The sequence below is a fragment of the Hibiscus syriacus genome, unplaced genomic scaffold (genome assembly GCF_006381635.1).
Source record: "Hibiscus syriacus cultivar Baekdansim isolate YM2019G1 unplaced genomic scaffold, ASM638163v2 tig00005856_pilon, whole genome shotgun sequence".
NCBI lineage: Eukaryota > Viridiplantae > Streptophyta > Magnoliopsida > Malvales > Malvaceae > Hibiscus > Hibiscus syriacus.
The window spans coordinates 584,406-656,494 of record NW_024062067.1 but is presented as its reverse complement, the minus strand read 5'-3'; the positions used below and the strand labels follow the sequence as shown (position 1 = coordinate 656,494).

Genomic DNA, 72,089 nt, shown 5'->3' with positions numbered 1-72,089 from the left:
AAGTGTACTAATTATGGATTTCAAGATTGGACTCAAGTCGAGATGTTTTACAATGGAGTCAATGCACCCACCCGGATGATGCTAGATGCCTTGGAAAATGGCACTTTGCTAGACAAATCACCTGAATAGGCTTTTGACATTCTTGACAGAATAACAAATAATGATTACCAGTTTCCCTCTTCAAGGCATGGAACAGGGAGGAAGGCACTAGGGACATTTAAGTTAGATACCAAGGATTCGATCTCTGCCCAACTCTTTGTTATCAAAAATATGTTGAAGAACTTACAACGTTACAATGAGGTGAAAAAAGTGAAGGTGGTCAATTCAACATGCTTCTTATGCCGTGGCAATCACCATGAAAGTGAATGCCTGAAAAATTAAGAATTCATTAACTATGTGGGGAAATTCAACCAAAGCAATAACAATAACCCTTACTCTAACACTTACAACCCATGATGAAGCCAACATCCTAATTTTTCGTGGGGAAATCAAGGAGCCACTAATGATAATCATCCCGCTCGATAGGAAACTGTTAATGAGCCACCAGCTTTTCAAACGAATATGACATAGAATAATTCTAACATGGGGACATCGTCTTCATCGAATACAAGTTCTCTGGAAGCTATTATGCAAGAATTTATAGCAAGCACAAGGACTATTCTTTAAGAGAATTCTACAACTATAAAAAATCAAGGAACATTATTGCAAAGCCATAGTTTATCTCTAAGAGCTTTGGAGGGTCAGGCTGGCCAAATTGTCACGGCATTAAAAACACATCAGTTAGGTCATCTGCCCAGTGAAACTGAGGTCACTAAACCTCATAGCAAGGAGGAAAGTAGTGCACTCACTCTAAGGAGTGGCACCCAAATCAATTAACAAGATAAGTTTGGGGGGAAGAAAGACTGCTAATTCTACCCCCATGAATGTGAAAGCAAACTCGAAATTGCCACAAGAAATACTTGAGGAAAAGGACAATGATGAGGGTTCAACAAGTAACACTACTGAGGGAATAGACATAAATCTCATAGCAAAAGTAATTATCACCCCATTAGTAGAAGAAGTTAGGCACTCACCACATTTCCCTCAAATGCTAAAAAAGTACAATGATGAGGTGTAGTTCAAGAAGTTTGTATACATTCTTGACCAGTTGTATATCAATGTCCCACTCTTAGAGGCCATTGATCAGATGCCCACATACGCTAAATTCCTCAAAGAAATTTTCATCAAGAAAAGAAAACTTGAGAAGTATGAGACAATTGCCACGGCAAAGGAATTTTACTCCTCATTGAACAAACTACCCCCAAAGCAAAAAGGCCCAAACAACTTTATTATCCCATGTTCTATAGGAGACCAATATGTTGGGATGACACTGTGTGACCTTAGATCAAGCATGAATCTGATGCCAAAGTCAATATTTTTTAAGCTTAGGATGGGAAATGCAAGATCCACCTCCGTTATGTTGCAACTAACCAACCACTCCCATGTTCATCCTGAGGGGAGAGTTAAAGATATCATAGTAAGGCTGGACAAATTTGTATTCCCAATCGATTTCCTTATACATGATTGCAAGGTTGACACCACTCACCCATAATTTTGGGGAGGCCTTTCCTAGCTACGAGTCGCATCCTCATTGATTGTGAGAAAGGTAAACTCATTGTGCGGGTAGCCGATCAAAGTGTGATCGTGAATGTCTTTCATTCTATCAAGTATGTGAATAACTATGAAGAATGCCAGAGCATTTTGGAAGTGGACTCAATGATAGAAGGGGAATTAGAATAACTTTGCCATAATAATTTCATATAGCTGGACGATTATGAAAAGTTTTTGGAAGAGGACAACAAAGAGGAGGTCGAGGAATTTCCATTAAGGTACAACAATCTAGCTTACTCTCAGCTAGATCAGGTATGTGCTTTGAACCTCTTGATTTTGATAAGTTTACTCCTCCTAAGCCCTCACTACAATATGTACCTACTTTAGAGATAAAAACTTTGCCACGACATCTCAAATATGCTTATTTGGGTGATGATAAAACATTGTTAGTGATTATCTATTCAAGCCTTAATCCTGACCAAGAACAAAGTTTGTTAACTATTTTGTAACAGCATAGGAAAGTGTTATGTTAGACTATGGCATACTTGAAGGGAACAAGTCGCACCATATGCATGCATAAAATTCTACTGGAATAATGTCATGGCAAATTCATAGAGTCACAAAAAAGGTTAAACCCAGTCATGAAGTATGTGGTAATGAAGGATATTATCAAGTGGCTTGATGCTAAAGTTATTTACCCTATTTCTAACAATTTATGGGTGATCCCGATACAATACGTTCCCAAGAAAGGATACATGATCGTGGTAAGCAATGAAGACAATGAGCTCCTACCCACGCACACCGTCATTGGATGGAGGATTTGTATGGACTACCACAAACTGAACAAGGATACCAAAAAAGACCATTTCCCCTACCTTTCATCGATCAGATGCTCGATCGATTGGTGGGCAAAATATACTATTACTTTCTATATGGATATTCGAGGTACAAACAAATTACCATAGCACCAGAGAACCAGGAGAATATGACATTCACATGCCCCTATGGAACTTATGCTTTTAGGAGGATGCCCTTTGGCCTATGCAATGCTCCGACAACTTTTTAACATTGTATGCAAGACATTTTCTCTAACATGGTTGAGGACTTCTTGGAAATATTCATGGATGATTTCTCTGTCTCTAAAGATAGCTTTGAAATATGTCTTGGCAATCTGGAGAAGGTTTTCAAGCGTTGCGAAGAGGCTGACCTTGTATTGAATTGGGGGGAAATATCACTTCATGGTGACTGCAGGCATTGTTCTTGGCCACAAGATTTCACACAAGGGTATCGAGGTGGATAAAGCTAAAATTGATAAGTTTCCTCCACCAACCTCTGTCAAGGGCATTCAAAGTTTTCTTGGGCATACGGGTTTTTATAAGAGGTTCATCAAGGACTTCTCTAAAATTTCCAAGCCTTTGTGCACATTGCTGTAAAAAAAATCAGCCTTTTGTGTTCGATAAATTTTTTCATGGAGCATTCACAAAGCTGAAGCAGAGCCTTATCTCAACACCTATTTTTGTTTCCTTTGATTGGACAACGCCATTATGTTGTGGGAGTAGTGCTATGGCAACACTGAGGTAAAATCTTCCATGTTATTTATTATGCTAGTTGTATATTGAATGATGCATAACTTAACTATACAACTACTGAGAAAGAATTACTTGTACTGATATTAGCGTTTTATAAGTTTAGGGCATACTTGATAGGAACTAAAGTTATTGTCCACACTGATCACTCAGCTATCAAATACTTAGTGAATAAGAAGGATACCAAGCCTATACTTATTAGATGAATACTACTACTTCAAGAATTCAACTTAGAGGTTGTAGATAGGAAATGTATTGAGAACCAAGCTATCGACCATCTTTCTAGGCTATAGAACAGTTCAGAATATCGTGATAATTTGGAAATCAAAGATGAATTACCTGATGAGAAAATCTTATATGCCACGATAATTTCGTGGTACACTAACATTGTTAATATTCTTATTACTGGTATTTTGCCTTATGACATGAACAACCAAGGAAAGAGGAAATTCAGGCATGATGCAATATTTATTTTTGGGATTACCATACATTTTTAAGTGGTGTTCCAACCAAATAATCTGAATGTGTGTCCCTGATGAGGAGCAAAAGGATATTTTAGACCATTATTATTCGACACCATGTGGAGGTCACTTTGGAAGAGCAAGGACTGCTGCAAAGGACCTTTAATCAAACCTTTATTAGCCAACACTATTTAAAGATGCCCATGAGTTTTGCAAGGCATGCGATAGATACCAGCTCACTGGGAACATTTCCAGATGACATGAAATGCCTTTGCAAAATATTTTAGAGATAGAGTCTTTTGACGTGTGTGTGGCATAGACTTCATGGGACCCTTCTCATCCTCGTTTGGTGACTTATATATATTTTACTAGATATAGACTATGTGTCCGAGTGGGTTGAAGCAATTGTGACCCCGAGAAATGACTCTAAGATTGTGCTCAAATTCCGTCAAAAGAATATCTTTACACGATTTGGAGCACTTATAGCCATTATTAGTGATGAAAGCACCCAATTTGATAACAAGTTAATTGCAAAGGTATGGGGTGCAACATAAAATTACCTAGCTATATCACCCAAAACCCAATAGACAAGTCAAAGTCTCCAATCATGAGATCAAGTATATTCTAGAAAATATAGTGAACCCCAAAAGGAAAGACTAATCACCGAAGCTTGATGAGGCACTTTGGTCCTATTGTACCATATTTAAGACTCTATTGGGAATGTCCACATTTAAGTTGGTATATGAAAAACGTGCCATCTCCCGGTTTAGTTGGATCACAAAGCCTATTGGGCTATCAAGAAACTCAATTTTGATGCCCAATTAGTTGGTGAACGAAGACTATTGAAGCTCAATGAGATGGAGGAATTTTTAACACATGCATATGAAAATGCCAAGCTAGACAAGGAGAAAACCAAGAAGTAGCATGATCAAATGCTCTTTTCACGACATTTTCATATTGCTCAGCGGGTCATTCTCTAAAACTCAAGGTTGAAGCTCTTTCCCGATAAACTTAAATTAAGATGGTCTGGACCTTTCGAAGTGCACCAAGTCTACCCTCAAGGAGTTGTAGACATCAAGAACATGGACGATGGAGCTATCTTCAAAGTCAATGGCCAAAGATTGAAAGCGTACAATGGATTCTGCATGACAAGTCGACACTCTATTTGCAAGACACCTGAGTTGCTCTTTTTAAGCTTTTTGAAAATACCACGACATTTTGGATTTACTCTTGTTCATAAATAACACGTTTTATTTATTTTATTTTTAGTACTTTTCTTATTTTAATTATTTTCTTTTTTTTAGGTGAATATTTTATTCCACCTATGCAAATTGACGGTTGAAGGGAGCTAAAGATAAAAGAATGAAAATCCTACTTTTAAGGTTTTGTGTGGCAAAAAGACAAAAGAGAGAGGGAGAAGTTACTTTTCAATTTCCAAAAATAATTTTTTTTATTTTTTTATTTTCCCTCTTCAGCTTTTCAGAAACTCATCATTGCTTTATTCCCCCAAAACGCCCTCTACACGTTTTCCCTTAATTAAACCTCATCTTACCATTTTTTATTTCCACTTTTACTTTCTCTATTCCCTTTGTTATATTTTCAACTTCATCTCCTCATCTTTTTCTTTTTCAGCCCGAAAGACCCATAGCCACAATGCTCCAAGCTTTTCTTTTTCTTCTTTGCCATCTCAAGTAGCTATGGTGCATTCTCATCCACCTGGTTACTTCCCTTCTTTTCCCTAAAAATTCAAGGATGATGCGAAAAAAAGAGCATTTTCAAAGAATCAAAAACCAAATACTTTTCTTTGAGCAAAGGTTTATCTTCTCTAGCGACAACAACGATGATCTTAGACTGGATGTGATGGACGTTATCCATCAGCACAACTGGGAAAAGTTTGCATGACATCCTGGCAACATCAATGCCTATTTTGTTTGAGAGTTTTGCGCCAAAATCTTTGACCCCGAGAAAAGATCAATTTATGTGTGAGGTAAAGACATCTATTTTTCATCTACTGCCATTAATCGTTACTTTAAACTCCAAGATGTTGTTGATCACCATACCAAGTTTATAGAGGAGGCCAATTATGAGACCTATATAGGAGTTATGGAGGACTTGTATTTTGCTAACTCTAAATGGAATGCAACACAAGCTACTTGACGGTCGATGAATCGAGAAAGGCCCATGTGCAGGGTTAAACGATTCTTGATGAGATATGTTGGAAGTGTGGAAAGCCCAATCACCAAAGAACCTAAATATGTTTGAGGCCCACTCACTGAGCCTGCATCAGACTTAAAGCCGAGCCCACCCCCATTGAAAAGGCGCAACACGACCACCACAACACCACCATCACCTTAGATAAGTTGAGGTACCTTGCATTGTATAACATAACATGAAACTTAGTTTTAACTTAGTTTATTTTATGCATCGAGGACAATGTATCCCTCAAGTTTTGGGGAGGTAGTGTTCTTAGTAGATCATTTGCATGATAGTGTTAGCAGAACTAATTTATCATATCATTAGTAAGAATTAGGATAACTTGTTTGAATAAGTTAAGGACACCCAATGATGATGAAATTTTATGGCTATTATGAACTGAATGTACATGACTTTGGAGTTAGATAGGATTTGCTCAAGGACTTGGTTGTTTTTACTTTTAATTGTTACATGATTGTATGCTAGGAATTTTAGAATTTTTTTAGGAAAAAAACATGAATGCCTTGGTGTGTATGAATGAGAATGAACTTAATTGCTTAAATTAAACTCCCTTATGTTTGTTAATTATGGTTAATTGTGAATAAATGCTTCGACATAACTGTAGAGGGACACTCCTCTTTACTATGACGTTGCTTGGATACCATATTTTAATAAATGGCAGCCATGAGCATATGAGTGAATGAAAGTAGTCACAAGATGACTCTACCTGACTAGCTCAGGGATGGAAGGTATGCTTCCATTCATCTAGAGTGTAGGATGGTAGTTGTGATAGACTGAATCTCCTCGTAACAGTGTAAAAAATATAAATTAATTAAGTTATGTTAAATTTTAAGGAAATTGGAGTAATGAACTTTTACTTAAATTTGAAAACATGATATGGCAAAATAGTAGACTTTCCTTAGAATTTTTCTAACTTGACTAAGAATAGAATGGAAATAGTCACGCATACACACTCACAAGAGATCTTGTCCTAGGGTATTATTCTTGAAATCTCCACTTGTCTAGCCTGTTGAATCCAATACTTTTCTGAGGGATGAAACTTTTCCCCACATGACTATCCCGAAATTGAACTTTGCCATGACATTTTTCTTTTGCTAACTATTATCCATTTCTTGAGGACTAGAAATAGCTTAAGTTTAGGGGTGTGATAACTCCGTAAAAAACTACATTTAGGGCCTTTTCACTTAAATTATTGGCTATCTTAAAGCAAATATAAGTTAATATATATGCATTTTGGATCATATAATTGTATTTGGTAGTTCAAATTTGTCATGGCATATTATTTTGTAAATTGAGCTATTTTATGGGGAATGTTATGTTCTACTGATGATGTGCAAGTTAATGAAGCGAAGGGTGAGCATTGAAAATTTATGTAGCATTCCAATATGGTGAGGAAAAGAGAATTTCCAAGGTAATTTGGGATGATTCTTGTGCGCAGAAAAAGAAAATAATGAAGAAGATATTTTTATGGGAACTGCCAGCTGTCCAGCACTTACATATTTTTTGTTGTTAACCACCAATGTGTGGACCACTACACCTTTGTACCAATTTTCACGTGAGGGGAATGCTCCCAAGGTTCTATGGGCATTTTTGCACTAAAACCTAGGATATTCCCCTAGTATAAATAAAAAATATGTCAAAAAAATCGAAGAATGATTCTTTATAGGGAAATAGTGAGCTAAGTAAGAGGCAGCTGAAAGTTCTCTCAACTTTTTTCCCCTTTCATATTTTTTAGGGTTTCTTCCATACCTAAGCTCGAGGGTGTGGCGAGCAAGACGTCCAAGAGGAGCTAGTACACTAAGGTGTCGTTCATGGTGGTCCGAGGAGCAAACGACAGTGCATGTTGGGAGTTTCTAATACCCCTATGCTTTCATTTTCATTTGAATATTTGGGTTGTATGGTTTGGATTATTCTTTTGGATATTTCTAACCCCACCATGAACTAAACCTTATATGGTGTGGGTTTTTATCGATGATTAAATATTTTCTTTAATGAATGGTTGATACTTTTATGTTCATCACTTGTTTTGTTCATTGTTTCGAATTACTTAGGATTGTAGGAGGCATGAGAGAGACATTTTCTTAAGTATATTAGTTAGTGTTCGAGAGAAACTAGGGGAAGATCGACGTGAACAATGGGTTCTAGCGGATAACTAGAGCCTAATACAACATTAGTGTTCGAGAGAAACTAAGGTAGGATTTCAAGGACTAATATAGTTGAGCTCTTTCGATAAGTTAGATGTTGCTGCTCAGGCTGAGAGGATTTTTCGTGGCACTTTTTCCTGTTAGGTTCCATTACTAGAGATAGCATAGGAGTACTCTTAATGATCTCTGTCTAGCAAGTGAATCATAGAAGTTTAGTCCATTATAAAAGACAAGGCTTAGGACTCCTTAGTAACCCCACCACTCATTCTCGTGATAGCTTGTTGTGTGAGGATTATTAAGTCTAGTTACTTATTTCTGAATTCTCAACTTGTTTTTCTTTGAAATATTTAGTTACTTTCATTTTAAGAACATCTTCAATTGTCACGACATTTCCATCTTCCACGTGCCATCACATCTCATTTTGCCATTACATTTCCACGCTACCATTGAGCCCCCCATCCGCATACATTCCATTTTGCCACAACATTCTTATTTGTGCATACCACCACACTAACTATACTTAGATTATTTAGTATTCATTCTTTAACTTAACTTATAATTTCCTACAATCTTCTTGGGAACGATACACACACTCTTTATTACTTGTGTGATTGTGTATTGTTGTACATAATTTGCGTCTAATTTATAGTACTCACAGCACGTAACAAGTACACTTTGATTTTACTGGAGTTGACTTAATGCCCGAAGAATATGCTAAACTGATCAATAATCGCCCTGAGCAAATTACTTTGATCTCGGTCTGCCCTACAAAATTAAATTAAATTGTCAGCAAAGAAAAGGTGAAAGAAAGGATGGCCTCTTCGGGATAGATACATAGGTTCCCATAAACCTACGTCCATCACATACTACATGCTATGACCGAGTCTATCCATACAAAGCACAAACAAATATGGAGAGAGAAGGCATTCTTTTTGGATTCCTCTCGTCGATTTAAATTCATTTGTGAAAGTACCATTCCAAAGAATCTGCATGGACCAAAAAGACACTGACTCCATAATAATCCGATGAATATTTCATGGGCAGCCCATACCCACCAGGGAGTCCAAGAGAAAATCCCAGTTAACCCGGTCGTAGGTCTTCTTGAGGTCAACCTTGAGTGCCATCCATTTGGTTCTGCCCTTTTTCTTTTTCATTGAGTGGATTGCTTCTTGAGCCACAATAATATTATTGGTGATACACCGTCCTGCAATGAAACTTTCCTGATTCACAGCAAAATAATTTTGGAAAAATTAGTTTAAATCGGTTAGCAATAATTTTCATAATAAGTTTATACATGTCTGAACAGAGGTTAATCGGATGAAAATCTGTAAACGATTTAGGGTTATCAATTTTAGGAATAAGCACAATAAGCGATTTGTTTAGATTAGATTCGATGTTATTACCGCCAAATATACCTTTGACCCAAGAACACACCGAATACCTTACCATTTCCCATTGACTCTGGAAGAAGCGGGCATGGAGCCCATCTTTCACCGGAGCTTTGAGAGGATTTATGTCGAAGAGCGTCCGTTTTATCTCATCATCCGTGACCTCGGCTTCAAGTATTTGAATGTCATCTCTCTCAAGTATGGGGAACATACCTTTAATCGGATACTTTTCAGAATGATTCTCGTCTTCTTTGTAGAGGTTGGCGAAAAACGTGGAAGCTTTCTTCCGAAGATGGTCATCATCGTAGCACCAATCACCATTGTTAATTTTCAAGGCTTGGATACAGTTCGTTTTCCTCCTGTCCAAAGCCTGATTATGGAAAAACTTGGTGTTCTGATTGCCTTCCAAAACCCATTCACTTCTAGATTTTTATTTTCGGAGAAGCTCCCTGTGATCGATGATCTCTTCCAGATTAGTTCTAACCTCTTAACTCTTTTTTGATCATCTGGTTACTATGGTTCCTGTCGAGCTTTCCTTGGATTAAAGACAATTGCTTTTTAAGTTTATGCTTCTCTTGGAGGATGTGTCCATAAACCTCTATGTTCCAAATATTAAGAGAATTGTTTTTCATAGAGTTAAGGAGGTTACCTTCGGTACACCATGTTTGACGGATGAAGTAGTTGAAACCAGGATGTTTCGTCCATCCGAAAAGGAAGCGGAATAGACGAACTCAAACTCGAAGATCCACGGTTTGAAGAAAGGAGGAGTAATGGGCGATGGTCCAACTTGAGCCGGGTAAGATGAATTACTGTAGATTTCATAGCAAGATCGTACCAGCCCACCTTAGCTACCATTCTGTCAAGACGCTCAGAGATTCCCTCTCGATAAAACGTGAACTTAGGACCTTTGAATCCCAAATCTAAGAGATGTCGCTTATCCATAAACCCTTGGAAGAGTTTGCACTTACGACCTCTTGTTGAGCCACATATCTTCTCATTATCGGATAATATTGATTTGAAATCCCCGGTAATAATCCAAGGAGTTTCCTTTGTTGCTTGAATGTCACCCAAGTCCTTCCAAAGGGCTCTGCGTTTCTTTGTGTCCAAACTTCCTAAACGATCGTTACATAAAAAAGCTTTATGTGCCATAGATGACTTTGGCGAGAATATATTGGGGATGGGCTGCCTCATATGGGGACTGTGTTCTTGAGTATATTCTCTAAGGATTCTGGGAAAGCGAGGTCCATCGCATCCCTGACAATTCCAAGATATTAGCTTAAAGTCCATGGAAAAGGGAAGAGAGTACCTATATTGACCATATCCAAGTGCGACGCCTAACTGTCCTGCTTCGCCACTGGGACCTTGGGAAGGCCCTTGAAGATTTTGTACCACATTATTTATTGCCTCTCTGATGAAGGGGCGAGATAGGGAGTTATTCTTGAATTTAAACCCTTTCTATTGGCATAATTGTCTGGATTTTAAGGACAGCCGAGTTTAATCTTTCTTTGAATGTAATGGTTGCATGCATCGTGGAATCTAAGGAGGTCACCGCCGATTATCCCTCTAGACCGAGGGAGTTGTCGAAGATAGGATTAGAGTTTGAAGTGAATTTGGCTCTATTAAGCATGGCCATCCCTGCTTCTTGAGGACTATTGTTTTGCATACATGAGCAAGCTTGGTTGGTTTTGTCCACGTGAGAATCCTGCATAGTCTATGGGATTTGATTATTGGTCATCGAAGAGGTCGTGGAGATTACACTTACTTTAAAAACACTTTGGTGATCTGTGGGGCCCAAAACTTTGGAATGAGCCTCCTTTTGTTGCGTTTCAACTATTGTTTTTTCAATGTTATCAAAATCGGACCGGACCGGCCGGTTCGATCGGTAACCTGTCTGGTCCAGTCAGCCTCAAAATCAGTTTTACAAAGAACCGGTAGAACCAGTTGGGAACCAGCAAAACCGGTGTGAACCGATTGGGAACAGGCAAAATCGGTGTAAACTAACGGTTCTGTTTTTTTTAAAAAAAAATTAAATCAAATGACGTCGTTTTTTATGATTTTTTTCAGCCCCAAATTTATTTTATTTATATAATTGTCATCAAAAAAACAATGAAGGTTAATTTTTTTATTTAGTTGTTGATGAATTTCATTAGGTATGGAACTTAAATATTATGTTGTAGTTGATTTGAATCATTTTGTTTCCCTTGATATTATGGTATTTAACTTATATATGTTATGACTTGTGATATTTTTATACCTTTTAATATTGCGAACTTAAAAAGAGTGATATATATATATATATATTAATATTGCTTTGAATATTATGTAAAATTAAAAAAAATATTTTACATAAACCGGTTCAAACGCAGTTTAACCCGGTTAAACCAGTGAATCAGTACCTTCACCGGCTTAAGGTCCGGTCCGGTTTTAAAAACATTGGTTTTTTCATTGTTTTGGCCATGATTTTCAGAACCGGACCGGTCAGCGAACCGGCCATGCTACCGGTTCACTGGTTCAACTGGTCAGACCGATCGGAAGAACCGGACGACGTCATAATTAATTATTTATTTAAAAAATTAAATAAAAATATAAAAAACATTTAATAAAAAACAATGTTTTATATCACAAGTCATATTCAAAGCAAGTTATAACATATATAAGTTAAAAACCATAAAATCAAGTGAAACAAAATGATTCAAATCAACTACAACATAATATTTAAGGTAAAACATATTAAATAATAAATATAATTATATAACTATAATCAAAAAATAAATTTGTGTCTAAAAAATCATAACAAACGATGTCGTTTGGTTTAATTTAAAAAAAAATATCTCACATAGCTAAAAAGCATAGAAGAGTATTACAAAAGTCTAAAGAGTAAAAATATGAAAACAAAACAATCCCACATGGCTAAGAAACATATAAGAGCATCCCAACTGACTTCTATAAATAATATAGATAATTTGGCATTCAAAATCATGGAGTCTTTTGGTGAGCACAGAGCGAACTATTCTATCGCTTCAATCGAGCTCGAATTTCAGGCTTCAATCGAGCTTCTAAATTTTTTTTTGAGTTTGAGCCTTTTTGAGTTCAAGTTTCAATATTATATTTCAAGTTTGTGTTGAACTTGATAATTTTTAGCTCGTGAGTTTTTAAGTCGAGTTGAGCTTACTTTTAAAGTTTTCGAGTTCGACCCGGCTCGTTTAACAATCGACGTCGATTGATTTAATTTTTTTTTAGAAAAAAAATAGAACCGGTTTTTGATCGGTTAACAGTCTGGTCCGGTTCGAAAGGTTCACAGCTGGTTTAACGGTTCCTTTCGATTCATTAATAACGGTTTAACCGGTGTAAAATGAATCGGACCAGACAGCAGTTCCCGGTTGAACTGGTTGAACCGGTCGGTCCGGTCCGATTTTCGAAACACTGGTTTTGGCTCATTGGCCTTAGTTGCCAGCTATTTGAATTTCACATGTGATATGCTCTACACTAGCCATTGATTGGGTCCGATGGGGTTCAGTAGATAAATTATTCCCATTCACCGGATTGGATTGAGGCGCAGTAAACTCGATAGATTGATTTGTTCCTTCTTTCTCCTCTATTTGGGTTTGAGACTTTCCATGACTTTGAGCGTCCTCAGACAAAGCAATAAATCGAGAGCTGAATCCTTTGCTTATTTTAATTTGATCCGGTTTCTTCATCGTTCCGGTGGATTGTTTCGACCGTCCTCGCTCAACCATCATATATGGCCCGTACATCGAAGATTCGACTTTCTTTGGACTTTCACTGATCGTCTTTTTTACGGTTATATCCAAGCTGCTTGTTTGGGCAGTGGTTGCATTCGGCTGAGGATACTTGGAGGTGGTTTGACCGGGTGAGATAGGATCTTTATTCCGGTTGCTGACATTACAAGCTTCCTTCATATATCTGAATCTTCCACAGGCGAAGCATATAAGAGGAAGATTTTCATACTCGACAGTTTGAATTTTATTTCCAATGACCACCTTAGAGATCAACGGTCGTGTAAGATCAATATAAACTGGCACTCAAGCTAATCGACCCCTGTTATTAATTACTTTGTGGAAATCCAGCTTAGCCACCTTCCCGACTAAACTTCCTATACTAGTTAAGATCTTCTTGTTGTACAAGTACTCTGGAAAACCAGGAAATCGTATCCAGGCCACGACCGTCGTAGGATACGGTTGAGATGTGCGAAATTCGATATTCCATGACTACCATTAAGTATTGGCCATAGGTGATTCATGGTCCTTCGATGAGCACTTTGGTGTAATCATTGTTGTTTTGGAATCGAGCTAGAAAGTATCCATTCTCTAAAACCATGAGAGTGAATGGTTGGGAAGGTTACAATTAAGCATAGGTTCTGTTGTTAAGTGCGTTGAGGCCGATATTCCTCCCTAGCAACTTGAGAATAATCGTTCTGGCCATGCTTGATTCCATGGGTTTGTACGCACGGTCTGAGAATTGGATAGCAGGCTGGCCATAACGAGTTCCGGTGATAATATCTTAGTCGGAGATATCAATTTCCTCCTTACCACTTAGTGCTCTGGCTATTTTAGCATCACCCTGGTTTTTTCAGACAAGATCGCCGCATAGGACGGCGTAGGAAGTGGTTGCTCCTCAGTTTCGATCATAGTATCCTGGATGGGAGTGTCTTTCGTGTCCTCAAAACAGACTTTCTTTGTAGCCTCCGAATCTGTCGGCGCCGTACGACTGGTCACGACATCACTCTCTCCAATCAAAACTCCAGAGCATTCAGAGCATTCCGGGGATGTATCGGGAAAGACGGGTTAATATACGCCTAATATACGGTGTTACCGGATAAATTAAAATATATTTAACAAATTCGGTTTAACGCTACCGGAAATGTTGAGTAATAATAATGTAGTAGGTTTAAATAATGAAGAAATATTAAAAAATTTGGCAACCGGCAAACTTAGCTTGTCGGTTTATGTCGATACTTTATAAAAATATATCGATCCACATCAATATAAGAGGAAAAAATATGACAGAACCAGTCACGAAAAGACAAAACCGGTAAAGCGCTACCGGATATATTGAAAGTGTCGATACTTTAATATAAGTATCGACACATTGTAATTTAAAAGAGAAACAGTTTTAGCGCCTATAAAATGTCGATACTTTATAAATATGTATCGATCCACAACGATATAACATGTAAAAATATGACAAAATCGGTCTCTAAAGGACAAACCTGGTATAGAGCGACCGGATATATTGAAAGTGTCGATACTTCAATATAAGTATCGACACTGTGAATTTAAAAGAGAAGCAGTTTTAGCGCTTATAAAGTGTCGATACTTTATAAATATGTATTGATCGATAACGATATAATAGGTAAAAATATGACAAAACCGGTCTCTAAATGACAAAACTGGTAAAGCGCTACCGGATATATTGAAAGTGTCGATACTTTAATAAGTACGCGTAATAAATTATTGATACTTTCAAAGAAATATGTAATCATACTATCGAAAGTATCGACACATGACATAAAAGTATCGACACTTTTGTAGTTGTATCGATTAAATATAAATAACATATCCGGTGAAAATATAAAGGACATAGTTAAATATCATCTGAAAAATAGATAGAACGGTTGAGTTTTTGAAATCGAAGCGTAATTGTTGCTGCATTTCAGAAGGCGTTTTTAAAGCGAAGTTTGTTTGTTTGTTGCTGCAGTCGAATCGAAAAGTACGTTGTTTAAATCCTAGTTTTTTATTATTACAGTAATCAGAAATATGGTTTTTATGTGTTGTTTGAAGTTTTGGAGTAAAGAAGCATTTGAGACCGATTACAGATAGAAAGTGATATTATAGGTAAAATATAAATATCGATACTTTTATTAAATATTATAGGTAGAAAATGATATTATAGGTTGTATAAATGTGCCGATACTTGGAGTATTGAGTGTTCTCATTCGTTTGAAGGAAATAGGGATTAGGGTTTTTGGGTTTGGTTTGGGGATTTCGAATTAAAGCCAAGAAGGATTTGTGACCGATTATATAATATTATAGGTAGAAAATAAATATGGATACCTGTATATAATATTATAGGTAGAAAATGATATTTTAGGTTGTATAAATGTGCCGACACATTTTGTAGTGGCCATTCAAATTCTTTTGAAGAAAACATTTTTACCACAAGAGTAGTTATCTATATTTGTATATTGAATAAAGTGTATGTAACAAGTATTTGATTTGATTTGCGTAAACTGATATATGAAGGAAAAATGGAGTCAATGGGTGGAAATATTGTTGGTGGCGCATATGACTTTGAAATTGAGGTCGAGACTCGAAAGTAGCCTAAGGGTGAATATATGTACTTCTAGTAAGTATCAATGTCTTTTTGTTATTATTGTTGAAATGGTAATTGGATTAAAGTATTTAAGAACTTTAAATTGATGACAAATTTTAAATGTTGACAGTATGATTGAATGCAAAAGGATGAAGGAAGGTAGCGAACACATCGGTTCGGTATGTAAATTGAAATTGACATTGAGTATTATTTAGCGTTAATGTATTGATTAAAAAATGTTTATGCTTAATATTAGGTGAGAAATGATGTGTTGAAGAAATGGAATTCGATTAGTGATGCTGAGAAGGAACCTTACATCGCACAGTCAAAGATGGATAATGAAGAATACAAAGAATGGAGGAAAGCACATGAAAAGAAGGTATTCATTAAACTTGTAAATACGTTGATACAAAATATATAAGAACTATAACATTATATATTGTTAAAAAATGTAGGAAGTGTCGACAAGGTGCAGCATTAAAAGGGTGAATTCATTAATTAAACACCTTAAGGAGAATGGTCAGTTGAATGTGCTAGGAGAAATGGGGTTTGGATCGTTGGTAGGAGTAAGGGATCGACCTATTCGAAGGGAATTGTGTCGATCCTTGATGGCACAATTTGATGTCAAACAATGTATTGCTAAATATGGTGATTTTTCATTTCCTCTCGGGATCTCATGTGTTGTAGCCGTCTTGGTGGTAGGAAATGAAGAAAAAGTGTTGTAGAAGTCTCTAAGAGTAAGAACTGGAAAACACTTGCCTCCAAATATGGTTTGAAACAGAAGGTGACATATGCTGAACTTGAAGAGGAAATCAAAAGTGGATCTTATGGGGGAGATGAGCTGAAGGCCCGAGTTCTATACATTGTCGGGATCTTTCTTTGTCCAACGGGTGATACGTCAACGAACAAGGGCTATATGAAGCTCATTTGTAATGAAGGCTTGAAGGGTGAATTCAATTAGGCTGAATATGTCAATTCGAGATTGATTGAATCAATAATCACCTTTAAAAAGGGCAGCCAAAGATACCTCAAAGGGTGCATAGCAATCTTAGAGGTAAATGAGTTGAAGAACGTTTTTATTTTTTTATATAAAATGATAGTATAGTTATTATATAAAATTATAAATTTTATTATAAATACAGGTTGAACTGTTCGATTTTTGGTCGGGCTGTGAGGTAGTGCCAGCTTATGAAAGAACCGGAATGGCACGCATCCGTGCATGGGGGAAGGAAGAGGTGGTTAGAGTGATGTCAAAGTTGAAGTTGGATAGACCGAGGAAGCAAGAAAGGGTAATAAATGTAATTAAATAATATTAAGAATATAATCAATGTCTTAATATTGTAATTTAATTTTGAAGGTTATTGGCAAGGAGGTAGTGAAGGCAGGCAGAGGAGAAAGAAGAATAGATGGTTGTATTGGGGGATGATGGTGAGGGGGATGACGGTGAGAGAAAACAGAGTAAATTCAATATTTTGATGTTTGAATTGGCTGATATCAAAAAAATCCAATTTGATATCATGCAAAGACAATCAAGAGTCGAAGAGACACTTGAGAGGCATAAGGGGGAAGTGGAAGGAAAAATAGATGGAGTGGTGAAAGAAGTTGAGGTGTTGAGGGGTGAAGTGGTGAAAGAAGTTGAGGGGTGAACTTAAGATGGTAACGGGTGAAAAAATTGATGGAGTGGTAAAGGAGGTTGTTGAGTTAATCGAATGCCGAAATTGGCCAAGAGGGGGGTGAATTGGCAATAAAAATTTTGTGGAAGCTTTTGCAGAAAATTGAAAGTAATTGCACAGCGATTTACAGTGGTTCGACTTTCTCAAACAAAGTCTACGTCCACTACCTTAGCTATCCACACTAAGGATTTTCCAACAAATTCACTAATTTGTTCTTTCTTTTGAGGCCAAAGAGATAACCTTACAATTCCCTCAAGAGTATACCCCAACTCTTGAGAACACTCTTTTCTCAAAGAGAAGATTACAAATTTGCAAACTTACAAGAAAACCTCACAAGGTAAGATGTTTGCACAATTCTAGAATAAAGAAAAGAACACTCAAAGATGAATACAATTGAGCACAAAAAGTGTTCTTGAAAGCAAAATGAATATTGAATGAAAAATAGGCTTGAAATGCTCAAACTTGAGGTTTGATGCTTTCTCTTTGATTCTCTCTTGATTCTAGTTGCTTGATGTTTCTTGTTATTGATCAATGGCTTCTAAGCTTGCTTAAATACACCTTGGATCACTTCTGAACGTTGGGGATGATTAGAGAAGATATTATAGCCGTTTTAGTGTGAAAACATTTAATAAAACAGCTTGGTGTGTGGGGGGAATCGGTTCCCCCTTGAAGGGAATCGGTTCCTAAGTGTAAAATTCAAATATTTCGACCGTTGTACAAGGGGGGAATCGGTACCCCCTTGGGGGGGATCGGTTCCCTCCGAGCATTCTGGAAATCTCGGAGCCAAACCATTCAGGGGGGAATCGGTTCCTCCTATGGGGGGGAATCGGTTCCCTCTGAGCAATCTGGAATTTTTGGCTTTGAATTGGTTCGAAATACTTTGTAAAATTATTTTGAAATTGTTTTATGATTAAAACTTAATTTTACACTTAAGTAAGGATTAAAAATGATTTTTTTGAAATATTTGGAGTAATGTTTTGATATTCGAATAGTTATATCGAATATACTTAGAAAATCATTTGGAAAATCTTAAAATCAATTTAACTTAATTTGTTATATCGAAATATCAAAATGTTTCAACAATCTCCCCCTTTTTGATATAACAAAACATTTTAGTAATTTTAAGATTTTTGAAATCAAGTTTTGAAATTACTCCCCCTTACTTTAACACTTATTCTTCTCCCCCTTTTTGTTAAATCAAAAAGACATTGTAAAACAAGGTTTTGAAATCATTTAGCCAATTGATTTATTAATTATAAGCTTAAGCTGCTAAGATCACAATCAAAAAGAGAGGTTAGCCATTAGTTTCATAAATCAATATTCATAAATAATGTGATATGGCAAAATTGGTCATATTGCTAATGATGATGTAAATGATGCAAAAATGAATAAAACACCAAACATATAAGTTCACACCATTCATAAATCCAAAATCCAACAATCCACAAAATCAAAAAATCCAAAATGTTGAAACAATATTCTTTTTGTTCAAAGTTTTAAAACTAAACACATAATCAAACATCCGGATCGGTAGGAGGAAAACGGGCTCGCATAGCGGCCATCTCGTGTGTGAGTTCATTGATACGAGCGTTGGTTGATTCATTGTTTGCACGCATCTCCCGAATAATCTCTAATTGTTGAGCTCCCATTGTGGATAAATGAGACTCTATAGAGGAAAAGCGCGAATCCATTGTAGCATAACGGAAATCAAATGTCTCCATAAAGGATTGAAAATATGGAGGCATTTGAGTCGATTGTTGTGCGTGCTCCTCGGGTTGTTCATGTTCTTCTTCAGCTTCATCAATATCCCTCATTAATTGTTCAAACTTGGGATCTTCGTCAGCTTCGGGTGGAGCTTGTGAAGAACTAGCTCCCGGAGTAGAAGATCGAACCCATGCACCGGTTTCCTTATTTTTGACCCATCCCGCTCTTGTTAAAGAAAGAAGATTGATTTGTTTCTTAAGAGGAAATGAGGCATCTAGACCAACTCGGAGTTCGGCTTTAGAAAAGAGATTACTAAGGATACAACCGTAAACTAGTGAAGAACAGAGTTTCTTATTTGGCACTAAGTTAACGGTTTCAACGATTTCAACAAAGATAATCTTGGAAAGGTTTATTTTTATATTGTTTTCAAAACAATGCAACCACCAAAGGTCTAAAGCTCTAAGAGTAGAATAATGACCCCCAGATGGTCGAAACCACCAAGTGATCATAAGATGAAGAAAACGCTCATGGAGATCTAAAACACTTGCACTATCATTTCGTTTATATCGTGAGCCTAAAACTTGTTTTTCGTTTGATAAACCTTCATTATCCAAGCCTAAGGCATTGGCTATGTAATCCGGATCAAGATGGAAATATTGACCTAGGAGGTAGGAACGCACTCCTATGGTTTTGGTTTTGTCACGATTTTTGATACAAACGGCATTACAGTAGAAGATACGAACAAGTTGATGATAGACAATGGGTTCAAGTTCGAAAAGTTTATCAAATTTTCATTCGTGCAAGATAGGGAGATATTTAAAGTTAATGTCAACCATAGTTTGAAGAGATGGTATACGTTCTTCCCTAATCTTATACGAGTCAAAATATTGGTAAAACCAATAACGATAATCTTTAGGACCCGGTTGATTGAAACAAGAATTTTGGATAGTCAAGTTAGGATCAAGATTTGGAATAGGATTTTGAGGAATAGGAGGAGGATTTGGTTGACGACTAGAACGACTAGATGAAGACCTAGGACGTTTAGGATTTGACATGGTGAAGGAAATCGGAATAGATAGAATAACCTGCAATTTTAAAACAAATGTATGCAATTCAATTAATCCCAAAACTCAATTGAGTCCTCAATATTTCAAGGTTCTCTAAATCAATCCTAATGGGCAAAGTTTTTGAGAAACTTTTGAAAAATATGGTTTTGAGAAACAATATATGTATAGTTTTCATAATAACAACATAATTTAATCAAAACACAATAATTTGAAAAACATTTTTTTTATTAATTTCGAAAATTTAAAAGTTTTTGAAAATTCTTGTGTTTTTGATGAAATTAGTTGTAACATCTAGTTTCTATTCACTAAACAATCAATGCCCGATCACTATTTCAACCTAGAACTAATTACAACTAATCCTATGTTCAAAAATAATGAAATAGAGAGTTTAGAAAAATTACCTTGAAAGATGAAGATTGAGGGGATTTATATGTTGTTTGCACGACTTTAATGATTTCAACAGGTTTAGAAGATGATATTTGAAGTAAATTCCGATTAATATCGTCGATTTGAGACAAAAATGGAGATTTGAGGGTGTAGGAGGTGAAGAACGGCGGAAGAGAGAGAGAGAAGAGGGTTTTGGGGTTTTGGGGGTGTTCTGTCCGATTTTAACAGAACCCCAGGGGGGTATCGATTCCCCTGTGTGGGGAATCGGTTCCCCTTCAAAGGGGGAATCGGTTCCCTCATGGGGGGATCGATTCCCTATGCACCAAAATGCTAAAATCCGATTTTTTAAGCACACAAAATGCTAAATTAATCTTTTCTAGTGGTATTGGCAACTCATATATCAAAAATTAATTATGTTCAAATAATTAAATTTGTCTTTAATTGATATTTGAACGTAAAATTAATTTTTCATCAAGAATCATAAACTCCCCCTAACTAATAGCAAGAATGCAATCAAAAATTATTATAGTCAGCATTTTTCAGTATTTATTAAAAGTGCTAAAATTATTTTAAACACTAAGTGAAGATAGGTTGGTCAAACCTAATTCTCTCCTAAGTGTCCAAATTCTTTCCTTGTCTAAGGGTTTTGTAAAGATATCCGCTAATTGGTGCAAAGTATCAACAAATTCTAGAACTACATCTTCCTTAGTGACATGGTCTCTAATGAAGTGATGTCTTATTTCAATGTGTTTAGTTCTAGAGTGTTGGATGGGATTTTTAGTGAGACAAATAGCACTAGTATTGTCACACTTGATAGGAATGGTACCTACTTCAATTCCATAATCAAAAAGTTGTTGTTTCATCCATAAAACTTGTGCACAGCAACTACCAGCTGAAATGTATTCGGCTTCAGTGGTAGATAATGCAACACAATTTTGTTTCTTTGAAAACCAAGAAATCAGTATATTTCTAAGGAATTGGCAAGTACCGGAGGTGCTTTTCCTATCTAATTTGCATCCTCCATAATCCGCATCAGAAAAAGCATGCAAGCTAAAACTAGAGTCTCTAGGATACCAAAGTCCTAAACTAGAAGTGTTCTTAAGGTATCTAAAGATTCTCTTAACAGCTAGTAAATGTGATTTCTTAGGACATGATTGAAATCTAGCACATAAGAAAACACTAAACATAATGTCCGGTCTACTTGCAGTTAGATAAAGCAAAGAGCCAATCATTGACCTATATAATTTAACATCTATACATTTACCTCCTTCATCTAAGTCAAGCTTTGTTGAAGAGCTCATTGGAGTGTCATGAGGTTTCCCATTTTCCAGTCCAAACTTCTTGAGCATATCTTTGACGTACTTAGCTTGATTAATGAAGATGCCATCTTTTCTTTGCTTGATTTGGAGTCCCAAGAAAAATGAGAGCTCCCCCATCATGCTCATCTCAAACTCACTTTGCATTAGCTTAGAAAATTCTTGGCAAAGAATATCATTAGTAGAACCAAATATTATATCATCAACATAAATTTGAACTACTAATAAATCTTTACCTTTATGCTTTAAAAACAATGTAGTGTCAACCTTCCCTTTTGAAAAACCTCTTTCAATTAAAAAATTTGACAATCTTTCATACCAAGCTCTAGGAGATTGTTTTAAACCATAAAGAGCTTTTGTTAATTTAAGAACATGATCCGGAAATTTTGAATCTTCAAAACCTGGAGGTTGTTCCACATACACTTCTTCCTTTATAAAACCATTTAAAAATGCACTTTTAACATCCATTTGATATAATTTAAATTCATGAAAACATGCAAATGCTAATAACATTCTAATTGCTTCCATCCTAGCTACGGGAGCGTATGTTTCATCGTAGTCTATGCCTTCTTCTTGAGTATACCCTTGAGCAACAAGTCTAGCCTTGTTTCTCACTATATTACCACTTTCATCAAGCTTATTCCTAAACACCCATCTAGTACCTACAGTAGATTTATTACAAGGCCTTTCAACTAATGTCCATACTTTACTTCTCTCAAATTGATTTAATTCTTCTTGCATAGCCATAATCCAATGTTCATCATTTAATGCTTCTTTAATATTCTTAGGCTCTATGCATGAAATAAATGCAACATAATCACAAATATTTCTAAGAGAAGATCGAGTTGTTACCCCTTTGGATGGATCACCTATAATCTCACCACCCTTGACATAGTTGTACTCTCTTGGATAAGATATTTCCCTTTCTTCAATGGTTGGATTCTCAAGAGGATCATGAGTTTCCTCATTTTTCATTTCTTCCTTTGATGATGGTTCTCCAACTTCATGTCTAGCGTCATTTGAATTTATAACACCTACATCATCATTCACACAAGAATCCTTCCTCGGAAGGGGATTATCATCGAAAACAACATGTATAGACTCTTCTACAACTAAAGTTCTTTTATTAAATACTCGATAAGCTTTAGAATTTAAGGAATAACCCAGAAAAATTCCTTCATCACTTTTAGCATCAAATTTGCCAAGGTTTTCTTTACCGTTGTTTAAAACAAAACATTTACATCCAAAAGGATGAAAATAGCTAATGTTAGGCTTTTTATTTTTGAGAATTTCATATGGAGTTTTCTTTAAAATTGGCCTAATCATTACTCGATTTACAATATAACAAGCAGTATTTGTGGCTTCCGCCCAAAAATATTTTGGCAAATTATTTTCACAAAGCATGGTTCTAGCCATTTCTTCTAAAGTTCGATTTTTCCTCTCAACAACTCCATTTTGTTGAGGGGTTCTAGGTGCTGAAAAATTGTGGCTAATACCATTAGAATTACAAAAATCAATAAATCCAAGATTTTCAAATTCAGTGCCATGATCACTCCTAACACTAGTTATAGAGTAACCTTTTTCATTTTGGATTATTTTTGAAAATGTGATGAACTGTTCTAATGCTTCATCTTTAGTACTTAAAAATAGAACCCAAGTATATCTAGAATAGTCATCTACCAAGACAAATGCATATTGTTTTCCACCCAAGCTAGTAGTCCTAGTTGGCCCAAAAAGATCTACATGGATCAATTGTAATACTCTACTAGTTGATACGTCATTAATGGATTTAAAAGAAACGCACTTTTGTTTTCCTTTAGCACAAGCATCACAGATTTTATCATTATCAAATTTAAGCTTAGGCAACCCTGGAACTAAATCACCTTGAATTAGCCGTTGCAAACACTCATACTAGCATGTCCTAGTCTCCTATGCCATAACCAACTATCATGTTCATCCTTAGCAACTAGGCACAAATTAGTCATATCAATAGAATCTAAATGCACCATGTAAATATTTCCTATTCTATGACCAACAAGCATAATCCGATTAGATGCAATGTCAATAACTTTACAACCATTAATTTCAAACAAGACATTGAATCCCTTATCGCATAATTGACTAATACTCAATAGATTATGCTTTAATCCATTCACATATAAAACATTTTTAATTTGTATGGAAGAGGTATTACCTATTGTACCAATACCTTCAATGTGACCTTTTGAATTATCACCAAAAGTCACTTCTCCTCCATTTTGACGTTAAGCTCTATGAACCGGCTTTTGTCTCCGGTCATGTGTCTTGAGCATCCACTATCAAGGTACCATGAATTTGAATTTGTTTCCCGTGCCTTGTAGCAATGCTCCTTTCCCTACAAACATAGATTAATTTTTGATTTTTGGTACCCAAATTCTTTTGGGTCCATATTCATTAGTTTCCAAAATCCTAGTTCCCTTAGGTATCCATTTGTGTAGGATATCTTTATCTTTAGTAGTAATGAGTCCTTTAGGAACCCATATACTTCTAAAGATTTTACCATTTAAGGTTCGTTGAGGATATCTATGATTGTAGTTTCTAAAATCTTTTCTAACAAAGTTGGATTTTGAATTTTCTCCTTTTTCAAAACGTTTTGTTCCAACTTTATCAAAAGAAGTTTTAAGATCATCAATTTTCTTTTGATGATCATCATTGACCTTTGAAAGTAAATTTTGCAAATCTAAATTTTTCTTTTCAAACTCTTCTAGTTTGATTTGCAAATCTTTGATTTTACTTTCAAGATCATTGTTGGTTTTGGATATGAGTTTATTTTCATTTTTCAACTTTGAAACATCATTTTTATATTTTAAAAATAATTTCTCATAATCCGAAGCCAACCCATTATATTCCTCTAATAGCTCATCATAAGATAAATCATCAAAATCAGATGAGTTAGAGGTTACCTTAGAATCTTCCCCAAATACCATTAAGCACAAGTTTGCTACTTCTTGTTCTTCTTCATCGGAACCTTCTTCATCGCTCCATGTAGCCACATGAGCCTTGTGCTTATTCTTTGATTGACCCTTCTTCTTCAATTGTGGGCAATCATATTTGACATGCCCTGGATTTTTGCATTCATAGCAAATGATCGGGTCCTTCTCTTTTGGTTCATCTTTGAGGCCTTCATTTCGTTTGAATTTTCTTCCTCGGTAAGGTCTCATCATTTTTCTGAACCGTTTGGCAAACAATGCCATTTCCTCGTCATCATCATCATCATTAGAATCACTCTCATCTTTTGTGGATTTGAGAGCAACTCCAATGTTTTTCTTCTTCTCCTTCTCCTTTGGTGTTTCTTTAACTTTATCAAGGTCCACCTCATCTTCAAGCATCATCTCATGAGTGAGGAGTGAACCGATAAGTTCTTCAAGAGTTAAGGACGATAGGTCCTTAGACTCGATGATTGTCGTCTTCTTTGATTGCCATGATTTTGGGAGGGAGTAGACTAACTTCCTCACAAGCTTTTCATTTGAGATGATCTCTCCATATGATTTGAGACCATTGACAATCGTTGAAAATCTATCCGTCATAGCTTTGATGTCTTCATTTGGTTTCATCCTGAAATTTTCATAGCTATGCGTTAGAATACTAATTTTTGATTTCTTTACCTCATCGGTACCTTCATGTGTGACTTGAAGCTTGTCCCATATTTCTTTGGCAGTTGTACATGATGAAACTCTTCCGTATTCATCTGGTCCAAGAGCACAAAAGATAATATGGATGGCTTTGGAGTTGAGCTGGAACATTTTTGTATCTCCTTCACTCCACAACCTTGGATGAGTGATAGGCTTAATGTATCCTTCTTCTACGGCATTCCATGCTCCCATGTCACTTGCTTAAATGAAGTACATCATTCTATTCTTCCAATAGGCGTAGTTAGCTCCATTGAAGAAAGAAGGCTTGTTGACGGGCATCGAATCGAGACCGGAGTCGAAGTTTGAAGCGGAGGCCATTGATGACTTTAATAATCGATATAACTCTTCCCGAATCGACTCAAGAGGCGATAAAACCTTCAAATGAGTTAGGCTCTGATGCCAATTGTTGAGTTAATCGAATGCCGAAATTAGCCAAGAGGGGGGTGAATTGGCAATAAAAATTTTGTGGAAGCTTTTACAGAAAATTGAAAGTAATTGCACAGCGATTTACAGTGGTTCGACTTTCTCAAACAAAGTCTACGTCCACTACCTTAGCTATCCACACTAAGGATTTTCCAATAAATTCACTAATTTGTTCTTTCTTTTGAGGCCAAAGAGATAACCTTACAATTCCCTCAAGAGTATACCCCAACTCTTGAGAATACTCTTTTCTCAAAGAGAAGATTACAAATTTGCAAACTTACAAGAAAACCTCACAAGGTAAGATGTTTGCACAATTCTAGAATAAAGAAAAGAACACTCAAAGATGAATACAATTGAGCACAAAAAGTGTTCTTGAAAGCAAAATGAATATTGAATGAAAATAGGCTTGAAATGCTCAAACTTGAGGTTTGATGCTTTCTCTTTGATTCTCTCTTGATTCTAGTTGCTTGATGTTTCTTGTTATTAATCAATGGCTTCTAAGCTTGCTTAAATACACCTTGGATCACTTCTGAACGTTGGGGATGATTAGAGAAGATATTATAGCCGTTTTAGTGTGAAAACATTTAATAAAACAGCTTGGTGTGTGGGGGGAATCGGTTCCCCCTTGAAGGGAATCGGTTCCTAAGTGTAAAATTCAAATATTTCGACCGTTGTACAAGGGGGAATCGGTACCCCCTTGGGGGGATCGGTTCCCTCCGAGCATTCTGGAAATCTCGGAGCCAAACCATTCAGGGGGGAATCAGTTCCTCCTATGGGGGGGGAATCGGTTCCCTCTGAGCAATCTGGAATTTTTGGCTTTGACTTGGTTCGAAATACTTTGTAAAATTATTTTGAAATTGTTTTATGATTAAAACTTAATTTTACACTTAAGTAAGGATTAAAAATGATTTTTGAAATATTTGGAGTAATGTTTTGATATTTGAATAGTTATATCGAATATACTTAGAAAATCATTTGGAAAATCTTAAAATCCATTTAACTTAATTTGTTATATCGAAATATCAAAATGTTTCAACAGAGGTTGTGGAATTGAGGAGTGAACTTACGGGGGTGAAAGGGGTGGTTGATGAATACTTGGATGAAGGGGAAAATTGAAGGGTGAAATAAAATAGATGAAGAGCTATGTAGAGAAAAATACGATGAACTAAAAAAATATGAAGAAGAAAAGAGGGAGGAAGAAGAAAAGAGGAAGGAAGAAGAAAAGAGGAATGAAGAAGAAAAGATGGAGGAAATGAGGAGGAATGATGTCGATGTGATCTATACACTGGAGAGTGTTATAGATGCAGATTTGGATTCGGAATGTCCTGCACCCCAGAAGAAGAAGCAGAAGGTAAGTTGAATAAAAGAAAACTTAATTTGATCTTTATCATGTTGTTGTGACAAAATTTGTATGCAAAATGTAGGTTGAAAAAACAGATATTCCAAGCGGAATTGATGACATCGAAGCTGTAATTTGTGATTATTTATGGAATATTGGGTTAGAATCGGCGGTGATACCAATCTATAAGAATAAAGGAGATCCCCAACGTTGTGGTAACTACAGAGGTATTAAACTACTTAGCCATACCATGAAGCTATGGGAAAGGGTGATTGAGGCTAGGTTGAGACATGTTACTAGGGTTTCGGAAAACCAATTTGCCTTTATTCCAGGCAGGTCTACTACGGAGGCGATTCATCTACTTTGACGGCTTATGGAGAAATATAGGGGAAAATAGAGATCTTCACATGGCGTTCATTGACCTTGAGAAGGCGTATGATAGTGTTCCCGAGATATGATCTGGAAGACCTTGGAAACGAGATGGATCCCAACTGCTTATATCCGAGCAATTCGTGATATGTATTGTAGATCTACTACGTACGTCAGGACAACAGTTGGCGACACCGAGGCATTCCCGGTGGAAATCGGACTCCACCAGTGGGTCGGCTCTTATCCCTTACATCTTCGCCTTGATTATGGATGACATCTATTGTGCGACACCAGACGGTGTTCCATGGTGTATGCTTTTCGCTGATGACATTGTCCTAGTTGTTGAAACAAGAACTGAGCTAAATAGTAGACTGGCTACCTGAAAGATTGCTTTGGAAGAAAAAGGTCTAAGGATCAATATTGCAAAGACAGAGTATTTATGTTCAAACTTCAGTGGGAACCAAAACGCTGAAGATGTATAGGTATGCATAGAAGGACACGTTTTCCCCTCAAAGGATTATTTCAAGTACCTAGGGTCTATGATACATAAAGATGGGGGTGTGGATGATGACGTTACATATCGTATAAAGGCGGGATGGCTAAAGTGGAGGGATGCTTCCGGAGTTTTGTGTGAAGGTACCTCTAAAACTTAAGGAAAAATTTTATAGAATGACAATAAGACCAACGCTGCTGTATGGATCAGAATATTGGGCAATCAAGAAGGATCACGTAAGGAGGATGAAGGCCGCAGAAATGAGAATGCTTCGATGGGCATGTGGTAGGACTCTGTGGGACATGACACCAAACTCTGCTATTAGGATGTCCTTAGGGGTTGTGCCTGTATCCGAAAAATTGAGGGAGGGAAGACTACGGTGGTTTGGGCATGTCCTTAGGCGACAACCGTTGGATACGGTCATGAGGGTAGAGTCGATTACAGTCGACGGTGCCATAATGAGAGGACGACCAAGGCGAAAGTGGGAAGACTGCTTGAAAACTGATTTGAAGGATTTAGCCCTTACCGAGGACATGACCTCAGATAGGAAAGTATGGAGACTTAAGATCAGTGTAGCTGAGTAGTACGGGTCACATCCTTAGGGTGTATCATCTTTGTCTTTTTTTAATACCTTTATAGAAATTTCCATGACTTCTACTTTTTATACGTCTCTATCATGTAATTTATGAAGGCTAAAAACTAGGGTATTGGAGAAATGTTGCCTTAGTTTAGGTTTTAACCCATTTGACCTTATTTCTTCCCGTTGCTTGCTATCGTTGACTTCTGTGTATTCTTCTCTTCATGTTTCCTCTTTTTAATTTTAGTCGGATCTTACGTTTCTGTCTATAGGCAGAGCTTTTTACGCAGGGATTTAATTGCAGGGATTAATTCTCATTACAGATATGCATATGTAGACTGTTTAACTATGTATTTATTTTTTATTTTTATGCATGCATTGCATTTTATCTTTATTTTTAATTTTCTGACTGCCGGAGGTCTTCCACGGAAGCTGCTCTCAACCTGGCATTGGGGCAGCCTACTACCCTACCTCCTCCTTATCCCATTATATATGGGAATAGGGTTTTGTTGTTGTTGTTGTTGTTGTAATTGGGGTAAGTGAAATATATTTCTTTGTGAGTGATATTTAAATATTTCATGCCAATATATTAATCCTAATGATTCAAATAGATATTCTGCAATCTTAATGGGAAATCAATTCGCTAATGTATCCGACGTTGCAACGTTGAAGCCTACAGAATGAGTTGGCAATGGGGTAAATAGAAAGTACAAAATGTTAAAACCTATTGAATATGTTCTGATTGTGTAATTAATTTTGTTAGGTTATTGATTTGCTCGCCTGGACAGTATGCTACGATTCGAAAAAGTCACTCCGGAGGATTGGCTACCTTCCATACCACTTAGCGACGAGTTAAATTAATAAATATTGAAAAGTAGTGTTATAGACGATAAATTAATAATGATTTTCGCGTAATTACAGTAACAGGCGTTGGATGCCAATAGCAAAGTAAGTGTTGAGAGTATTGTTACCTTTTGGGGTCCCATATTGGGTAACTATGTGAAATTCACCGACTGTAAGAAGGTAAGACACCATACGAATTGCAAATGATGTTTTCGGATATAGAATGTTGAATTTTGTCAAATTAGGTGTGAAATTTGTTGCAGATTATGATCACAATAAACTACCTTAATTCACATTGGTATTTGTTGGTGTTGGATATGGTAGATCTTGTTGTAACAATATATGATAGTCTGTTTACATCTGAAGCAGCTAAACAGAGAGTGAATGATGCTAAGAGATTGGTATGTATGAAAGGACATTATGTAAATTATAATGCATAATTTGTTTGGATCATAATTTCATATTTTTTAATGCAGATGAAAATATTATATAGTTATAATAAGAAACGCAATTGGGTAGAAGACTGTGGATCTCTAGGAAAGTTCCCCTTGAAAAATTTCAAATTTGTAGAGTATAAGAAAAATGAACAATTGAATGGGTATGAGATGTTATCATAAATAGAAAGCTTAATTTATTTAGGTTTCATAATTGACATGTGTGGTTTTCAATTTTTGTTACATATATGATTGCGGCATGTATGTGATGATGTGGATGGAATCGATCGGTTCTACAGGGGCTACTGGTGATTTTGTAAGTGGAATTAAAAATCCGTTTACGTTTAAATTGTTAAAAGTTGTAGATTGAATGTTGTGGTTTACAATACTTAACGTACTGGCAATTTGAATATAGGTTGTTGGAGAGTGGGATCAATCGCGAATATTAAACGATCTCGTAAGCCATAATCAAAATCAACGAAGACAGGAGATAACAAAAACTGCCACGAGACACAAGAATAACAAAAGGAAGTGATGATGTAAATGTAGAGTTAATTTTGTATAAGATTTATAATTTTGTATACGATTTATAATTTTGTATGTGGATTTAATTATGTGTGAGATGAGAAAAGTTAGTAGTAGGTTGTTGTACATGTTTCTTATACACAGTAAGAGTCATGTTGATACTTACGATATATGGAGATCGTTGTCTGCATTATTCCAAATGTCATCATAATTGTCATCATGTGCAGGACTGAATGTCCATTCCATATTGAGTGTATGTACAATAACTATAAAATTCAACAACTTTAAAGTAAAAGGTAAATTTACAATATAGTTGGAAAAAATAGACTTTTTAATGAAAAATTAATAAACACAAAGATTTATTTTCAACATTTTGTCCAGTATGGTTCCCAAAAGTTAAGTTTCCAAAAAATAGGTAAGCATATGTGTCGATACATTTATAAAAAGTATCGATCCCAAAAACATCGAAACCCATAATTATAATGTAATAGGTAATTTTGTAATATAACAGGTATAAATATAACGGTTTTATGTGAGAATAGGTCTACATAATGTATCAACACTTTTTCATAATGTGTCGATACTTTTTGTCCAGAATTAATGCCCAAAATTATGAACGCATAAAGTGTCGACATATTTATTGAAAGTGTCGATCCCAGAAACATAGAAACCCGTAAATATAATGTAATAGGTAAATTTACAATGTTACCGATATAACTAAACCGGTTTTATGAGAGAATAGGTCTACATAATGTATCGACACTACTGGAATTTGTGTTGATACTGTTTGTCCAGAAGGATTGCCCAAAAAGGGTGCACGCAAAAAGTGTCGATCCATTTATAAACAAGTATCGATCCCAGAAACATCAAAACCCATAATTATAATGTAATAGGTAATTTTTCAATGTAACCGGTATACATATACCGGTTTTATGAGAGAATAGGTCTACAATATGTATCGACACTTGTGTAATTTGTGTCGATACTTTTGGTCCAGAAGGAATGCCCAAAAAGGGTGCACCATTAAGTGTCGATACATTTATAAAAAGTGTCGATCCCAAAAACATCGAAACTCATAATTATAATGTAATATGTAATTTTTTAATATAATCTGTACAAATATACCGGTTTTATATGAGAATATGTCTACATAATGTATCGACACTTTTTTATTTTGTGTCGATACCTTTTGTCCAAAATTAATGCCCAAAATGATGAACGCATAAAGTGTCGATACATTTATTGAAAGTGTCGATACCAGAAACATCGAAACCCATAAATATAATGTAATAGGTAAATTTACAATGTAACCGGTATAACTATACCGGTTTTATGAGAGAATAGGTCTACAACATGTATCGACACTTGTGGAATTTGTGTCGATACTTTTTGTCCAGAAGGAATGCCAAAAGGGTTGCACACATAAAGTGTCGATACATTTTTAAAAAGTGTCGATCCCAAAAACATCGAAACCGATAATTATAATGTAATAGGTAAATTTCCAATGTAAGCGGTATAAATATACCGGTTTTATGAGAAAATAGGTCATCATAAAGTATCTACAATTGTTAAATTTGTGTCGATACCATTTTAAATATTGCGTGTTTTCACCCCTTCATTATTTATAGATTATAATAGATACAAACTCTAAATCGATAAACCCTAAACCTAAAAATAGAAGAGAACTCTTCCTATCCGAAAAATACTAGCATTATCATAACAGTGACGATCATATATTCATGTAATTTTTTCGATATTTTATGGGTTTGATTGATTTCCTAATTGGATTTTTTTCCTGAATGTGTTTGTGTTCCAATGTAATAGCATCCACACCCAAAATGGCTCCAAAACGTCAGCGTCAGAAGTGCAGTCTTTCTCAAAGCTCTTCTCAACCTAGGTCTTCTCAACCACAACCTCCTTCTCAAACAATCGCTTCTTCTGAGGAAATCAGGTCGTTCGAAACTCTAAACTTTAGATCCGATACGTAGAAAGAAAGATGGCAGACGAGTTTTAAAGTAAGGAAGATTCGTCCCAAACGTGTCATTGACCTGGGTTTCTTGTTTGATGATAAATATGCATTTAGTTTTAAATCCACATTTACATCTTGGGGTTGGCTTGAATTCCTTGGTGTAGAAAGAAAATATTACCCCAACCTAGTTAGAGTCTTCTAAAACAATGCTTCCTTACAGCACAAGCCTAATAAGACTAATATAATAGGAATTAATCCAATGTCATGGGGAAGGATATATATATATCTCCGAAAACTAGGTATCGAGAATAAAGGAGATTTAGATGAAAATAATTTAGATACTACAATACAATGAGTTGCTAGAAATAACCCAATTCACCTAGATGTAGAGCCGAGAGTGTTTCACAAAATGCTCACTTGGTATATCCGGTGTACTGGGGGAAAACATTCAACACTTCGAGACAACGATTATTGGTGGATAGCAAAATATAAATCCAAAAGGGCTCCAAACATTGCTAAACTGATATTTAATACAATTGTATATATGGTCACAAAGGGAGAAACAATTTCAACTTCACTACCATATGGATGTGTCATCACCCATCTGTTGAATAAGAAAGAAGTTGATTTTTTGCATGACGCCCCTATTCGATTAACCCGCAAGATTGACATGTTATTTATTAAAAAAACGGGATATGATTTTGTTGAAAAAGTCAGTTGGAAGCGTGTCAAGGAGGTCGGATTAGATCAAGAGAGGGAGGAAATGGAACCCATTGGCCATGAAGATGACCAACCAATTGGAGACGCAATGATGAAAGAAGCTCCAAAAGCTCTAGTTGGAGAGGATGCCACAATTAAGACGATGATGAAATACATGGTCAATTTTTGGGAGCATATTGATTCCCTTGTGAGTGGAATGCGAGCCGATATTTCATCATTGCGCGATGAAGTCTCCATGTTATGTGACGAATTACGTCAACGAAATCAAACGAGTTAGGTAATTAATTATTTATGTTTCTAAACATTTACACGTTCTAAAATGTATTTTATTTTCTTTTAACAGATGTGGACAACCAAGAGGTCAATCAAGATGAAGATGATGATGATCATGATGATTATGATGATCCAAACAAGTATATCGTGTCTGCAACGCCGCCTGCAAGAAAACTTATAATTTTTTATGTCAATGGTGTCCTTGCCTACATCCCAAGACAGTCAAAAGGTTTTAATTATGTTCTTTTGTATCCATTATTTTAACATATAAGCGTAGAACTTTAATCTCATTTTCTTCATATTGTAGATGTTGTCCTCAGAAGAGGATTATATGAATTTATGCATTTTTGTGTAGACAATTTTGTTGTTGCCATTTGGTCTTCCAGGATGAGGTTAGAACTGTTGAGCAATTGAATTACTGTAGCCAAAATCATTAATATACAATTAAATGTTAACATTCAAACTTGATTACAATCTCAGGCATAACATACGATAATGTTACCTACTGTAAAGATCTCAATGATGTTTGGAACGCGTTTACTTATTTTAACGACCTAAATACACTGTTGGTCGATGATTCACCGAAAAAATGGTTTATAATCCGGTAAGTTACATTTATGCAATATGTTTTTCCAGTTAAACAGGTGTTCATACATTGATTGATTAATAATTTATGTGTTTATATAGAAATACAATTACATATGTCCACATTTCTTTGACGATGTTTCCATTCGGGCGACAATGCTCTAGGTATGACATAAATTTATTCCTGCTTATGCGAATTTAGTAGTAAAATTGCACTTCATTAGTTTGATAATTGAAATTATTTATATATGTCCTTAGAAAAAGGCGGTAACATATGAGAGTATTTGGAAAATTTGTTGAAGGCGCCTAATGTTCCGGACTTCGTTAGAAATAATCCTTTTTCATCGGTTTAATTTCGTTGTGGGTACATTATTTGAAAATTGTTATGTATAAATTTCTTGTGTATGTATGTTTTGGTTTGATTATATTGTGTGCATATCTTCATTCGGATGGGATGGGCTGTGCATAACAAAACAATCTATCTATCTCTTCCATGTGACAAGTGTGACAACCCCATCAACTCACAACTCAACTTTGAACTCAATCAATATTGTCTTTTACTCGCTTGATGGTTCATAACGTATGTTACTTGAACAATATGAATCAATTATGCAATTTCATTTATAAGGTAACAACTTACCTTTTTCAAAACTTATTAACTTAGATAATATGCATGTTATCATTGATTATTCCATATTTGCTTCTCTATATACATATACATTTGAGGATTGTTGAAATATCAATACTAGTTATTAATGTATTTTACATCTGCATGCAAATGTATCGAAACACATTATTAAAGAATCGTTTTCTATAATCTCCACAACAAAGTTTTCATACTTAGAAACATCGGTAACTTACAAACATGTATCGACACATAAAGTTTCCAAACTTAAAGTTTCCCATAAACTGTCGATACAGTTTTAAAAAGTATCGATCCCAGAAACATCGAAATCCATAAATATATTGTAATAGGTAAATTTACAATGTAACCGGTATAACTAAACCAGTTTTAAGAGAGAATAGGTCTACATAATATATCGACACTTCTGGAATTTGTGTCGATACTATTTGTCCAGAAGGAATGCCCAAAAAGGTGCACCCATAAAGTGTAGATACATGTTTAAAAAGTATCGATCCCAAAACATCGAAACTCATAATTATAATGTAATAGGTAATTTTGTAATATAAACGGTATAAATATACCGGTTTTATGTGAGAATAGGTCTACATAATGTGTCGACACTTTTGAATGTTGTGTCGATAATTTTTGTCTAGAATGAATGCCCAAAATGGTGAACGCATAGAGTGTTGATACATTTATAAAAAGTATCAATCCCAGAAACATCGAAACCGATATTTATAATGTAATAGGTAAATTTACAATGTAACTGGTATAAATAAACCAATTTTTTGAGAAAATACATATACATAATGTATCGACACTTGTGGAATTTGTGTCGATACTTTTGGTCCACAAGGAAAATCCAAAAAGGGTGCACCCATAAAGTGTCGATACATTTTTAAAAAGTATCGATCCCTAAAACATCGAAACCCATAAATATAATGTAATAGGTAATTTTGTAATATAATCGGTATAAATATACCGGTTTTAAGTGAGAATATGTCTACATAATGTGTCGACACTTTTTAATGTTGTGTCGATACTTTTTGTCCAAAATGAATGCCCAAAAGGGTGAACGAATAAAGTGTCGATACATTTATAAAATGTATCGATCCCAAAAACATCGAAACCGATAATTATAATGTAATAGGTAAATTTACAATGTAACCGGTATAAATATACCGGTTTTATGTTAAAATAGGTGAACACAATGTATCGACACATTTTAGATTTGTGTCGATACTTTTTGTCCAAAATGAATGCCAAAAGGGTTACACACATAAAGTGTCGATACATTTTGTAAAAAGTATCGATCCCAAAACCATCGAAACCGATAATTATAATGTAATAGGTAAATTTACAATGTAACCGGTATAAATGTACCGGTTTTATGAGAAAATAGGTGAACATAATATATCGACACGTTTTAGATTTGTGTCGATACTTGTAAATAACGCGTTTTTTCTTCCTTCATTATTTATATGTAACGCTATAAACCCTAAATCGATAAACCCTAAAGGCAATTCTCTTCTCTTCCTCATTGACGAATACCAACGTTCATAATAGTTACAATAAATTATTCATGTAAATTTCTTGATATTATGGTATTGATTTTCAGATTGGACATTTTTTTCCCTTCTTGTATTCGGTAGGTATGTTGTCAAAACCCTAATTTTTTAGAAAATCTTCAGAAAGAGGGGTTAGGTTTTAAAGTTTGCTGTTTGTGAATGGTTATAGGTTGCAAGTTCAATCTTTGTTCGCGAAGATGATGACCTTCAAATGGAGCCCTAGCGTATCAATATTGAAGAAAATCGAAAGCTACCACTAAGTATCAATGTATTCATGTAATGATTCTCGAAATGGTAATTGGATTAAAGTATTTAATCCAATTTAATTGATTCAAATCTCTACAGTCTTACTGAATGCGAAAGGATAAAGGAAGCTCATAATCATGTTGACAGCATAGCCAATAAAACCCCTTGCAGGGTCCAAATGGTAAGCTAGGAATTAGTAAGGCAAGCTTCTTTTGAGGGTTTATGGTTTAGAGCCCTCAAACGTAAAGAGTGCATGATTGAACATTACGTATAATAGTTGTATTCAGTTGTTGAAGAATTGTTCTTAATTTTATATAAGGATAGTTGTTATGATATACGTTCACATTTCGGGACCAATTAGTTAGATGCGTGAAGTAGCCTATATCCTCGAGGCAGAGCACAAGAAATCTGGCACTTAAAGATTTACCAAGAGCGGTAGCTTTTGCTCTGCATGAAGACCGAACCAAAAATCAACTTTGCAATTATACCTATCATGCTGAAGAGAACCTGCTGAATAATAGGATATGCACACAACTGCAAGCATTTTAAACCCTAAACCCAACTACTCACATGGAAAATCCTGACATCTTTGTTGTATAATTTTCCATGTGAGGAGTTGGGTTTAGCGTTTAAAATGCTTGCAGTTGTGTGCAAATCCTATTTTTCAACAGGTTCTCTTCAGCATGATAGGCATAATTGCAAAGTTGATTCTAGATTCGGGCTTCATGCAGAGCAAAAGCTACCGCTCTTGGTAAATCTTTAAGTGCCATATTTCTTGTGCTCTGCCTCGAGGATATAGGCTACTTCACGCATCTAACTAATTGGTCCCGAAACGTGAACGTATATCATAACAACTATCCTTATATAAAATTAAGAGCAATTCTTCAACAACTGAATACAACTATTATACATAATGTTCAACCATGCTCTCCTTACGTTGGAGGGTTCTAAACCCTAAACCCTCAAAAAAAAAGCTTAACTTACCAATTCCTAGCTTACCATTTGGACTCACAGGTTTTATTGGCTATGCAGTCAACATGATTAACTTGGATAATCCCAGTTACAGAACTGATTCCGGCCATGATTGCGGAGAAGCTTGCCTTACCATATCCTAGCTTACCATTTGGACTCCCAGGTTTTATTGGCTATGCAGTCAACATGATTAACCAGGATAATCCCAGTTACATAACTGATTCCAACCATTATTACGGGAGACTATAGTCTATAGATTATTTGTCATTTATGTGATGTTGTGGATGAAATATTAAACGGTCTCGTAAGCCACAATCAAAATAGACTAAGAGAGGAAATTTTGTTAATGCAGGGTTAATTTTGTATAAGTTACATACGATTTATAATTTTGTATGTGAATGTAATTATGTATGAGATGAAAAAAGTTAGCAATAGGTTGTTGTACATGTTTCTTATACACAATAGGAGTCATGTTAATACTTACGATATATGGAGATCGTTGTCATCACGTACGGGACTGAATGGCCATTCCATTCTGTCTTCGAAAAAATAAGTTGATGTAGGTTGTGTGCTTGTATTCAAACTGAGCTTGACTTGAGGACATGTTAGTTTGTTATGTCCCTCACCGTTGCAGTACCCACATCGCCTAATTTTCTTCTCGACCTTGTTCTTCGGTACTTCTTTTCGTTTGCGTTATTTTCGTTGAGGGTCGCAAACGTTGTTTACTACACTGCTATGGTTGACTGAATCATTCAAATCAAACGATTCTTCAAATTATTCTATTAGTCTTTTCATCTCATATCTTGCAGTTTTGAAAGACGCGTCTGTCTTTGATGCAATGTAGCATAACCTACTTGACGTTGAACGTAGAGCAGCGAACCTTGCCATTTGCATCACTTCTGGAGGCATATTCAAGTCAACATAATTGGGTGCAGAAGCCTTCGCATCCTTAGTCCACCTACTTTGAATCAAAGTCTCGGGAAAATATGTGTAATCCAAGTGCTTCAAAATGTGAAGTTGATGGCGACACGGAAGTCCAACAGTCTTAATTTTTTTTTTGCATGAGCAAATTAGGGTTTTCATATGAGAATCAAAACTAATTTCAAATGTCCTATTTTTTTCTTTGTACTTTGTCAAAATATAATGTTGACATTTATCTGATAAGGACTGAATCTCTTTCTCAATTCGGTACAATGTCTCCCGTTGAAGTTCATCATGGAACGCACAAAAAGATTCGCGAGTAAAAATCTCAGCAGCATGGCTTTCAAGTTCGACCAGTTTTGTGATCTGGAAGGGCTTCGTATGGGAACTTAAGCAATCCGCTTTCAACTCGTTCATACGCATCCTACTAATTCCATCTTTAATTGCACGAACAACATCTAAATATGTCTTCTTGTGTTTCAGTGCAATCGCTAGTAAAGCATTCATAGACTCGCACCTTTGTGTTGAACAAATATTGGCAAAGAAATGACCGGTTAGATATGCTTGTGCCCATACGTGCAAAATATTTCCCTTCTTAATCACCCATGGATGCTTTTTGACGTTGAATTCTGAAACAACTGAACGCCATTAAATATTGAATTCCTCGGTTGTCCACTAGAAAGCCATGCATTTTGAGAATGCTGCTGTAAATTTTGGGTCACCAATGTTAGCTTGTGCATTGCGAGAAAGATGCCAAGAACGTAATCTATGTTTAGCATAAGGGATAACAGATTTGATAGCCCTCTGCATTGCCCTATCCCCATCGGTGACAATTGAAATAGGCGATTTATTCATCATGGCTTCTAAAACATTCTGTAGCACCCACTCGAAAGATTGGGACGTCTCGTTAGCGATTATGGCAGTGGCAAACACAATTGTGTTATGGTGATGATTGACACCGACAATAGGCATAATTTGTCGACCATACAAATTATCTTTGTACGTTGTGTCGAACGTAATTACATCACCGAAGCATGTGTAATCTGATCTCGATGTAGAATCCGACCAAATAAGATTATGCAATGCCCATGATTCGTCTACCGAGTATGTCATAAAAAACCAGGGATCATCATGTTTCTTATAATCAAAGTAAGCAATAAGCGCATTCACATCCCCATCGACGATTTCCTTTGCTTTACCTATTTGAAATGTATTGTAGAGGTCTTTATGTGTAAATCCAACATTATGATAGCCCTCTGCCTGCTGCGTTAAATAGTTCATTACTTGTGATGTGCCAACACCGACCTCTTTCAATGTTGTTGCCTCATCGATATCAGCCTTACTTAAAGCTCTATTAGAACGCATAAATGGTGTCATAGCAGGTGTGCACAATGCATGATTATGTTTCTAATAAGACTTACTTATAACCCAGTGATCGTTTGTATTTGTTGCTGTAACTACGACTCTAGCCTTGCATCATGTTCTTGTGACTGTCGTATGAGCACGTTGGCGATCAACAGTATTGCCTTTTGATAATCGAAACCCTTATTTGGAACAACAAAATTCTTGTATCTTCATATTCCTTTCCACGTCAAGCCGTGTTGTTCCCTTACGTGCACTAAACTCATGTTCCCGTGCGAATCCCTTGTAAAAGTATCAAGCTTGATCACGTAAGAGAAGAGCTGACCAACTAATCTGTCAGATTCATCAACATTATGTACTTCATGGCATTCCTCGGTTGGCTTAACATTGTCTGCATCAGTATGATCCATGGCAAAAATTTTGTTGTACAAGTTCAGTGGTCCCGGAGTTGATGGAGATGTAAGTAAAGGTTCATTCAACATGTTTCAGTCGTGCTTTCAATAGGATGTGGTATTGGTAGTGGTAGTTGAAGGGTGGGTACAACATTAAATTCGCGTGACATATTTAGGTGTGTACAATAACTACCTAAATATGTGTCGATACATTTTCTAAAAGTATCGACCCAAAAAATATCGAAACCAATAATTATAATGTAATAGGTAAAATTAACAATGTAACCGGTATAAATATACCGGTTAATTAGAAAATAAGTCAACATAATGTATCGACACTTGTGTAATTTGTGTCGATACTTATTGTCCATAATGAATGCCCAAACGAGGTGTACGCATAAAGTGTCGATACAATTATTAAAAGTATCGATCCCAATAAAATCGAAACCGATAATTATAATGTAATATGTAAAATTTACAATGTAATCGGTATAAATATACCGGTTTTATGAGAAAATATGTCATCATAAAGTATCGACACTTATTAAATTTGTATTGATACATTTTGTCCATAATGAATGCCAAACGGGTGCACGCATAAAGTGTCGATACATTTATTAAAAGTATCGATCCCAAAAATCGAAACCGATAATTACAATGTGATAGGTAAATTTACAATGTACCGGATAGCAATATACCGATTTTATGAAAAAATAGGTCTAAATAATGTATCGACACTCTTTAAGTTTGTGTCGATACTTGTTTCCAGAATGAATACCTAACGAGGTGCACGCATAAAGTGTCAATACATTTAAAATTGTATCGATCCAAAAAACATCGAAACCGATAATTATAATGTAATAGGTAAATTTGCAATGTTACCGGTATAAATATACCGGGTTTACTTATAAAATAGGTCAATATAAGCGCTACCTATTACATAATATAAACACTACCTAATATGTTATTGTACTTGATAATATTTCTGGTTAAATGCTTATTTTATTATATAAGCGCTACCTATTATATTATATAAGCGCTACCTAATATGTTATTGTACTTAATAATATTTCCGGTTAAATGATATAACATAACCGATCTAAATTTTAACCGATCACACCGTTTTTTAACCGTTTTTTAGGCGCTGCACAGCAGAAGTTGTTGAGCATTCCATCTCTTATTTTTAAATATTTTTTTCATTTATAAGAAATGTAATACATAAAATGTTCAAAATGATGAAATTTAAAATTTTTAAAAATCAATAATCAAAATGAAAATGTAACGAAGGGACGGAAGGGTACACTAAAAAGTCATATAGTTTATGACCAAACTGAAAATAAAGTAATAGTTGAATGACTAAATATATAGTTAACCATTTTAAATTATTTATTTTACAGATAAAGGGGAAAGTGAAAATTTCCATAGCATAGGAGATTGGAAGAAGAAAAAAGATGGAAGCATTGACCATAGATTTAGATTTGGAAGACTTTGAAAACTCCAAAACAGCCTCTTCTTCTCTCTTCTGTATACTTTGATTTCTCTTTTGATTTCTTCTTCTTCTTCTCTTATTGTTGATTTTATCAAAGCCGCCCATTCAGTTTCTCCTTTTTCTTCTTCAAAGCTTGGCTTTTTCATCAAAAAGAAACCAACCGATATCAGTTTTTGGATAAAGTAAGATAACCCATTAAGCTTTTGTTCTTTTTTTTCTCTATTTATATGGTTTTTTGTGACCAATTTTTGGATTTCTTAGCAGATTTTATCAACTTAAAGACTTTAATTTGGAGATTTTCTGTTCTATTTTTATATTGGTGGATCTTTGCTTATTTAATGATTTTGTGTTCTTGGATTTACCTAATTTGTGTTGCTTGGGAACTTTTTCTGTATTTTTTTCCTTAAATAGATTGCCTGCGTATTTAATTCATTTTCTTCATTTTCTGATTTCAGTTCTGCAGAATTTCCAGATGAGAATTCTTGGAGGGTATTTGATTGTTGTAAATATAGGAAAATAAGTACCTCAGAAGAATCTTAGCGTCGTTGCAGTCTTCTAGATTGAGATTTTTTGTATAGATCTGAGGATAACTTCCAAGTAAAGATCTTGGGTAAGGTTTAGATTTTGGGATCTCTAAGGTTTCTGGAGATGGCTAGTGTTCAAGATCAATTGGAGGTCAAGTTTCGGTTGACCGATGGCTCCGATATCGGTCCAAAAACCTTTTCGGCCGCTACAAGTGTTGCAACTTTGAAGGAAAGTGTTATTGCTCAATGGCCTAAAGGTTAGTTAGTTAGGCAGGTGTCTGATGAAATGCAAATGTATTTATCAATCTTTCAGCTTTATTTCACTTGATAATTTGTTTTCGGTTTCGTGTTCATGAAAATTGCTTTTTGATGTTTTTGTGGTTTATTCATTTTGCTGGTTTGATTTTCAGATGAGTGAAACTATGCAAGAAAATAGAATCATTATTAGGACCCGAAATTCAATCCTCCATAGCAGAGTAGCTTAAATGCTTTGATCAGTAAATGGATTACAAATGCTTGTGTACTGTCACAAATATGAATAGAAACCAGTTCGGGCTTCTTCCTGTTAAAAGATTATTAGCTCTCAAATTCGTATTGGTCAAGGATTGTGGTGGACTACTACTGTTTCATATTTTCTTTTATGGATAAATGATAATTGTATTCATCCGAAGTAGGTTAGCACGCTACATTTAAACCAACATACTATAAAGGTTTTGGTTTGTTTCATATAAACTATGTTGAGTGATGCTCGTTTGAGGAGTTTTGTCAAACAATTTATAATTATGTTCCTAACTGAGATGATCTAGATTGAATTTTTAAGATTTATGCTTGTATATGGTTCGTATTAGTTTGATCTGCTTTCATCTCACCCACTCCGTCTCACTCTCTTGATTCTGTCTCTTATGTGCTTTGTATTTCTTATGTATGTGGTCCCCATATGTAAGTTTTACGGTTAGTTTTAATTATAAATTATAGTTATGTGGTTTGGCTAAAACCGTGGTTTTAGCAAAGTTCTGCAATCAGCCAAGAGGAAAATGGAAAACGCAGTGACCTACTTTTTAGTGAACAAAAAGAAAATGGAAAAAGGAATGGTGGTATACACACATTATGTCATATAAGATAACAAGGAACAGATTGCTTGTATTAGTTTTGGACTGCAGTCGTGGGGAAGTCTAGACTTTTCTTTCTGATTGAATAGCATTGGATTTCTCTCTTATGTTCTTTTATTATTCCTGTATATGACTTGACCTTTCTGTTATTTTATTTCGTTCCAACCATATTAACATTTTTCTGATCAATTATAGTTGTTTTAACTTGTGCAGAGAAGGAGAATGGTCCAAGGACAGTGAAGGATGTCAAGTTAATTAGTGCGGGGAAAATATTGGAGAACAACAAAACACTGGGGGAGTGTCAGAGCGCTCTTTGTGATGTACCGGGTGGAGTAACGACTATGCACGTTGTTGTTCAACCTCCTCCTTTGGAGAAAGGTACAATTAGTATTCGTTTAATTCCAAAAACTATAATCTGGCGCTTTTTCATAATAATTAATGATAATACTCCTTGCTCTGAAAACTGCAAGCCATTCGGTTCTGTGAAGTAACATGTTTATCTTTCTGTAATGTGCAGAAAAGAAAATAATAAATGAACCGGAACAGAACAAGTGTGTTTGTGTCATATTATAATTCGCAGCTTGAAGAGGGGATGGCATTATTTTCAGGTAGCTTTTGTTAATCTACGGTTCCTTTTCATTCTACCCTAGTCATTTGCTTTAAACTAAGTTGTGATTTCACAATTTTCTGCAGATAAAACAGTGACAGATCTGGTATAGAAAAAGAGTTTGTGGACATTAAATGTTTAGAATGTGTTGGTTTTCTGCTTTTCTACACCAAATTCATGTAGAGATGACCGTTCATCTATTTTGTTCACTTCATTGGTTTCACATTAATCAGACTCTGCTCTTGAGCAATTGAACCTCAGGTTTTACGTCCGAATTCTCGAACTTGTTTTTCCATGTTTTGAATTTGTCATCCCTTGTATAATATCATTTAGTGTTGAATGTGTATTTTGAGGATCTTTGGACGATCATATTCACATATTCAGATTTGAATAACTGTTGAATACGAATATTAATAAAACGATGAATTTATATTTGGCATTAATTCAAAAGAACTAATAAGAAAATGGGCAAGAACCCTAGGAGATAATCAAGACTAAACGTGCTTGTGAGTCGATCCAACAAAGGAATGGATGATCTAAACAACTACTACATGAATGGAGATGCCAATCAGCTATGCAACACACATATGAGCCATACATGATAAATGCACACAGTGCAGGTATTAGTTTCACACTCACCACTGAATCAGTGGATAATTGAAATAAGCAAAAATGGTTAGCTATAGCTTCTAACCTTTTTAGGAAACACTCGGTGAGGACTTTAGACGAAGTAGCAAAGTACTAGAGAGAAGACGCCGAGTTACAATGGTTGGTTTTCGGGTCCAGAGATAGTAAAGTCCATCTTGTCTCCCCTCTATCTATATCTGGTCCACCAGGAGATCAATCCACACATGAAATGTCAAACAAACTGCGAAGAACACGATACACATTTAGTCAGATATAGGCATATTTTGTCAGCTAAGAACTCGCATAAACTCCTAATAATAGATTATTAACCTACACCATATGCATTGCTCGTTATATAAATTCCTGTTGCATGATATTACCTGATTTGCATTCAATCACTCACTCCGATCCAGATGCCTCTTCAGAATCAGACAAGGGTAATAGGGTGCAGATGCTAAGCATATGTCCATTAAGACACACGTAATACTCGATGCAATCTTCATAGGCACCCAGCCTACAGCTTGCACTTTGCGGTATCATTTTAGCTTGCAGCATGTCCCACAACTTTGCCTTACAATAAGGGCACGCAGCTGTTGGATGAAGCTTTGCTGCCCTGTCAATCAACATCTTCCGAACCTTTGAAACCAAGAATGACTTGAAAACTCCTCGGAAAAATCCCACATCACCCTCTTCCCCTTGGTCCAGATGTTCACAGGGGTCGGAAAATTGTGGTAAAAGGAAGCTCTTGCCTTAAGTCCTTGAGATCCTGGTCCTGTAAACAAAATGGCCAGGTATTTGAACACTGCTGAACAAGCGACCGCCACTACAACCTGAACAATAGATAAGCAGTTTTCCAATTGCTCTCCAGTTCCCATCAACACTGTGACTTCCACTAGACTGCAGGTCAAGCATCATCTTTGGGGCCCTCGTTTTGCAGAATTCTTTCCACGGTACTCTCTTGGCAAGATCATCGAGCCATTTGCATACTAATGAAAGAGAGGCAAACAATTTCGGATTCCAGTTGAGTTGCTTGAAACACTAGGAAAATCACATCTTCACTTAGATGACCCTTTGTTCATTGACAACTAGGTGAGTGTATGCAACGACACTGCTTTGTCAGGATCTTTGTCCCCCCAAGCAAAAGAAACAATGATCCTATATCCTGGTTAAACAAAACATCATAATTACACACCATGTTTCTGTAGCTTAATATCGAGTTTATGAACCATAAAATTGGCAAAAACAGTCGGGGATGGAGATTAACAGCATATGAAAGAGCAAACAATGAATGACTTGAAAACTAACAGCTCAAAATCTAAATTAACAAATCAAGCAAAGAAGAGCTAAGGTTTCACTGCAAACTCATGTCTTAAAACACATTCTAGCCGGCTTATCTGGCAGCAATTCCCAGGAAACTCAGGGGAGTGGATCAACTGCTGGCTCTCAATTATAGTTTTAAGTGAAAATTATACTTTCCCATAAATAAAAAGGGAGATATCTGAGTATGATCCATAATCTGCAATATTTTGGATTGAATTACATTTTAGCTCGAAATTCTTTCGTTTTGTCGACTAAGAGACAGATACGATAACAACGTCCTAGAGAGCTCTCAGAGCTAGATTTCAACCATGGATGAATAAATATCTTATCTTAATTACATGCCGAATGTAGCTCTAAATCGGTGTTGGAGCCTCCAATAGAAGAAAGTAAATATGCTAGTTTGAGGTCCTATCAATGGGTGGGGAAACTTGAAACACAGATATGCGACGTACCATCTATGAAGTGGAGTGAATTTTAGGACAATAAATAGAATGAAGAATCACACTTTTATTAAATTAGACTTTCCATTTAAACATCAAAGTTCCTCATAATGCACAAACAATCAATGCATTTATTCATCTTTCCATATTAGCCAACACAGTCGTTTACATTACAGCATAGTTAACCTGATTCTCAAACTTGACTTAGAATCTTAGATAAAAAAAAGGTAATACCAAAGAATTTGATTTATTTGACAATTGCATGCTATTAAATTTATCAAAGCTCGGATCCCTTAAAAAAGAACTTTTTTAAAGTTAAAAAATGCATTCTACAAATTCTACTCAAATGCTTAATCCAAACAAAACCCACTCCACCTGTTCACTAAAATTTCAAAATCCACATTATAAATTTAAAAACTAAAACCCTCTCAAGAACTAAATCCATTACAAACTAACCAAAAGTTAAGCTAAAAAAAGCAAAGAATTAGAGATCAAAGCCAAAGCTCTCACCTTCACCTTGAAGAATCTTTCTTTACATAGTCTTTAGACCTTTAAAAATAGAGAAAAAAAAACTGCAAAAACATAAGAAAATGAACAGAAATATTAGGGTTTTCGTGCACCTGCTAACAACATCCAACCCTACAAAAGAGAAGGGGAAACAAACTGTCAAACCATTTTTTTAAATGTTTACATGGAGAATTAAAACTGGGTTTTAACGTAAGAAGAAGGGCATTTCCGTAAAATAGAAAATCTCTTTCTTGTAGTTGTAACTGAAACAAATCTCCAAAAGAATAAAAATTACAGAAACGTTGACGAGAGGAGACTGAAGAGGAAGCTTTGGGGTTTATTGTACCAGAATGACAAATATTAAATATTTTTCATAAAAATTAATCGTACAACGACGCTTTTTTTAACACATCAACGACTAATTATATTATCACACGTGTAACTTAGGAAGTATAAGTATTTTTAGCTGGACCACTTTTCACCACGTGGCGGTACTATATTGGAGGTGAGTTTTAAAGCAGACATTCTGCGTGTTGAAAACTTTATCCTTAGTTTTTACTGTTAAATGTTTGAAATTTCGTGTCGGGACTTAAAAAAGGTTTAATGACAGAGGAATACACTGTCCACAGAAAGATTCTTAACCACTTACATTTTGACACGTGCAAATATAAAATTTCTTGGTATTTAATAGATGGATGTTTTGCTTAGGTGGCATCTACTGTTTGGATGCTTTGATTTTTCGTTGTTACGCTCATTTTAAAAAGAGTAAATTATAATGTTCCTCAAACTTTATATATTAAATTATTTTGTTCATTCTACCGTTAGCTCTCTAACGGTATGATGATATGTTATTTTTCTTATTATTTAATATAAAATAATTGAAAAATATAAATGATAAATTACATTGTTTCTTATTGAACTTTATTATCTATCCCATTTTACTCACCTAATTATAAAATAAAAATAAAAGGTGGTTGGATGTCACCCTGGCCACCGTCGATTACCGTAGATGGTGATCGTTTGGTCCTAAATTGCATGGGTCGTTTTGCCTCGAGACTATGAGTCCGAATCTAACCTCCATTTTTTATAAACTTGCTCTGACGTCAACGAATCGAAGATTGGAAGTGAGGAAACCAAAATATTTCAGTCTAGATTCACGGATTTTGGGAAAATTTTTAGTGAAAAAATCACCATATTCAGACTAAAGGGGTCGAGGCGAACCGACCCATGAATTTTGGGACCAAACGACCCCCATCAACAACGGTCGACGGTGGGTGACAATGGTATCCAGCCACCTTATAATTGGGTGAGCAAAATAGGAGAGAGAGTAAAGTTTAGTGAGGAACGTTGTAATTGACGATTAAATAATAATAAAAATGACACATCATCACACCGTTAGAGAATTAACAGCAGAATGAGCAAAACGATTTAATCTGTAAAGTTCAGTGAGCAAAATAGAAAAATTGAAAGTACGATGAGCAAAATAGGAGAGATGATAAAATTTAGTGAAGAGCATTGTAATTTACCCTTTAAAATATAGTAAATTATACATTTACTCAGTGAATTTTATTATCTTATTTTACTCACTGTATTTCTATTTTTTTAATTTAATAACTATATTTTTATACGTTGCATTTTTTTGTCATTCAATCATTAATTTTCTAATGGTATTATGACGTGACAATTAACATAAAAATATAATTTAAGATCTTATAAAAAATCAAATTTATACCAAAACGATGTAGTTTTGATCAAATTTATATCAAGCTCAATGAACTCAGATTCCGACCACAACATTAGTCGCCATTTTGACCTTCATAACGACAATTGGCTTTAGCATTAGCATGGTACAAAATTATAACTTTTGCCTTTGTTTTTTAACCACAATATCATGCATTGATTCTAATAAAACCATGAAATTCTCCATGCGATGACGAATCATCTGTGGACTTGATTGCTCGACCCAAGTGAAGATTGTGCGAGGAATAGCGAAGGGACTTGAGTATCTTCACAACGAATTTGCTTCAGGAGACGTGTGTAACACCCTTAACCCGTATATATACCCGAATACGAGTCAAAGATGTCACATAACATTTACAGACATTTTATAGTTGAAAATTCGGTACAAATTTGCTTCTTTAAAACTTATCCAATTTAATCCTTTCAATATAATAAATTAGTCATGTAAAATCATAATATAATATTTAGATCACCCAAATCAATAATAGTTTTAGACATCAACAAGATAGTTCTGTATTATTTTCTATCTTAAAATAAACTGTTGATAATCATCTAATTTAGAATGTTTCTTATTCTGATAAAAATATAAAATTTTATTCAAATATCTTAGATTCATATTTATATTCATAACTATATATCGCATGCATATCTTATTCGCACCATGCCATCTAGGAAATTAAAATAATAGGATGTCATTACTAATACCTGTAATTATTCTTGGTTGATTGATGTCAAGCTCAACTCCTTACTTCGTTTGCTCTTATTTAACTACGCGTGAAAATCATCACACGCTGACATACAGAAGTTGTTTTGAGCAGAATCTGCTACCCTGTTTTTTTACCTATCCTCGACTAAAAATTCATAACCTTTAGTCTCCTTGGAATTAGTAGCCGTTTGTTTTAAGCAAAACTAGACTGATATACATATCCAAATATGTAAGATTCATCCACTAATTATTTCTGTAGAATTTATGATGATTTTCTAAACTTACTAATCTGATCACAACCTGGGCAGATTTCACCAATTTGCATTTACAACTTATTCACTAATTCTATTAGCTCACCAAATGAATAAATATGCATGAACCACAAAACACATAATTATTAAGAATCACTTCTTACCATAGTAATTCTGTCACTGACTCATCGCAAGCCAATGTTTGTTCAATAACATATTTAAAAATTAAATTTGCACTCACATGGTGTCCTTAGCTTGTAAACCTTCCTTAGAAATTCACATTTCATCCTTAATCTTTTCCTTAGCTTTAATATTGTTTGATCTTGATTTCAAGCACACAATCTAAATGAGCATCATTACAAACATATACAAATTCAAACCACATGTTATAATCTTACTAACATAGGAACACAATAGAAAATAATTTCCTAAAATTCTTTCGATGCTCATTCGATAGTAATTCTATGTCACAACATAGTTGTTGACCATAATACTTCAAATTGACCATTCAAGTCCCTTTTTATCTAAATTCATCAAACTTCACATAACATTTTCAACTTTTCATTTTTAACAACAAATTATGAATTCTTCTCAACTTTTTTGTTTCATTCGAAATGGTCTTTTACTCTTTGCTCAATTCAAATTCAATACTGGAAATTCCAGCATCGAATCAACATAATCAATCTAGTACATTTCAAATTGCATAATTACCTTTAAACTCTCTTCCAAACTACTCACCAAACTTACCTTTCCAAAATGATCCAATTTCATATTCTAACATCAATTTCAACACTCTAACATTAATTTCCAGTAGAGTACATTAACTATTGAATTATTACACATAGATCCCATAATTTTCCATAATTACCAAATAGGTCCCCCAACTTTCATAAAATTACAAAATGGTCCCAAATTTTTCTAAGGTTTGTATAATACTTTCTACATCATTTTCAAACCCTACATAGTTTTTCTCATCCTCAAAAGCCAAGGTCGAATAATACAAGTCCAGGGTTCCATAATTTCACTTGGTTTTGATTCGATTCGAGCATGAAATCAACATCTATTCAACCTTACAAAATCTCCACAATCAATCACAACTTTCCTTAATTTTTAGGGTTAGGCTAAAACTACCAAACACATTTCTAGGATGTTTGATCGTGATTTAATCATCAAACAAGCTTGGAAATGATTTTACAACCTCAAAAACCTCAAATTCCATAACCAGTTCCATAAACCCTAATATGAACATAAACCCTATAATTTGGGATCTTTGAACTTAAGCAAGATTAGCATACAATAATGGTACCAAATGATAGAGCTCATCGAATAGAGCAATTTTCTATTTCACGTCTTAATCCAAAAACATAATAAATTGACTTTAAAATGAAAAATAAAAATTCTCTTACCTAGGGTATGAAGGCCACGAAATGAAGGAGAAATATGGCCAAGTTTTCATGAAATTTTAGTTAATTTCATGTTAATTTATAATGTATTTAAGCTTAAGTGAATATAAAATTCATTTAATGAGAAATGACAATTTTACCATTAATGAAAACTTGATAATTACATCCATACCGAGCCACATAACCCTTATCATATTTATAAAGTCAAATATAAACAAATTAATTTACCATTTACAACTTTGCCCATGCAGTTTTTCCAAAATTTCAATCTTGTCATTTTTCATCCAACGGTCCAAATTGAACATGGAAATTATTTCTCAAATCCAATACTCCATATTATTTTCCAAAATTTTAAAATGTGAAAATAATATTTCTAAGCTTAATTTATCATCCTTCAATTTTTTTTCAAAATTTCTATTCAATTTGATTTATTGAATTTTTATCGGACTTTAACACTTTCTAGTTTTTAACACCAATTCTGAATCAAGAATCTGATCTCAATAAAACCACACTCTCACGAGTAAACAATCCACTTATTAAATAAAAATTCTTTTTGGTAAAATTACCACTTAAGTCCCTAATTTTTTCGAATTTTATGCTTTAGCCACTAACTTTCAAAATTTACATTTTGGTCACTAACCAAAATTTTGGGGTATTACAATTCTTCACCCTTTAGAAAATTCTTCCTCTAATTTTCAATACGCAGATGATTTAAATAGATGAATATATTGCTTTTTCATATCATGCTATCTTTTCCAATTAGCTTTTTTTAGCCTTTGATTTCTCTAGCAAACTTTAATAAGTATTGATTTTATAAGTCAAACTTCGACTGAATTTTAATATTCTCTGATATGATATCATGAGATGACTTGATTGATACTTAAAGAAAACTTATCACCAACTTAATAAAAGATCTCTTTTCTTTTCAAATCTGACTGTTGTTGATCAATAACTATCTTGAGATTATCTTGAATAATCTTTACCTGTTACAACATCCATTGTAACTCATTTCCATTCCCAATAAGGGATGAAAATCGGTTACAACAATCCAGAAGACGCTTAATGCTCTACTTTAACTTGTTGACATGTTAAACATTTAGAAACAAACTCGGTGATAGCTCTTTTCATACCTACTACCAATCTCAATAATACAAACATCCATCATACTTAACTTCAAGGACTTTGGTTTCAACTTTTTCCATTTGTTCTATCTTTGTGAAAAACAACAATTTTCATCTTTTATTTAAGAATCTTTTACTTAATCTAATAATATAGGTTTTATATTTAATTCTTCAATTAAAGCACCCTTTTTCTTTAAAGACAATCTTGCATTCAAAACTCTTAGAACAAAATTCAGCTTTATCATATTTGTAACCACATTAGCCTTTCATGGTGATAGTCAATAAGCACATCATCATATTTTAAGGAATTTAATCCATTTCCTTTATTTTCACTCCTTCAAATTAATACATACTATCGAATTACAAGATCCGTATAGTTATAACGTTACTTACTGTAACACCCCCAACTCGTATCTGACCCGAATCCGAGTTCGAGGTGTCACATTGACTTTTCAAAACTTATATTTGTATACCAATATGAAAAATTCCACTTTTATTGAATATAAGCTCATAATTCATATCATTAAAATAAAAGTATCTTCAAAAATGATCAGAGCGTATATAATTCAAAACATTAATTATATGCCAACTATTTTCAATAACCAAATACAAATAATTCTAAACTCTTTTCTGATCTGATCATAGGAAATGATAGGAAATGAGAGGCTGACCTGCCTTGCCTTGACTATCGCTGCTTCACTTCCAGAAACCTACGTGTGAAACACTCACACGCTAAGTCGATGACTTAGTGAGGTATATAAAACATACAAGGTAACTATAACTCTTAACAATTAATGCATACTCCATACAATCAAATCATAAAACCCCATATACACATTCATGTAACAAATATGTACATACAATTATATCATTGTATCATATAGTATTATGTATTGTTCATGCTCATAAAATCATTTATTTTACCTTACTCAACATATAACACATTCACTTGTTATCCTTTAACTCATTCACTTTTTCATAATTCTTAGTCATATAATATCTATACTATAGTCATCTATCTTATTTCTTATTTCCAATTACTTTTATTTATCATATAACTCATAGACTCTTGCTACATATTCTATACCATATCTTTGTGTACTAATTCTTTATATTCTATTAGTTCATTTTCACACAATTTGTCACATAAACATATTATCATAACCTGTTACAATTTTAATTTCTATAATGTTCTCATATGATTTCATTTCCTAGATCTTTGTACTATGTTTTATATCACTTAAGAATTGAACCAGTTTTAAATCTTCATTTCATTGGAACATATGGAAATTTTCTACACAACCTATTTCTATATATATTTCCTGTTTGATGTACTATTTATTTATCTCCATTAATTTATCTAAATTCTAATTTCCATGTATAATTCTATTATACTCGTTCATCTACAAAGTATATTCTCACTATACAATCATAACTATACTTATGGAATTCATAACATTTCTCATGTAATTGCTTGAAACATATCATATAAGTTCATTATAATCTCTTATATTCCAACATATCAAACGAACATAATTTTTAACATAGATAATAACATATGTAATACATACAACCATTACACTCATATTCAAGCACACAATTACATAACAATCATATCAAATTTATTTCTATTATCTCTTTATTAGCCCATGTACATTACTGAGAACTTAAGGTATGTGAGTACTGTGAGGTTGTGCACTATGTTGTCACCACAGCTCGTATAAATGCACCTAAGTGCCACATAGAATTGCACCGTAGTGCCGCGTAGAAATGCACCAAAGTGCCATTACCAGGTAGGAATTCCTTATGAACCATATACATATGCCATAGATCAAGTATGTGTCTCAAAAGACCTCACACAGGTTCCAAAGAATACATATATGTTCTGAAGGACCGCGTATACCCTTGACTCTTGGCATGCCAACTATAACTCTAGCTCTCATGTCACATAACATGGGTATTAATAGTTATGTTATCACATATTCATATATACACGTAGTCTCATAGTTCTTTCACATTGCTCACTGTCATATAAATCACATATCACATATAATTATAGACACATGATTCATTTACACGTAGAACATTTTCATATGATTCACCTATTATATGTACTTTCTCTTTCATATATCTCATATCACATAGTTCAGTTCTCATATGATTTCATATTCATATATCCCATAGCTCATATTACTTTGCATGGATTACAAAAACATATATATATATATATATATATATATATATATATATATATATATTATCATGTTTATCATCTAGGTTCATTCACTTAATCTCTTATATGCTATATATATATTATCATTCATTCAAATCATGTCACACACATACAATAACATATAGCTCAGACACTCATAGCAAATACATGCTCAGGTTCATGAATTCATGCATAACACTATAGGAAATAGACTTATCGCAAGTCTTATTTCCATTAAACATCATATGCTATCTAATATGCACTCACCTTGGCCTCACTAAGTTCCAATCCACTATTATAATTTCCTTTCTTTCGATCGAATTTTAACTTAATAATCGTTCTGGAACTTGTTCGTGCTCGATATCTACATAAATACACATTTTAAGGTAATTATCAGATATCTACACCTTGTAATTTGATGCTAATAACTTGAATGAATTTAACATACCAATATTCACTTTTTCCTATAGGTGTATCGGTACACAAAATAGCTTTGAAATTACCATGCATCGATGCCTTCCAGTGTGCATCGATGCATATTCAAAATTATTCTTAGTGCATCGGTACACATTTATAGTGCATTGATGCACCTACCCAGAATATATTGTTTTTACCCGAAAATTATCAACACTTCACCCAAATTTTCCAGTATTAAGCCCTAGTTATGCTACCAAACTTAACTATGATCACTTTAACCAACTTCTATCTTTCCAACACCTTATTTTCTTCCATATATTTCCCAAATCCTTAAAACCAAGAATTTTACCACATTTTCCATGTTATCTAAACTTAATTCTAATTCTTATAACTTCTTTTTCTCATAGATGACAAGTCAAATTTAACTTCCAACTTCAATTACTAACTCTTTTCCAATATTTCAATTTAAAACCTCTTATTTTCAATCTCTCATAACTTGATAATCTTTGAGTTTTAATCCATCTTAAGTTTTCCTTAATCTTTTGTATCACTATAAGAATCAAAACCAACTTTAAAATGAAAGAATTAATCAACTTGAAACCAACTTACCTTTGCCATGGAGCTTACGAGAAGAGAAGAGGAAGAAGAGAAAACAAACTCCAGAATTTTCTTTCCTTTATCTCTATACCACGTGTTGCTCTCCTATATAAAGGGAGAAATAAAATCCTTCCTTAGAAAATACCATTTTACCCTTATTACTTTCAAACTTTGTTATTAAATTCAACATCAACATTTTTCATTTAAGTCCCTAACCTTTTAATCTTTTCTGAGATTGGTACTAAATTTTAGAATCTTTTAATTTAGTCATTAACCCCAATTTTGGGATATTACACTTACCATATAGATAGTGGCTTTATATAATTGTTGCCAACTCGAAATCATGAGTCAGATAATTTCTTTCATGATTCTCTAGTTGCTTTGAAGCATAAACCTTAACTTTTCCTCTTGCATAAGCACACATCTTGTAATACCTCAAATTTTAGTTAGTGACCAAAACATAATTTTTGAAAGTTTAGTGACCAAAGTATAAAATTTGGAAAAGTTCAAGGACCTAAGTGGTAATTTTCCCAAAAATAATTTTTATTCCTTAAATGGATATTTTACTCTTGAGAGTGGGGTTTTATTGAAATTAGATTCCTGATTCATAATTTATGTTAAAAACTACAATTGGTTAAAGTCCGATATGAATTCGGTAAATAAGATCGAATAGAAATTTTGGGAAAATTTGAAGGATGATAAATTAAGCTTAAAAATATTATTTCCACATTTTAAAATGATGGAAAATATTATGGATAATTGGATTTGATGATCTATTTCCATGTTTAATTTGGATCGTTGGAACAAAGTGACAAGATTGCAATTTTTGGAAAGTTGCTTGGTTAAATTGGAAAAGGATAAAATATTTTGTTCATCTTTGACTTTGGAAAGATGATAAGATTATGTGTCTTGGTATTATTGTAAATATCAATTTTCATTAATGGTAAAATGTACATTTCACATTAAATGAATTTTTAATTCATTTAAGCTTAATATAAGGTAAATTAACATGAAATTCATGAGAAATTTCATGAAACTTATGTCATTTTTCAGCAACCAAGCCGTGTACCCCAACCTAAGGTAAGAGAAAATCTCCTTTCAATTTTTGAACAATTTGCTTTAGGTTTTGGATTATGCCGTGAAATAGAAAGTTGTTCTACGCGAAAAATGCTATCATTTGGTACCAATATTGCATGCTAATATCGCTTGAGTTGAAAGATCCAAACTTTTAGGGTTTATATTCACATTAAGGTTTATGGAATTGATGAAGGATTTTGATTTTTTTAGGGTGTAGAGTAATATACAAGCATGATTGATGATTAAAATCACTTGTACATGGCTATATAAGGTCATGTTGAATTCGAACAAACCCTAGCTTTAGGGGAAATAAGTGTTTTGTTGAAATTTGATTAGGACTTTGATTTTAGAGGTCTTGAAACGTTGAATCTAGGTTGATTTCATGTTTGAATCTAGTGAAAATCTTGAAACCCTAAACTATATACCATTTGGCCTTGAGAAAAAAAGTTGGGAAAAATTGTGGAAAACTTTCCATGGCTTAGAAATGATATTTGAAAGGTACTAAAAGCCTTGGAAAAATTTTTGGGTCATTTTGTATTTTTTTAAAAGTTAAGGGACCTATTCGACTATTTTGAAAAGTTATGGGCTGAATGTATAATTACTCAATAATTGATGCACATTGCAATAAATTACTGTTTGAGGGCTTAAATTGAAGTTAGAATGTGAAATTTAGACATTTTGTAAATTTGGTAAAGTTCAAGTATTAAATGGTAAATATTGGGAAAGTTAGTGGCTTAAGTGGTAATTATGGTATTGTTGAGATATTGGGCTGGAAATTTAATGTTGGAAATTTATTGGGCTTATTTGGGTCTTGAATTGAAGGAAATAATGGCAAAGGCCCATTATGAGTAAAAAGGAAAATTTAAGATGAATTTTAGAAGATTTTGAGAAAAAATAATACTATTTTGGGTATTATTATCATATATAAAATGTTAGTAAGAGTACTAACATGTCTTTTATATTTGTATGCGCTTGTATGGATGCTTGTGTAGATCGTGATCAAAACTGTGATACAAGCAAAGCGAAAGGCAAGTAAAAAGTCCAAGAGTAATCGGATATTGACAGTAAGGAATAATAGTGAACCAGGTGAGTGCATTTATTATGTACTTCTATGATATGAGGAAGACTTGCGATGAGTAAAACTTGATTATTTTATTTGAATATGTTTTAACGCATTTTGAAATATTTTCATAAAGTTTATGAAAATTATTTTATGAATGATTTTAGGGTATGAACTGCCCTAAAATGAATGGATGTGTTTCACACAAATTATTATTATTTGATCGTTTGTAATAAATGTTTAACATGTGATTTAGATTTTAAAGCCTATTGTATGTACTTGGAGAGTCATAGGTACAATAGTAATACCATAAATAAGGTGGTATTGTAGTAGTACTTTGTGTACTATTGCACTATGTATGTAATTGTCATACTTGGTGTGTGATGGATATCTATCGATTTTGTTTAATGCTTTATTGCATTTTCGTACCAGTACTTTGTGTACTTGGAGTAGTACTTTGCGTACTATTTCACTTAGTGTGCAAGGATGGTAGTCGTACGGGATTACTACTCTGGAAATGGTTAGTACAGTGTCGTTGTGTACCATAGTACTTATATGTCATTGTGATGCATTGGAGATATTGTGTACCTTTCATTCCCATTTGTGATATATTGGGATATGAATGGATATTTTGGAATATACCGATTGATAAGCATGCTAGGCATACGAAATACTGTTTCGCTTGTTATTTGATGGAAAATTGGCCTATCAAGTCAGTTTTATGCGTTAATATATTTTATACGAATAAACTTATATTTTGATTTTATATGAAATACTTATGTTTTAATATGCCTCATTTATTATATTATGCATCACTAAGTGAATATTTAGCGTGTGACGATTTTCATGCGTAGGTAATAGCGTACGATCGCAGTGAGAAGTGCAACCAATATCACCTGTCAAGAATTGCCTCATCAGTAATAGTATGACATCTCTAGATGTTTATTTTGATATTACTAGTCGACATGTATTTACTTATTATATGATGGTTTGATAGGACATATGGTATTTGGTTTGTAGTACTATATTATATTTGAACTTAAGCTACTATGTGATGGGTTTCAAAATGCTATTTATATATTAGTAGTTAATGAACGAACATTTTAAATATTATAATATTAAATCATTTTATAAGAAAAAATATTTTATTGGTTTTCAAGTACAATAATGTTTTAAAAGTCACGTGACATGTATGACTCATGTACGGGGACATATACGGGGAATGGGTATTACACATCCCATACCATTATGAGACGCATTACTATAAATCACATAATCTTGTCCATATTATGATTACACTGACATTGCAGCTTGTGTCAGTTTTCTTGTAACATCTCAAAGTTTTCTTGTCACTTATCAATCCAAGTGAATAACACGTCTTTCCTCAGTAGCTTGATCAGAGGGAAGACTATCATTACAAAGCTCTTCACGAACCTTTGTTAATAACCAACAAGTCCCAAGAAACTTTGAAATTCAAAAACATTATTTGAACTTTATCATTCAACTATATCTCTTGCTTCTTTGATATAATTCTTATCCCCTCAACTGAGTCCACATGGACAAGGAATACAACCTTAGACAACCAACATTTACACTTTGTCAACTTAGCATGCATTTTTTTCTCCTGAATAGCTGGAAGAGCTATACAAAGACATGCATTGTGTTCTTCCCTGGTCTTACAACAGATCACAATAAAATCAATGAACACTACCACAAATTAATCTAAGTATAACTGAAATACTCGGTTTATCCAATCCATTAGTGTCGTAGGAACGTTCGTTAAACCAAACGAAATTATCGCAAACTCATAGTGTTCATATCGAATTCTAAAAATTGTCTTAGGAAGATCTTCTTCCTCATCTTTAACTAATAATATCCATATAAGAGATCCGACTTGAGAAACACTAATGTACCTTTTTAACTAATCAATAGATCATTAATCTTCAGAAGATGATACTTCTTCTTTACTATTATTTCATTTTAACTGAAAATAATTCATGCATAATTGCATAGACTCGTCTTTCTTTTTCAAAATTAATATTGTTGCTCCTAGATGAACACTTAGTCTTGTAAATATTTGATCTTAACAACTCTAATGATTATACCTTTTAAGCCTCTGGGTTCAATCGGAGCCAAACAATACAAGGTAATAGAAATAAATGTAGTATCCGATAGCTCCTCTATATTATTTTATTTATACTACATCTCAATCTGGAAGTAATCCAGGTAACTTTTACGGGTACAAATTTGGATACTCCCAAACAGTTGGAATATCTTTCAACTTAACTATGAAAGTTTGAGTATCCACCTCATCTACTAAAAAGGCTTAACAACCTTATAGTAATAACTTCGTAATAGTTACCACCATAATCACATTAGGAAATATATTTACTCTTTTTTCGTACAACTAATATCTCAAAACTCCTTGGAGTTTTTAAAATCAATCGCTTTAAGTGATAACTCATTGTAACATAATAGGAGTAATCAGTCAATTCTAAAAATTACCTTAAATTCTTCGTTAGTTAACTATATTAAATCCATCAAAACTCAACACTTTAAATCTTTAACAGATAATTACTATCTACAAATACAACTCACCATCACACTCTGACTGAGTTAGTCGTACCCATGTCACTTAGGGTCAATTCCATCATAATGTCTCTTTCTTTAATCTTATATTTGCACTTCCTATTGTATCAATGCATTACTATAATCCTACTGAACATGAGGATCGTAATTAACTACGTTACAATCATTATTCACTTATTCACTTTCATTAGTCAGGAGTGATATTCAATTAAATAGTTTAAACATCATATCAGTAACGATGACATCCTAATGGCATGTATACACTTTTCAACATAAAATTGACTCGATTTAGGTCGAGATGCATCTAAACATGTAGCTCTAATACTAATAAATGTAACACCTTTAATCCGTATATGTACCCGAATACGAGTTAAAGATGTCACATAATATTTACAAACATTTTATACTTAAAAATCGATACAAATTTACTTCTTTAAAACTTATCCAATTTAATTCTTTCAATATAATAAATTAGCCATGTAAAATCATAATATAATATTTAGATCACCCAAATCAATAATAGTTTTAGGCATCAACTAGATAGTTCTATATTATTTTCTATCATAAAATAAACTGTCGATAATCATCTAATTTAAAATGTTTCGTATTCTGATAAAAATATATTTTTTATTCACATATCTTAGATTCATATTTATATATACCGCAAGTATATCTTATTCGCATACTTGCCATTTAGGAAATTAAAATAATCAGATGTCATTACTGATACCTGTAATTATTCTTGGTTGATTAATGCCAAGCTCAACTCCTTACTTCGTTTGCTCTTCTATACCTATGCGTGAAAATCATCACACGCTAAGTATACACTTAGTGAGACATTATAAATAACCTAAAGTGATATCATATATAAAACAACTTAATAATATTATAATAATTTAAAACTTTAAACATGAATTTAAATAAAATCATTAAATATTTAAACCGACTTATTCAAGCTGCTATTCCTCATCAGAAACCTAAAAAGCATCCATCTCATTATTTTTTCAAAACCATGATAATCAATATCAAACATAATAATCATGTCATATTCTTTTCATTCAGATATATTTTAGAACTTTCATTTTCAGATTCAGAACTTTCCAAATTCATAATTTATTTAAGATTCATAGCTTTACTTTCAGATTCATAACTATACTTTCATATTCATAGCTTTACTTTCAGATTCATAACTTTACTTTCATATTCATAGCCCAATGTATATTTATGAGAATACAAGGTATGTGAGTCAGACGAGTGTGTGCAATAAGCACTTCAGTGCTTTCATCAAACTCAGGCTATGCACTCCAAGTGCAATCATATCATTTGCACCAACGGTGACATACAGAATGTACCAGATCAAAATTAAAATCAGAATCACTCCACCTCATGGCATGCAAATTGTACCTACGACTCTCAATGCAACATTCAATGAGCTTTACTTTAAATCCATATCATCTATAATTCAACATTTCCAATCAGTAGCATTTTTCAATATCATTTATCAAAACCAGTGCATTGGGCAATTCATATCTGAAACCATCCATAATTAAAAATACAAATATCATATAACATACTTTGAGTCGTTCTTGCTTAAAAATCATTTTAGAAATTTCATTCAAATATATTTTCATAAAATATCATATAAAACATATTGTATATTTCATATCCAAATATATCATAAATCATTTCGTTAATCAGTATGGAAATATCCCATAATTTAATTCAAAATTTTCTTTTAAATCATCGGAGGTTGACTTATCACAAGTCTTCCTCGGTTATATATAACTTAAATAAATAATGCACTCACTTTGGCACTTTATTTATAGGTCTAAAATATAAGGCTCTATAAGCTTTATGTTTATCCCTTCGCTTTCGATTACTTTGGTTACAAAATTTATCGTAAATTATGGCAACTTGCACTACTTTTAAAGAAATATTATCATGTATTAATATACACACTTAAAAATTATTATATTTACACCACTTAAAAATATACTCAAATAAGAATCTAACCATATAAGGCACTTCTTCTAGTTCAATTTATAATTAATTTTCAAAGCTGACTTACAGAAGTTGTTTTGAGCAGAATCTACTACCATATTTTTTGATCTATCCTTTATTAAAAATTCATATCATTTTGTATACTCCTTGGAATTAGTAGCTGTTTGTTTTAAACAAAACTAGATTTATATATGTATCTAAATATGTAAGATTCATCCTCTAATTATTTATGTAGAATTTTTAATGATTTTCTAAACTTATTATTCCGATCACAATATGGGCATATTTCACCAATTTGCATTTCCAGCTTATTCACTAATTCTATTAGCTCACCAAATGAACAAATATGCATGAACCACAAAACACATAATAATTAGGAGTCACTTCTTACCATAGTAACTCTGTTACTGGCTCATCGCAAGCCAATGTTTGTTTGATAACTTAAGTACAAATTAAATTTGCACTCAACTAGTGTCCTTAGCTTGTAAACCTTCCTTAGAAATTCACATTCCATCTTTAAGATTTTCCTTAGCTTTAATATTGCTTGATCTTGATTTCAAGCACAAAATCTAAATGAACATCAATACAAACATATACAAATTCAAACCACATGTTAGAATCTTACTAACATAGGCACATAATAGAAAACAATTTCGTAAAAAAGTATGTCGATGCTTATTCGATACTAATTCCATGTCACAACATCGTTATTGACCATAACACTTCAAATTGACCATTTAAGTCCCTTTTTATCAAAATTCATCAAACTTCACATAACATTTTCAACTTTGTATTTTTAACCACAAATTATGAATTCTTTTAGAATTCATCTCGACTTTTCTGTTTCATTCGAAATGGTCTTTTAATCTTTCCTCAATTCAAATTCAATACTGAAAATTGCAGCATCGAATCAACATAATCAATCTAGTACATTTAAATTTTCGAACTACTCACCAAACTTACCAAGTTTCCAAAATGATCCAATTTCACATTCTAACATCAATTTCAACACTCTAAGATTAATTTTCAGCATATTACATCAACTATTAAACCATTACACATAGATCCCATAATTTTCTATAATTGTCAAATAGGTCCCCAACTTTTATAAAATTACAAAATGGTACCCAATTGTTTTTCTAAGGCTTGTATAATACTTCCTACATCATTTTCAGACCCTACATAATTTTTTCTATAATGTTTTGCATCCTCAAAAGCCAAGGTTGAATAGTACAAGTCTGGGGTTCCATGATTTCATTTGGTTTTGATTTGATTCGAGCATGAAATCAACCTCTATTCAACCTTACAAAATCTCTACAATGAAAGCTCTAATCAAATTTCATCAAATCATAACTTCCCCTAATTTTTAGGGTTAGGCTGAAACTACCAAATGCATTTCTAGGAGGTTTGATCATGATTTAATCATCTAACAAGTTTGAAAATGATTCTACAACCTCAAAAGCCTCAAACTCCATCATCAATTCCATAAACCCTAATATAAAAATAAACCCTAAAATTTGGGATCTTTGAACTCAAGCAAGATTAGCATGCAATAATGGTACCAAATGATAGAGCTCATCGAATAGAACAATTTTCTATTTACATCTTAATCCAAAAACTTAATATATTGGCTTAAAATGAAAAATAAAAATTCTCTTACATAGGGTATGAAGACCACGAAATGAAGGAGAAAGATGACCAAGTTTTCATGAAATTTTAGTTGATTTCATGTTAATTTATCATGTATTTAAGCTTAAATGAATATAAAATTCATTTAATGAGAAATTACAATTTTACCATTAATGAAACTTGATAATTACGTCTATACCGAGCCACATAACCCTTATCATCTTTATAAAGTCAAATATAAATAAATTAATTAATCCTTTACAACTTTGCCCATGCAACTTATCCAAAATTTCAATCTCACCATTTTTAATCCAACGGTCCAAATTGAACATGGAAATTATTTCTCAAATCCAATACTCCATATTATTTTCAATCATTTTAAAATATGTACGTAATATTTCTAAGCTTAGTTTATCGTCCTTCAAATTTTTTCAAAATTTCTATTCAATCCGATTTACCGAATTTCTACCTAACTTTAACACTTTCTAGTTTTTAACACCAATTCCTGATTAAGAATTTGATTTCAATAAAAACACACTCTCAAGAGTAAACTATCCATTTATGGAATAAAAATTATTTTTGGGAAAATTACCACTTCAGTCCCTAAATGTTTCCTATTTTTATGCTTTACCCACTAAACTTTCAAAATTTATATTTCGATCACTAACCAAAATTTTGGGGTATTACAACGTGCCTCATAGTAATCTTAAATCGAGCAATGTTCTACTCGACCTTAATTATAGTCCATATCTCTCGGACTATGGATGTCATCCATTACTAATGTTGAAGGTTTAGAAGGCTTGTTTGCTTACAAAACCCCAGAAGCCATACAAAAAACAAACAATGTCCTCTAAAAGTGATGTATATTACATCAAGAATCATAATTATTGAGATGCGTACAGGGGAACTATTACACCCAAAATTTAGGGGGGTTAATTGTCAAGTTGAGCACCAATTTACAGGTTATTAAAAGTGTAGAGACTTTATAGGTAATTAACCCTGACTTTACTGTATTCAAATACCCTATTCTTAGTTTTGGCTCTCTTTTTCCCCTAACCTTTAATTTCAATCGTATATCTCTCCATTTCTCTTTCTTTCCCTTTTGAGTTTTGTTTGATTTATCCTCATCCATGCCACCGTGGGTGTCACCATCGGTGCCAAGGTGTCCCTCACATCGTCTCGATTCAGACGAGCCTAGCGTCGCCTGTTGGTTCGTTGTTTACAAGTTAAAGATGATAAATGTTTTGGGTTTTGCAAAAACTATATCACCATCATTCGTTGTCATAAAATAAGGTTTATACGAGATTTCACACACACATTAGAATTGAAATATGGAAAAAATGGTGCAATTCTGGCCACCGAAGTCCATTTTACGCACTGCCATTGTGAGAGTGGGAGTTTTTTCTATAAATTAGTTAAACCAGTTTAGAGGTTTTGATGTTTAACTAAATTGGTCTTGAACTGATCTGTCTGAACCAATTCTGAACAGATGAGCGAACCTAAACCCAGCCCTTTAACTTTGATTATTGACCGTTGACCATTGACTTTGACCATTAACTTTTTTGGGTGACCCCTATCTTTATGTTTTTCAAAGTTCTAAGTCCATTTTGTAGTTTGTTTTACCAAATTATAACCTGAAGGCCCAGTTTTATGTCATTTATCACTTTAAGTCATAAATATGTTAAGTAAATTATGGTATTTTGGACACACTTTTTGGTGTTAAATTCTGAAGGTGATTTCGTGTCTTCTTATCACTCTTCAGTATATCTCAACCACTCTCACTCAGCTTAGTTTGATTTTGCATAGTCGTCTTGAGATATGCATCCCCATTTTACAAGATCTAGTACTACCGATCGTGGGAAGCGTAAGGCTTAACTGGTATCGTTTAACTAATATAGGTGTGTCCCATTGACCTGTATAATATGTTTAATATTTTTATGCTATTATATTGTATGATGTTATCTGTAAATATGTTCATATTTTGGTTATATATGTGTATGATATGCTTGATTTATGGTTATGATTGTATTACTTTTAATATGTATATTGAAGTAATATCCTCGTCATGTTTATTCATGGGATCCTCTACGGAGGGTAATATCATTTTCCTGTTTCTGTTTGGAATTCTCTTTAGAGGGATATATCCATATTTTTATTTCTATTTCTGACTGAGATCCTCTTCAATGGGAAATATTCCTAACATTTTTTTTCGATTTCTGTTGAGTTCCTCCTCAAAAGTTAACTTGGGTTCCTTTACAGATGGTAACTTCCCCATATTGATTTTTGTTTACTGTTCTAGGCCATCTTTTGAGGTTTTTGGTTCCTCTCCAGACGGTAACGTTCTTGTCTTTTTAATCTGGAACAAAATGTAAGGTTGTGAACTTTTGTTGCGACATTCTGTTGGTAAATTATCCAAATTTTAAATCTAATTATTATTTTGATTATTAAATTATGCTTGAATTATCTGTGTTTTAATATTATCTAGTTACATCTAAAAGATATTGTAACACCCCAAATTATGGGCTAGAAGTTTCGACTTTACCCAAGAGGTAAGTGGAACTCGTGAAATTTTTAGATTAAGTTGTCAGGCTTAATTGGGTTGGTTTTGGGGCCCCAATTAGCCATAAAAATGGGATTTTGAATTATGAAGGCAAATTGTGAGAGATTAAAAGTGAAATTTTTACCATTGTAGGAAAATAAGCTAATTTTGGGGGGTTTATTTATGGTTAGACGTGGGTTTTGATAGCAAAGAGCTATATTTTCATTTTCTTCATTTCCTCTTCCTCCCTCATTCTACAAGTTCCTTCGATCAATAGAGAATGTAAGACCATTGTTCTTCACTTTTTTATACTTCAAATTCATCCTCAATCATTTATATAATCTTCTTTGTGTTAAAGGAATCTAAGGTTTATTGTTTGGCTAGAAAAAGGGTGAAAAATCAACCATGTCAAAAAAGAAAGTGCTTGATAGCTAAAAGAGGTTCATTTTGGGTTTTTAACATCAGAGTAGTGTATTTTTAAGCCTTTGAGGGTTAAGCTTTCAGAAATTTCAAGTATTTGCTAATATTTGTGTTGTTGAGCATATTATGGTTCAAATTTGATGTCAAGATTAAAAGATGTTTTAGGTGTTATTAATGTGTTTTATGACACCTTGAGACCCTAGTTAACTCTCTCAAAATTCAGTATATGATTTAGAATCAAACTATGACCTTTAGGATGATTTTTGAGTGATTCTAAGCCTAAAATATCCATTTCTAGTTCGAGTATCGATACTGATATGAACAATATCGATACTGGTTAAATTGGGGCAAAAATTAGGGAATTTGGGCTGGAGTATCGATACTTCTAAGGGGAGTATCGATATTTCCCCTGCAAAATCGATACTCAGGGTGATAATATCGATACTGAGGCCTAATTTTGCAACAAAATGTATTTTTGGTAACGATACTCATAAGGGTATCGATATTTAACCTTAGGGGTATCGATATTGCAAGTAGAGTATCGATATTGCAAGTAGAGTATCGATATTGCAAGTAGAGTATCGATACTACTCACATCGGATTGTTAAATTTGACATATTTAAGGTCTGTAGTAGCTATGTATGATATGTAACAGTAAAACTTAGTCCGTGAGGGACACAAATGACCATGTCTGCCTAAAAACACTCGTAAGAATAGGTTATAATTGAAGTAACCATATAAATTGTAATACGCCAATTTATCTTCAATCAAAGATGTATACGATTAGTTGGGACAGAGGATTGTTAAAGAAGACATCCGATAAGCGGTATGATGATTATGTTAGATTCAGTGGTAGCGAAAAGTATGAGCTTCAAGAATGTCTATGAACAGAGGAAAAATAAATCGTCTTTTTTTCAGTTCAAGAGACTTTAAAGGGAAGTACGATAAGATTGAATAGAGTATCGCTACTCAGAAATGAACTCGAACCAAATATCTGGCTAGCCAGTTCCTCAGATAATAATTAAACTTTTACATAACGTTATAAGTGAGAGAACGAGTGAGGTAGCAGCTAGTGAGAGGATAACCTCGCTTTAGCAAGTATGGTTCTTACCCCGAGGCTTCTAAGTATTCAAGGTAGGCTAGTGTGTTGTCCTGAGATACACATGAAATTCCTCTGACCACACCGTTAGACCCACCTCATGTTTGTGTTAGTTATGTATGTATAGTTATGTTAGTTCAGTACGGTCAGGTAAGCTTTCGATGTATGTAAATTTCGATTCTTACCTCTAGGACTATTCCGTGTTCAAGGTATAATGGGGTATTGTTCCGAGATGCATGTAAATTCCTCCGACCACTCAACCAGACCTACCTCATGTATATTTTTTAAGTCATGCATGTATGGTTCCATCAGTTCAGTATGTCCGATATGTTAAAGCTTGGCTTGAAGGCTATGTGATACTGAGCCAAGTCTTCAATTTATACAATAATCATATTGATGCTATGTGACACCAGTTTCACCTCCGTGATCTATTTGATGATTATGTGAGGACCAAGAGATCATTCTGTATATGTGGGAATTATGTCGATGCTATGTGACACAGGGGTTCCCTAAGTTACTAGTGTCTAAGAGCTATGTGAGACCAAGTACTAGCCAGGTTTGTATTCAGTTAATGGATAATATGTCAGGTGTATTCAGGTAATGCGCAATACGTTCAGGTTACATTTAGGTAATGTGTATAAGTACAAGAATTTGGGTTAGAGACCCTTTAGAGGTGTTCTCATGACGAGCCCCTTAGCATAGGATTAAGGAAAGTGTGAGACCCATACATCAGTGATATAAAAGTAAATCCTTAAGTAGGTAGCACTTGATCTAGGTCACCCATGCACCTACTACTTAGTACCATGTCTTAAGCATGCTTTTGTTTATGAAATTCTTATACTACTTTAGATTAGCAATTATACTGCTGGGCTTTGTAAGCTCAGCCTTCTAACGTTTTCCATTGGCAGGTCAGTAGCTTGGGCCGTTCGTGGAGCACCGTCACAGCAGGACTTCCAACATCTCTGATAGAGTATTGTATTGTAACTTTAGTTTATACTATAACTTTAGTGGGCATGTATATTTAGTGTATTAAAATCAGTGTTTGTATTATTTTGGTTTAAATTATGTGTCACGGAGCTTTGATTTTGTAAAATGTTTTTATAATAGTTATTTATGTTTTATTATGATACCATTCAATATGTTTGAAAAGAAAATGATCAGATCTTGAAAATGAAGGGTCGCCTCAATGGCCTAGTGGGGCATTTTAGGCCCAATCGAGTTTAGGGCGTTACAGATACATTGAGCTTTGTAGCTCACTATGTTTATATTTTTCCTTTTCAAATTATCCACTGATGGGATTGGTTTGGCTATCGGAGATGTAGTCTTGATTGTATACCACAAAAAATTAAATATTTTTCAACCTCTTTAATATGTGGCATGAGTTTATTTCTGATATTATAGTTTGTAAATGTTTTTAAAACAATTTATTAAACAAATTTTGTTCGTGGATAATTTATGTAACACCTCAAATTTTGGGCTATTAGTTTTAGGTTTACCCAAGGGGTAACTAGACCTTGTGAATCTTATTAATTAAGTTTTTGGGCTTAATTGAGTTAGTTTTGGGACCCAATTAGTCATAAAAAGGGGATTTTTAATTATGAGACAAAATGCAAAAGACTAAAAGTATAATTAGACCCTTTGAGAAATGGAAGCTGATTTTGGGGTTTTTAATTATGTTTTGGATGTGGGTTCATTCCCGTTTCTCTTCTCTTTATTTACTCTTCTTCATTTCTCTTCTTTCTTCCTTCCCTCTCCAAGTTCCTTAGCAAGGTAGGATTTTGAGCTCTTCCATACTTCATTTTCGTCCTAATAAACCTCCCAACAACCTCACTTTTGAATATTCAAGCTTTCAGTTTTATTTTGCAAGAAAAATAGGGGTTTTCATCATCTTATCCTTGAGGAGGGTGATTGCAAGATAAAAGAGATTCATTTTGGGTTTCTAAAATCAAGTTAGTGTATTTCTAATCCTTTGGAGTATTAAGTTTTCACAAATCATAATAAATTGCTAAGATTTGTGTAGTTGAGCATTTAGGGTTTTATTTTTTATTCATGTCATAAATCACTAAATTTGATGTTTAGTATGTGTTTTATGACACCTTAAGACCCTAAATAACTACCCATAACAGTGGTACATGATTTAGAATCAAATTATGGCCTTTATGATGAATTTTTAATGTTTTCTAAGCCTAAAATATCTATTTCAAAGTTCGAGTATCGATACTGGGATGAACAATATCGATATTGATTAAATTGGGGTAAATATTAGGGATTTTAGGGTAGAGTATCGATACTGTGAAGGGGAGTATCGATATGCCCCTTGCAGTATCGATACTCAGGGTGACAGTATCGATATCGAGGCCCCAATATCGTAACATAATGCATTTTTTGTACCAATAATCATAGTGGTATTGATACTTGACCCTAGGGTATCAACATTGCAAGTAGAGTGTCGATACTACTCACTTCGGATGGTTAGATTTGACCCGTTTAAGGCCCGTAAGAGCTAAGTATGATCCGTAATAGTAAGACTTAGTCTGTGAGGGACATAAATGTCCAAACATGCCTAAAACCACTCGTAAGAGTGGATTAGAACAGGTGTAACCATATTAAGCATAATATGTCGAATTACCTTTAATCGAGGACGTATACAGATAGTTGGGACCGAGGATCATTAAAGGATGTAACACTCTAATCCAGATTGACCAGAAGATCTGTGGATTACAATGTTACACTGGACTACCAAAATAGTGACCCAAAAATTTCTTTAAAGAATGCTTATAAATAATATAAAATATACAATCCATAGTAATAAAATAAAACATAACAATAATCTGGGTTTACAAAAACAACTGGAAGCTCCCAAAATATATCCAAAATAATACAATACCAAGTATAAATCAAGGTTATGACTGAATACACATAAAGGTCCATAAATAGTACATTCCTTCTAAAGATGACTCAAGATGTACTTTGATGATCATTAATGGTATGAACTATTGCACTGGAATGTCTGATGATGATAACTCCCCATGAACTGCCCCTAAGAACCTGCGCACTAAAACACATTCCAAACATTGAGTTTACGAGCTTAGTGCATTTCTAATAAATGTATTATACTACATGCATTAAATGAGCTGGCTAGTGGCACATGTCTGAACTTGCAAAGATACTGATTTCAACTACGGAGCAGGCATCATGGTATGACTAAGGGTTCTGCATCTTGGAGCTCACACACCCCTCTAGACTTTTTGAGATATCCTCGGGTATCAAGGGTGAGATCCAAAATTACATCGAAAATGTACACCCGCCAACTTACTTTATCAAGTATTGGGGAATCTTCTCCTAGTCGGCTGTAGAAGTGCCTTGGAACTAACTTGGATATCCAATGACTGTCATAATTCTGCTAAGAGGAACTCGAGTGTCCTGACTATTCCCCGAACGTCAAACAAGCTAGTTTTATGTAAACCTAGTTGTTACTGCTTCTACTATTATGATATTAATTATTGTTATTGCTTGAAGTCTTATTTATTATTACTCTGGTGTGTTTGGGGTACCTCAGGTCTGATCTATTAATCCATGTATTAATTATCCAAAACTGTCCATCAGTACTGATATTGACTCCTCAATATCAATACTGAAACCTTGGTATCGATACCCACCTGTTGGTATCGATACCCTCCGCCTAATATAGGATGTTTGGGTAAGGTAGTATCGATACTCTTGGATGAGTATCGATACTTGCTTGAGTATTGATACCAAATTTAGGTTTGATGTTTCTAAAAAATACCTCTAGTATCTATACCACACTTGTAGTATTAATACCCTTGCCTTGGTATCGATACTCTATATGAGTATCAGTACCAAAATTGCATACTGGATTGGTGGTCTCGATACCAACACGATTAGTATCAAAATCGGGACCCCAGTATGGATACTCCTTGCATGAGTATCGACACTTCCCATTAAAACTTGTTTAATTTTTGTCTAACTGAAGAACAATATCGATATTGTTCTTACAATATCAATACTACTACCATGGGGTGCCATGTTTTGGCTCGAAAAATCTATCTTTCTACCCCAAAAACCCTAGTGAGGTCCCCAACTAATGTTTAAGTGTTTAATCTGATATTAGGGATCATAAAGCGGTTTTAATATACTAAAACACCCAAATTATGAATCAAGCATGAAAATGCTTCAACCTACAAATTCTCATGTAAATAAGCTACACATGGTATAGTTGAGTTAGAATTGAGTTACCTGAGTATATAGGCTACTGGAAACGTCAATTGCTCAACCCAAGGTAATTTTTTCCTTCCCCTAGCTTTGGAGCTTTCTCGAACTTCTCTCACTAGACAAGAATTATGCACAAGGGGATTACTAGCTGAATGTGGAGGTTTAGAAGACTTTAAAAACATTTCCTAAGCCTATAAATCAC

At 34.1% G+C, this 72,089-nt stretch overlaps 1 protein-coding gene and 1 pseudogene across 1 annotated transcript; one reads left to right on the top strand and one right to left on the bottom strand.

The window, feature by feature from the left end:
* Positions 1–41,731: 41,731 nt before the first annotated feature.
* Positions 41,732–44,177, top strand: LOC120199979 (membrane-anchored ubiquitin-fold protein 1-like). Its single transcript, XM_039200932.1, has 5 exons — positions 41,732–41,841; positions 42,115–42,440; positions 43,506–43,670; positions 43,810–43,900; positions 43,986–44,177. The coding sequence occupies exons 2-4, from the start codon at positions 42,308–42,310 to the stop codon at positions 43,863–43,865; spliced, it is 354 nt and encodes a 117-aa protein (XP_039056863.1). The 5' UTR covers positions 41,732–41,841; positions 42,115–42,307; the 3' UTR covers positions 43,866–43,900; positions 43,986–44,177.
* A 261-nt stretch (positions 44,178–44,438) lies between these two features.
* LOC120199957 lies at positions 44,439–45,721 on the bottom strand (annotated as a pseudogene).
* Between the last annotated feature and the right edge of the window lie 26,368 nt (positions 45,722–72,089).

What these genes read in the sequence shown, in the direction of transcription:
- LOC120199979 (XM_039200932.1), top strand. Translation starts at nt 42,308, where the DNA reads ATGGCTAGTGTTCAAGATCAATTGGAGGTCAAGTTTCGGTTGACCGAT. An exon ending in TATTGCTCAATGGCCTAAAG is followed by an intron (nt 42,441 to 43,505) that starts GTTAGTTAGTTA and finishes TAACTTGTGCAG; the next exon opens with AGAAGGAGAATGGTCCAAGG. An exon ending in ACCTCCTCCTTTGGAGAAAG is followed by an intron (nt 43,671 to 43,809) that starts GTACAATTAGTA and finishes TGTAATGTGCAG; the next exon opens with AAAAGAAAATAATAAATGAA.